Here is a 72,089-nt window from a genome sequence, read left to right as displayed (position 1 = left end):
AATTTCGTAAATTGTGAAAATGAGATTCGTAATTCAAATGGAATAAAAGTGAATCTGAAGCACTAAGTTTCGTTTAGCGATAAAATTACTCTTAGAACGTTGAACAAAAACGATAAAACCATAAATCGCAACGATAAACCGCATTAGCAAAATAAGAAATAGCAAGAATAAATTGAACACAAAGATTTTAAAATTCGAATGAGCATTAGCTATCGAGTGAAAACGAAAGTTATATATGTATTTAAAAAGAAAAGGTTCATTAAGTGGAAGCTTTTCAGCAAAACGGAAAAGAAAGAAATCCTTTAAATCAATCGTATTGGGAAAGTAGAAAAATTTGCCTCTTCTTTTCATACCTTAGCTTTTAAGTCAAGAAATAGCGTTGTCGTAAATAAAGAAAAGCAGGTCGAAGAAGATAAATTTTTAAATTCTTTTTTTCTTTTCAAAAAAATTTATTATATAAGGAGGAAAAACTCATCCCTGCTGAAATGACTGAGTTTTAGAAAATTAAATCAAAAGAATGTTTTATCAGATTATAGTCCTTCTCTTTGTTAATGAGTAAGAATGTGAGATGAATGCAATAAAATGATATTGAACTACGATCAGCAAACACTCAGAATTTCAAGATTTTAGCAAGTTTCGTATTTGAGGTTAATTTAGATTTTATTACATTTTTGCAGTTTTTGTACATTATATCTCAGAAAAAAAACTGCTTATTTATTTTTGTATAATTTTGAAAGAAATACGTTTTTAGGCACTTTGTCTTAACTCTTATCAACCCGGTCACTGTTTCAGCTACTAAATAATATGCAATATTGATTGAAAGATTGTCAAAAATATTTAAATTTTGAAGTTTTTTAAAAGCTATGATATACATATTTTTTGTAAGATTTCAAATTACTCCACAATTTCATACATAAAAAATTAAGAAAATATTTTGATAAATAATATTTTCTTTCAGTTTTTTTACCTGGGAAAATGCCGAACTAACAAAAGCTTGGAAGTGCAAACTTTTCACAAAAATATACAGTACGATAAAATAAAAATAGCACATCGCTTCGCACGGCAATAACATAACTTAAAACCGGCAATACTATAAATTAACTCTATATACCTAACAATTGCAATTAACCATCTAAAAATATGCTTTCGAAATACTTAAGGAACATTAATTTATTTAGTTGAGGGAGGGATAAAGTACGTGAGTTCGTTTATTCATAATGCTTAATATATATCCTTACTTTTTTTTCCTTGTTTGTATAATAAATATAGTATATTACTGTGAATGGCCGAAATTAATGGTTGTTTATTTCCACAATCACATAGTCGCTTTGGTAAATAACCGGAATAATGCTAGTTAAGTGCATTTAACCGGTACTCCGAACACTATTTTTCCGAATCTATCCTCAACAGATATTAAAATATCGTATAAACATCAATGAATAAATTTATATAAAATTAGATATACACGCACAGAATTTACGTAATTTAAATTAGAGCAATTTTGAGGTATATACTCTGCCTAAATATACAGAGATATATAATATTAACAAAAATATGCATGAACTTGTGTGAACTAAATAAGAGAAAAATTATTATTACATGAGCAACTTGTTAAAAGGGGGAAAGACTAGATTTTTTTTTTTCAAAACAAATTTCTTGTCGCTATCAAAGCGTTTATGTTTGTTTCTATTTATTGTTTAATTAGTATGAATTAACTATTATACATTTGTTGCAGTTAAAATTTCATAGCTTTTGATAGTTAAGGAAAAGAAAAAAGTAATTTTAAGCATATTGTTACGGAATCTCCTTAAAACTGTAATTTTTATTACTTAATCTTAAGACCTTACAATGAAATCGTAATAATTGCCGATAAATTGTAATAATTTCTCTTTATCGATCTATCTATCCATAACTAATCTATAGATATCTCTATCTAAAGTTTGAATTCTATTCCTTATTTTTTTAATTGACTTTGACCAATTCCTTATTTATAATTTGGTATTTATTTAACTATCATACTAATTTTGTTTAAATAGTTTTCAGCATCTAGTAGATGGGATACATGTATATCCAAAACTACAAGTATAGTTACTATACTTATAACTATAAGTGTTGAGCATAAATGTGTGTTACCCGGACCCGAGATACCCGGTAAAATTGACAGAGTACCCAGCACCGGGTAATAAAACTCTTGACAAGTCATGGTAAGGAAAATGGGACCGAAGTACATGGTAGTTGCTTCCCCGCAGTATAACCATCCGTTATAAAAGTTTAACAAAGCGATTGAGTGCAGAAAAGTATTAAGACTGAAATATGCTAGAAATAGTTTAAGTTTTAAACAGGTTTAACTTAAGAACTTACACTGACAATAAATTAAATACCACGCTAGTAAAACATAAAAAATCTTCGTCATCTTACAGTACATTACCGCTACAAGACATTAGCGGAATTTAAAATATTCACATTCGAAAAAATAATTATACAGGGTTCCCACTCAATTTTTCAAAAAGATTAAATGACTTTCAACGACCTAAAATCACATTTTTCAAGGACTTATCCGGTACTACAGTTATATACTAAAATACATATCAACCAGATTTTACAATTACGTAGAAGCAAAAATTGTATATTTTTAAAGCACAATGCTTATTTGACAACAAAAAAAGAATTATTTATTAAATTTATCAGCTAATAATTCAAATGGTTGATAGTTACATTGCAGTTTAAAGTCACTTTGAAAAATTCCAATTGACAAATAAAAAAAAAATTAAAAAAATAAATAAAAATTAATTGACATAGGATACTAGCCAACATTTAAAAACTACCATCAGTTAAACTTTTCGTGAAAAATTTAATTAAGTGAATTAAAATTAAAAAAAATCAAAGAATGAATAATGCATATTATGTTAAACAAACATAGTAAATAATTGACAAAGTTTGTCTAATTGCACGGTTATTAAAATATACTTTTTTTAAATATGTTAGATCAAATTTTAGGTTACCGGAAATGTATATAATTAGATAAAATATCAAAATATATTCATTTAACATACCTGTTTCAATTTTAATAACAAATTATCTATTTTGTAACTTAAGAATACCAGTAATGTATTTTGAACATAATAAAATCTAATGTAGAACAATATTTTACAGATAATTAAGACTTACCAAGCTTTATTTTCTTTAAAATAGATCCATAAAATGCGAAGCGTTATTTTTAAAATTTTGTGAATATGCGTAATTTTCATTAAATCACATTTATACGAATCTAGATACACCATATTCAAATCAAATTTATAAGAAAGTCGAAGTAAGTCTCGAAGTCACGTATCACAATGTCTGATTTGTAAATTGAGATAGAATTGCGGTGTATGTTTCTTAAATCGGAACAATATTAATAGCAAATCATACAAAACGCACGAACTAACAAGTCGTTAATCACACTGTATCATACATAAATCATTTTGATGTGAATTCTGTTGCGTGATTAGCTAATAGTTTTCATGTGAATGGTGATATGATGCAAATTGCAATTTGTGATTCGAAAAGTGCTTAATATAGAACAGCTATGTATGATTCTTAAATAATTTTGACGAAAATTGTGAATAGTAATTCTTAAATCTCTCTTTTGAGAATCGCATTGCGTGATTTGTAAACTACTAGAATGAGAATTGTAAGGCATGATTCTGAAATTACTTAAATATGTATCACGTTATATGATACAGATATAACTTTAATTGAAATCATGATGCGTGATTGATATATCACTTATATGTGAATCATGATGTGATATTTATAAAATACCTTAATACGAATCCTGATGAGTAATTTGCAAATCACTTTAAAGTAATATTAAATATGTGATTCATTAATCGCTTTAATTTAAATCGCAATTCATAGAACATTTTATATGAAATCTGATCTGAAAATCAAGAATAAATTTAATTTGAATCACAATGTTTATTCATAATCAATGAAACCTGTAGAACTAAATTTTATTTATTAGCTGTAAAAACTTTATGTGAAAATTTTATTATGATAAAAAATTAATTATCATTTGTACATAAGTTAAAAGAACAAATAGGATAACAATATTAATCTGTCATAATAATGAAGTTAGCACATTGAACATATTTCTAATTCGATTTAGCACTATAAATCATTCAAAAACTATGACTACAAAATCTAAAATTTGCTAGAAATTTCAGCTATGAAACATCAGAGAGATGAACAATAATATGGTGTGAAAAATCTAGGAGAGAAAAGTTTTGCATCTTCTTTAACCCCTTTTCACTTCAAGCATTAAAAATTGCATCTATAAGAATTTCTATAATTTTCCTCTGAATTTATTTATTATTTTTACTGCTTTTTTGTAAGGATGATTGGTATTAATTTAATTCCTAAAAAATCAAATATCACCCTATGGCAGAATTCAAGGACTTTTTAGGGCCCTGGTTTTTTTCAACAAAATTCAAGGACTTTCAAGATTTTTCAAGTACTGTGGGAACCATGTTATATGCATTTATGATATGTATTGATTTTTTGTTGTATATGTTGCTATGAAGACTTAACTATGGTAAATTTTAAGAAATTAAAACAGAAATGTTTTATTTTTTTAAATTTATTTTTATCTGAATTCATCGAATTCTTTCATTGGAAATAATGAATACGTAAGAATCGTTTTGGTTTTGCAAGAAATTTTTAACTGTATATGACATAGCGTCACTGTGAAACAAAACTAATTTAAATTTAAGAAACAATTATTCATTATAATATAAATCTATTTTTATAAAAAACAACTCATTCGAATCAGTAAGTGGTTCGAATAGTGTGGGGAAAAAATTAGATTAGTTGAAGGAACCCCTGCGATCTTTTCACTAAATCTAGAGTTCCGCGGAACACTTTTTGGGAATCACTGGCTTAGAAATTTCACTCGAAAGAATCAAACTAAGGTGAAACATGAGAAGTTTTTTTTTTCTTTCAGCTGTGATAAAATGTGATTTATTCTGCATGGACAAAATTAAAAATTTACTTTTAACTTTTTAAATTGAATTTTATTTTGCTTGATAAAAGATAAAATACAAAAATTAAACAAATTCAAATTTACTCGGAAATCTAAGTTATTACGTATTAAATTTATCCAACACTTTTAAACATAATCTAATTGTTTCTAATCATAGATTCATTTTTTTTTTTAAATATTTTGACGACCATAGTAGGGAAATTAATAAGGTAAGACGTATGAAATGGTTATTCAGCCTGAAAGTTAAAACTTAAACTTTAGTTATCCAGGCAGTTGTGAAAATTTCGATTTGGCGGCTTGTAGCTATCAGGAAGTGATCGAAACTATTATAATAAACAGTACAAAGCTCTAATATTCAAAAATAATAAATTCTATAATTTAAGTGTTATTAGCTAGTCGAAAAATTTAAATTTTGATTTAGGATAATAAATTTCTTTTGGTGATAAATTCTATGTTTTGTCTGTAAAGAACTGTTCGAAATTTCTGTCTACCATCACGTTTCTCTAGTTAAAATATGACCTAGTCGAAAAATTCTGATAATTTAGATTGACTTTAAATTGTCGGTAACATTGCAGATTCTGCTTGTAGTGATCAAGAAATGAATGAAACTCGCATGAGACAATCAGTTCTGATTTAGTGTGTTTTAACTATTAATCGGAAAACTTAGATTTGCTAGAAATGTTTACTTTTTTCTAAAAAGGTTGAAAGAATTTTGTTTTTGTTGGACCTGAAACAAAGTGCAAAATTTAAAATAAATCGGTTGAATATTATCATATATCATTTTTAAAATTTGTATCGTTGTTTCGAACTTGTCCGAGTAACTGTGGAGGAAGGAAAAAAAATTGAATAAACAACTATCAGTTTTTTTTTTCTTTTCCTGAGAACTATTCAATCGCGTTTGCCAAATAAAAAAGTTAATTAAAAGTTAATGTTTAAAAAAGTTACACCAGTTTCTAATAATTGGAATATTCCGGCTATAGCGTTTGATAAATTTTTATCAATACACTCTTAAAAAAATAATTATAGTTCAGAATATTTAAGTTTAAAATCACTATGATCATTTAATAAATGGACATTTTGTATAAAAATATTTTATTTTAATATTTACTTGCATTATCTGTCAGATAGTAGCATATCTTAGTTTTTTTACAAATCAGCATTTAACTTTGAATTGAGTTGGGCAAAATAAACCATCTAAGTGATTCGAATCTATAGAATCTGTTTACCTTGGTAATCATTAATAAAAAATCTAAAGAGCAACTGTTTAGTTCAACTTTTATCCGCGACATTTAAAACTTAGAACTGATAGTTAGCCCATGAAAAATGTTTTTTAAGAAAAGCTAAAATTAAAGATAAAAGATAAAATGTACTCACGTTAATAATTATTATCAATTAGAAGTCGAAATATTTAAATTTCTCCTGATATTTTTCAGTATAAAATTTTATATTAAATAGCTTTGTATACACTCGCTTTCGAAAATCGAATTGAGAGAATACTATTTTGCAAATTCTGAAAGCAATTAAAGGGTTACCAGATTACGTTCGAAAAACGCCAAATCTCAAAACACAACAGCGCCAAATCACAAGTTATGTGCGTACATTTATACCAGCGAAATCTGGAGGACAAAAAATACTTTTTACAAAACTTTTGAGATATTAAAATCGGGACGAACTTTTGAAATTTATTTTTAAAAAAATGCATTCCTTCAACTGATTTTGTATAGTGTTGTAGTGACAATTTTTTCAGAAGGGGAACCTTAAAAATTCCAAACTTTCATCCAGACTTTTTTCTTTCTCTTTTAAGTTATTAACTACACTTGGGTGAAACTGTTTACCAAATTACAACCGTTTTAAAGTTTTTTTTTCAACTTAATTTAAATTTAAATACTATTTTAATGCTAAGTGAAAAAAATAATCAATTATTAAAAAATGCGAGTCTCTCATACCTAGTAAAAATGTTAAGATATATTTAAAATAATTCTAATATTTTGCTTTTTTTTTAATTTTGTGCTTTATGGCTCAGCTAGTTATATTGAAGTGAAAAAAAAGTCATTATCAATCTTAATTTGAAAATATGTTTTCGTGTCAAATATGCGATTTTTGACTAATAGCATTACGTCCGCGAGCTTTTCATTTAGGACGCTGTTAAAAAAACGTGCTTTTAAGGAAAGGGACCAAAAAAAAAATATATATTTTTCAAGAACTAAACAAGTAATTCGGTACTTTTTTTAAGCATAATCATTGCGGATAAAATCCCAGTCAGGATGGATATTACAGTTGTAACTTTTTAAGCGATTCAGCACACTAAACAATTAAGTGATTTTTATAAAACTAAATTCGTATAAAGTCAAATCACTATCATTAATTTATAAGAGCCGGTAAAATAATGACTCTAAAAAACAACTGTTGGCTTTAAAAAAATTTTAAAAAAAGACTAGTCCCGTAGTGGACTGATCGTAAAGACACGGTTAACAGAAGAACACCGAAGTCGAGCATCACTGGCTGCGGTCAGTAAGCGGGTGGGTAACCACTTTGATCAGCCTGCGTTGGGACCGAGGGTGCACGTTATCGGTTCTCATTAAACTGTTCTACCGCAAAGTACTCGCACGCCAGTCGTCGGCCTACCAAAGTAGGGGAGCCATCCCCTCAGCATAGCATCAAAATTGGAGTGGCATGTCCTCGGATCCTCCTCTGGGATGTTTCCCAGACCGTTGCCAATAATCCAGTGTGCAGCTCCAGTACGTCCAGCAGTGGACTGATCGTTAAGACACGGTTCCCAGCAGATCACCGAAGTCAAGCATCACTGGCTGCGGTTAGTGTGCGGGTGGGTGACCACTTGGATCAGCCTGCGTAGGGACCGAGGGTGTGCGGTATTGGTCCTCGTTAAACTGTTCTACCGTAAAGTGCTCGACTTCGCGTGCAGGTCGTCGGGCTACCGAAGCGGGGGAGCCATCCCCTCCGCAGAGGATCAAAATTGTGATGGAATGTCTTCGGATCATCCTCAGGGATGTTTCCCAGACCGTCGCCAATAGCCCATTGTGCAGCTCTAGTGCGACGTAAGTGAACAACAACAGCAGCTCCAGTACGACGTAAATAAAGTACCTACCAAAAAAGACTATTGTATAAAAATGCACTTTAGTGATTTAGGCTAATGGAGATCACATTACATTATTAATATCGACGGTCTTTTTTAAATTGCTTAAAATTTTTAAAAAGTGTCCGTATGAAATCTGAATTTCGTGAATTAAAGCTGAGTAAAAATAACTAGAGTAGATAGGAGAACCTAGAAAAAGCAGAAATGAAAATCAAGTATAGAATGTATAGAAACATTATAAATAAACTTTAATTAAATGTCTTCTACATAAAATAATAAAATTTCCAAATAAAATTCAAATAAACTTTTGAGAAAACCATCTCATTCAACCTTCATAAGACAATTTAAATTGGATCAAAAAAGATCCTGAATATTTTACGTAGGCCCATTGCCAATATAAGCTTTAGTAACTGTATGAGCCTAAATCTAAAAATTTCATTGCTTTGAAAATATTACTCAACATTTTCTTTTACGTTTAACTAAAATTGTCACCCGCTCACAGTGTAAACTGTCACGCTGTCAGACTTTGATGAATAATGTTTAGCACTGCAGCTCTCTTACTGTTTAGAAGTAAAGAAATGAACAATATTAAGACACAAATAATGATTCACATTTATCTCAAAATAATTTAAATTTTGTTATGTTATAAGTGTTATAAACGGCAATTAATTATGAAGGTATGAAATATTTTCATTTTGTTCTTTATTATCTGAAGATTGTTCGAAATTAGAATTCAATAAAGACACAAAAATTACTTCACATTATTCTCAGTTGCATGAAGACATGTCAGGTCCTGTAGCTAAACAGGCGGGTAAAGAGATTTTTTTTACATATTTTAGTCTATTTTTAGTCTTTAGATTTCCCAGAATCTAGTAAGGGCACAAAACTATTATGTGCATTATTTGATATATCATTTTCTGTAGACTCATCCTTCTTTCGGATTCTGCATTTAGGCAAAGCGAGACGTGAATAGGATCACTTTCCAATAGTTTTATTGATTCATTCATATTTAAATGTATTTCCTTCAAAGCCGAATAAATATTAAAAAGTATTCGTGATACAAAGATATACATGATTCGAAAAATTTTCAGAATTTATGAGACCAATTACAGACACACACAAATACAAATTTTTACCTAAAAGCAAAGTGTTAAATCATTTTTAGAAAACTACCTACATTTATATATAGGTAGTTTTCAAAAATGATAATCTCTTTAAAAAGGGCCATATTAATATATTGGCAGTTTATTTACGCTTACCTGTAATTTAAAAAAAACTCTAGACCTGATATAACTTGAATATCACAAGCAACTAATAAAAAAATATGTGCAGTTGTTGCAGGCTACTATTTTAAACAAACAAATTAAATTTTTTTAATTATATTTTTTTCTTTAATTAATCACTGAGTGAAGATAAAGCCCTGAATGCTTTTAAACAATTAATTTCAGAAATGAAATTATCTGACATTTAGTTATTGCAATTTTCCATCAAAAAAGGATATTTTCTTTAAATTTGATAATTCAAATATAATATTTTGAGAGAAACAAAATTATTGAATGGAGAGACATATATTGTTAGTTAGTTATAATTTTTTGCGCAAAAGCCAAAGAAGGTTATACCCACGCTTAACGCCTGCTCAAAAGTAAAAGTCTGTTTAAAAATTTCGAAAGAATGCAGTGTCTTTAAGATATTCTACAAGTTTTTTACGAGGATCGTCTCCAATTAAAGTCGATAATTCTGGATACGAGGGTTGCTATTTATATTTCTGGCCTTGGCAACAGTAAGTGTTGCTAGGCGACCGCAGACGATTTTAATCGAAAGTTTGATATTTTTAAACATAAATTCAGCAGACGATTTACCATTATAGCTTCATTTGTGTTGTTGACAGTAAATTGAAAAGTTCTTCTCTTTCAAAAAATGGAATTGAATCGAACATTTTCGTGCCATTATTTTTCATAACTTTCGACGTGGATTGTCAAGACAAGAGTGCTTCGATGAACTTAATTCTTTATTCAGCGATAAAGCGCCATTCTACAGCACTGTAAAAAATTGGTATAACGAATTTAATCGTGGACGATGTTCGATCCAGGACGAATCCCGTGCAGGTCGTCCAAAATCCGTTGTTGTGCCAGAAAAGATCGATGCTGTGCGTGAACTGATAAAGCAAGATCGTCATGTGACATACCGTGAGATAGAGGCGTCTTTGGACATTAGTATGACTAGCATCAATAAAATATTGCATGAACATTTGAGCGTAAAAAAAATTTGTTCGCGTTGGATCCCGCATAATCTGACAAACGCTCAAAAAAAGGCTCGTGTCGATTGGTGCAAGGAAATGTTGGAAAAATACGTTCAAGGTACATCAAAGGCTGTGTATAACATCTACACAGGTGACGAATCATGGATCTATGCATATGAGCCGGAAACAAAACAGCAATCAACTGTATGGGTCTTCCAAGACGAGGCAAAACCAACAAAAGTTGTTCGAGGAAGAAGCACATCGAAACAAATGATTGCCTGTTTCTTCGGCATTAACGGTCATGTGGCAACAGTGGCGTTAGAGCAACGCAGGACGGTCAATTCTGAATGGTACACGACCATTTGTTTGCCAGAAGTCATCGGAGAAATTCGAAACAAGCAGAAGAACAGGCGAATCATTCTTCATCATGACGATGCGAGCTCTCACACATCGACTCAAACAAAGGCATTTCTGACGGAGCGAAAGATCGAACTGATGGGTCATCCGCCGTACAGCCCTGATTTGGCACCCAATGACTTCTTCTTATTCCCACACATCGAAAATAAATTACGTGGACAACGATTTTCGACCCCCGAAGAAGCGGTTGATGCATTCAAAACGCATGTTTTGGAGTTACCTCGATCGGACTGGAAACCTTTGAAAATTGGTTCAAACGCATGCAAAAGTGTATTGATCATCATGGAGAATATTTTGAAAAACAATAAAACTAATTTCGATCCTACATATTTGTTTTTTCATTATTAGGCCAGAAATATAAATAGCAACCCTCGTATTCACTGTTAAAATGCCGTTTTCTCTTCATTTTAAAATTGGAACACTGGTTCAAGGTACTCTACAACTGGTGCAAATAGGCACGTTAAGTAAAAGGTGTCTGTGTGTTTGTGGTCAAGACATACATTGCAAAAACTTCCACTGCTTATTCTTACTTAGCTTAATAATTACTATAATTAGTTACCATTCCATGATTCTCGACCGATACAGTGGGCATTTTTTAAGTTTCTATTTAATAAAAAGAAAAACATTTTCCTTGAATATAAGTGGTGCTGAAATCAAATTTATCCAGGTTCACCGGACTCATTGGAGATTAAAGTTTAGACACGGTTGCGTAGCTTCAATAGTACGATTGGGTCCTCGAGAAACGCATCTGGCAAAGCAAAAAATTTTGTAGTATAAGAAATGGAGAATTAAAGTAAGTTTTCAGATCTGTTTTAAGTGTTTTTTTTTTTTTTTTTTGCATAACTGAATTTCGTATTCAATTCATTTAATGAGATCTCGCAAGTGAAAACTTGACGTCTGTGATTTAAAATAATTTCTGCGGCTTCCATTAGAAAAACTGTACTAGAATACAACAATTTGAAATACTTTGAAATTTTGCCTGGAGATAATTAAGGAGAACAATGATGCGGGTAAATTGTAAGATTTGAAAAAAAGCGAGAACACATCATGTTTTTATTACTGCTTCTAATCAATTTGCGAAGTTACATAAGACCTTAAAACATCAGTGTAGGGTATACCGGGCAAATGTATACCGGACAGTGGCACTAGACCTAGTATATATTTCAGACATTTACCAAAGGTCTAGTCATACTAGGTCTACGTAAGTGCCATTGCCCGGTATATACTACACTGATGTTTTTTTAAGGTCAAGTGCCCAGTATACAGTTGCCCGATACTCCAAGCACTGATGTTTCTACTAATCTATCGTCAATAAGCATTAAAATATCGAATAAATGTAATTATATTCACGAATAAATTATTATCAAATCGGATGTAATAAATATTTCGGACATTCACCAACGCGACTATGTGATTGTCAACATTCACCGGTGAAGGTCAACAACCACCGATTTCGGTCATTCACAGTAACATGCACATCATTTACATAATAACCTCATAAGGACGTTTATTTCATACCTTGGCTAAACATCCGGCATTCTATACAATGCCGGCATTTCATACTTTGCCGGTAACATATACAATATATGAGTGACAGTTTATTGTTTTAACATTTTCTTTATGTATTACGCACTTAAAAAAGTAAAAAATAATAAGTTTAAGCAAAGAAATAGTTTATTTGTAAAATAAATAATAAAAAAATTCTTTTAAATATTATTTCTAAATATTGACTAAGTTTGGGGTTCGAACCGTGGAATCTCATGACTATAGCAATTTGTTGCTTTCTATCACTTTAACCATCTGAACACACTAAGTATCCGACCTATAAAAAACTTTTTTATGTAAAAGAATGTATAACGTATGGTAGAGTTTAAGATTAGCTGCAGAAATATACAATTGAAAAAAAAGAAAAAACACTTCTTTACGCGCACATCTTTTAGTTTAATCTGTCATGTCTTAAAGAACGATTAAGACTTTTTGAATTTCTAAGGACAGTTCATTTAAAAGTATGTGATGTGTAGCGAACAAAATAGAAAATCACCCTAAAAACACCCTAAAAAATTTTTTGACTTGATGATAATATTTTCAAGGAATAGAACTCAATCTTAATAGTACTTAGTAGCTTAACATTAAACGCACTATTTGATTAGTGTAAACGATATAGATTTACTTTTTGATAGGGTAAGGAAGTAACGAATGCGAATCTTAAAAATTCAATTGAGGTTTTCCATACGACCCTATTTGGAGAAATTTCTCATAAAAAATTAATTTAATATACTTTTATTTCATTATTATGGAATTTTAATGTCTCTATTTTGTATTTTGATTTTTTTTTTATATAAGATTCAGAAATTCACTTTTTAAGAAGAAACAACAATCCCATATTTTTTTTTTCATTTTTGATCTGCAAAATATATTCACAAGACTATCCTTTCTTAATCAGCTTTAAAAATAAATTTAGGGCCGGGATAGCCTGGTCGGTAGGGCGCTGGGCCCCTGAACGAGAGTTCGAACCCCGCCGGCAGAAGACTCCCCGTGTAGTAAAGTGACTGATGCACGTTAAATCTGTCGAGTTGCAAAAAGTCCTCCATGTTCCCATAACACAGTGTTTCTCAAAGTGTGGTACACGTACCCCCAGGGGTACGGGAACAGTTTAGCGGGGGTAGGCGTTCTTATGCAAAATATCTTGCAACAAACAAAAATTTAAATTTTTTTTTTAAAAACAAAACTAGCCATGAAAATTTAAGATTATGTATTTTTCTATTGGCTATTTTTTGCTGAATTAACAGCTAATCATTAGTGGTGTGAACAGCCATTTGCAATTTTTAACTTTTGTGCAATTTTTTTATGGTAAAAAATACATTTATTTTTTTATTAGTGGTACACAGCTTGACGAAAAATTTAGAAAGGGTACACAAAAGTCATAAGTTTGGGAAACACTTCCATAACAAATCAACACCTCTGGGGGTACTGGATTGGCGATCGATCGTTCTCTGATTCAGGTCAAAATTACTATCTGTAGATGAATGAATGGGTCCGCCCTATAAACGGGTGTGGCAGAAGTCGAATTCTTGGCCATAGGTGGCACCCCCTCTGCCTAAACAGGCATACGTCAACAACTCAACAAGAATAAATTTTCATACTTCAAAACCTTTTGATAGAATATAGTAATCAGACTTTTTTTCTCTTTATTATTTGTTTTTATTTATTTATTTTTATAACGTTTTTAGCTAAGGAAGTTCGAAAAAGTTCTTTTTAATTTACTTATTAGCCAAATAAAAATCTAAAACTTGTATAGATACTATGTAAAAGAAGACGAAAAAAAATTTATTATTCTTGCAAAAGATTAACGAATAAAATCTACAGTTGTTGCAAGTATACATTTACTTAATTTTTAGAGTGACTGCAAAATTCTGTCTTTGCATTCAAGTTGTCGTTAATTAGGTGATATTCCTTTTCTCCACTCATCTTTCCTGTAAATAAGTTTTCCAGATAAGAGTGTCAATATGCAGGGAAAATTCATTGCTTTCTAAAGATGATGCCGTTTAAAATTTGCGATAAAAATGTTTTACAATCTAATCTCATGGTATAATATGTATATCATATCTCCAACGAAAACATCGAGGGTGTGTGTTTTCAGCAGCCTCTTTCGATAATAATCAGTTACTATAATTAATCTACAACGCTTCAAGTTGAAGATCACGTCTAATTCACTCTGTAAGTCGCACATAAAGAACATCTTTTCTTCGATTTGCTGTTTAAGAATATTGGCGAGCAAATTATAATTAGCATACAGCTCATACACTTGATGGTGATTAGTTTGAGTTTTAGGGCGATTATATTCGTACGAAAACAACCATTGCAGGGGGAAAAGAAAAATATTGCTTCAACGATACTTGATTGTTAGTTCTACAAAATCTTAAACATATTATCTTAACTTTCCACGCTCCTGCAATGAATAAAATGTTGGATTTTATTTATTCATTATTATTTTTTTGGATTACTGTTTGTCTTATGTATGTGTGCGAAATATTGATGATATTACTAAAATCGGTATTTCCAAATTGACATTTTCTAGAAAAATTATTCCCGTGGAATGTGCGGTGGAATGATCGTAAAGACACGGTTCGTAGCAGAACACGGAAGATCACTGAAGTGGATGGGTGACCACTCTGATCAGTCTGCGTAGACACGAAGGGTGAGCGTTATCGGTCCTCCTTAAACAATTTTATCGTAAAGTGCTTGTCTTCGAGCTCAGGTTATCGGGCTACCAAAGCAGGGGGGGGGAGGAGACCCTCTGCAGAGAATCAAAATTGAGATGGCATGTCTTCGGATCATCCTCGGGGATGTTTTCTAGACCATGGCAAAAAGTTCATCGCACAGATCTAGTGCGACGTAAATGAAATACCTACCTATGAAGAATAAATTCCAAATACAATATCTAGGTTCAACCAACAAAGGCAATGGAGACTTTATCTTTGCAGAGAGGCTTTTTCTTAATTTATCTCAGCTCATCTAATAAATTGTTACGTAAAGTGTCACACGCAAATCTTGATTACCAGAATTGTAGTTTTGTTATCACCGAATCCTTTGAAGAATTTGGACAATCCACAGAATAAAATTTGAACCTTTTTAAAACAATATTTCGTACAAATATTCTTCTGTGTTTCTCAAAAATATGTGCATCATTGCAAGACGACACATTATTTTATTTCAACGAATGAATTTTCAGAAAAGGCGAAATATTTATTTTTAAAAAAATTAAACTTTTAGAGAATCGGAGTTCTTGATAAAAAAGGCTGAAATTTGAGAGACGAAAGCGAAAAAGGCGGAAATCCGTTTAAAAGCTGAAAAATCTCATCCCTGTGTCTTTAACTTTTTATGGCTTTCTCTTTCGTTTTTATTTCTTTATTTAATACTTTTGCTTTAGTATTTCGGAGAAAAAATAACCTTTTCTGACTTCCTTTGTTGTAAAAAAAAAAAAAAAATAGAGCTTTATGCATAAGTAAAAATATGGTTTAAAACAGGACTTGAAAAAACTCAGAAATTTTTCCCGTCCCCGAGGACGGCTTGTCCAACAATGAACCCGTCCTCCTTTGAAACTAACCCGTAGCTTCTAAATAAGTAAAAATATAATTTTCTCTTATTTATTACAAACATTTATATAAATTGCACAATGGATTAGTAGTTACAAGGATTACATTATACAGTAATAAAAGAAATACTAGGTTACTGATAGTAACCTAGTATTTCTTTTATGAAATCATTTATTTCTTTTCTGAAATAATTTAAAGGTCAAGTTATCTGGAATGTCAATTTATCCGTGGGTACTGCGTTTTTTAAATGAATCAAATATGACGTTTGCCAGTTCCACAATCAAGCCAATGATTTACAGAGGTTTCTGCACAGAAATCTGAGAGGGGTTTTCCATTTAGGTAGATGTTCATAATTGCCTTTAAAGTTTCTTGTTTAAGACAAGTACGTAATGTGCTTTTTTGTAAGTTCATTGCTGAAAAGCCCCTTTCAACCGCTGCAGTACTCCTAGATAGAGAAAACATCAATTCCAACATGCGCAGTATGTTGCTGTATTGTGGGTCAATTTTCTGCCCTGTAACCTGTAAGACTCTTGTAAGACAACAAAAATTGAAAATGTATCACGAACATTAACGGGAAAATGGCCGTCCACGCGGACGTCGGATTCTAGAAATTCGTTGTCCGCGGAGAATTTTTGACCGCCGAGGACTGGCGGACGGGCTGTTTTTCGAGCCCTGGTTTAAAATGCTATTGCTATTTTTTTTATTAGTGTGTGGTGATCCATAATTACTTTCACTTTTCTTTATCTGCCAATCACAATTTCACGAAGTGAAACTTTTAAATTGAAAACAAATTCTTGGAGAGTATTAAAAACAAAAAGAAATCTAAACGTCCCACACAAACAAAACCTAATGAAATCCTTCAGTGGAGTGAGGTAGCGGAAAATGCATTTTCAGAAGCAAAAGGAAGCTCTTGCTACAGCAACTTTAATACGACACCCAATTCGAGGTGCAAAAATTTGTGTTCACGTAGATGCCAGTGACCTTTCCGTAGGTGGTTCAGTCAGGCAGTTCAACAATGATGCATGGGAACCCATTGCCTTCATGACAGTGAAACTCAACAAGAGTCAAAAAAATTGGTCTACCTACGATCGTGAACTAAAGGCTATTTTCACATCTGTAAAAAAATTTCGGCACTTACCGGAAGGTCGTAAATTTTACAATATTTACAGATCAAAAGCCACTCATTTATGCCTTTAAACAGAAGCCCGAAAAACGCTCATCACGTCAACTGCGACATTTGAACTATATTTCCCAATTTTCTACAGACATTCGCCACAAAAAGGGCACCGAGAATCAAGTGGCGGAAGCACTGTCCCGCATCGAAATAGACTGCATCTCTAACAATTCCTTGAGCACAAGGAGATGATCCAGAATTAAAATCACTGCTTAAAAAGTCTACTTCACTGAAATTGGAACAAACTTTCATTCCCACATTAAATGTGCAACTATATTGTGATGTTTCAACTGGTAAACCTCGTCCTTTTGTACCAAAACAGTATCGTAATATCATTTTCAATCAACTTCACGGACTTTCTCATCCAGGAATCTCTGCGACAAAAAAGTTAATCAGTGATAAATATGTGTTTCCAAATATGCACAAGTACATCACAGAGCAAGTCAGAGCATGTAAGAAATTTTATATAGTGATGCATCGTCAGTTTTGCATCGCGATATAGTATTTTTGAAATTCATTTACTTATAAGGCGCAGAAAGTCGGATTTCTATCAAAACTTCATACTCAGATTGATTTAAATCAGTTTATGAATTTGATGTATATGTTTTGCTTAAGAAAGATATTAATGTTATATTTTCTAAAAATGATCGCGCAAATAACGAAAGATTTCTTAGTTTAAAAATAAATACAATATAGAAAGAAAATTTAAAAAATAAATTCGTTAAAAATTATTTGTATGCTTAAAACAAAGTGCTTAATAAATTAAACAAAAGAAAAAAACACACTTTTAAAACAACACTATTTTTTATCGTTATTATTTCACATGAATAATAAAGTTAAATTGAATAATTACCGAATTCTGAACGAAAAAACAAAGTAAGGTTTAATTTCTTAAAAATAAAAACAAAAGAATTATGATATTCGATAATATATTCAACAGACAATATTGAAAGAAAATTAAAAAACACGATTATACTCTTTAATAAAACGAAGCGCTAAATGATTTTAAAAAAGAAGTCGCAATCGCAAATATTACTAATTTTTTTGAATGAACAAAGTGGATTGACTTCTGTCCAAATCCAAAAGAGGAAAAATAAGTTTTGTTATAATTTTATTTATAAAAATGAAAACAACTAAAGATTTATAAATTTAAAATCAGTAATAAAAACCCATTAAATTATTATTTCATCCAAAAAGTTTTTAATAAATTAAAATAACATAAAAAATAGCCTAACAAAGTTAATTACTTTTTAATTTAATTCTTTATGGGCACCTTAAATTAGATTTCCGTTTGTAATAAATTCAATAATGTAAAATAATACTTAAACATATAATATCAAAATTAATTTTCACATTTAAAAATAAAAAATAAAGTTTTGTTTCAAAAAAAAAATTAACCTTATTAATTAAGAAACACTTCTTTATATATTCTTTTCAATAATAGGTTACGTTCAGAACAAGGTAACGACGATCACAAAGTCAGTCCCACTGAAAATAATCTACAAGAAACGATATCAAGTAGCGACAAAGGAGAAAAAAAAAACTAAGATGTGCGGAAACGAACATGCGAGATCACGATATATGTTCTCAAAACTGATTCTGATTCTACCGCTCATCAATCAAGGCCGTTTCAATATAACGATACGAACATAGTCTTTTCCAGCGCGAGTTGGCATCGGAACGTAAGAGATCCTTGCGTGTCTTGTATCGCTATATCGTATGTATATCGTTCGTCTTCTTTACTCGACGGCTTGAATCAGATTTCTGATGCATCGCCTGGAACGAAAGTCGCTGTATCGGCCTGCCGATACAGGCGTTAAATCGATATGTCGCGATATATCGATTTATAATCCAGTCCTACTCACAACCATCGATCGCTTCACTAGATGACCTGAAGTGATACCAATTCCAGAAGCTTCCACAGTGTGTAAAGCCCTTTTCAACGTGTGTATTTCCCGTTTCGGTTGTCCCTCTACAATTACAACTGATCAAGGCAGACAACTAGAATCTTCTCTTTTTCATGGTACAAACCGCATCCGTACAACAGCCTATCATCCAATGTCAAATGGTATTATTGAACGATTTCATCGCCACATGAAAAGCTCATTAAAGGCCCACGAAAATCCTAGATGGACTGACACATTGCCTATCATTTTATTAGGAATTCGGACCACCTTCAAAAGTGATTTGAAAGCCACCAGTGCTGAACTTGTGTATGGAAAATCTCTCGTGTTACCAGCAGATATGTTCAACGAATTTGATAACAAGCAGTGCATAGACACAAATCTCAAATGAATAAGCTCAACCCTGTCAGTGTTTCCCGACATGTTTCCCTATTTTTATGCACTTTGATATACAACACTGCACTCATGCTTTCTTACGCACTGATTATCAACAACTTCCTTTAAGCCAACCGTACACCAGACCTCACAAAGTACTTCAACGATCCCAAAAAGCAATAACCATCCAACTGAAAGACCGCTCGTCTACAGTTTCACTGGATCGTGTGAAACCGGCATATCTTTTAAAGGAATCAAAACAATCTCTGCTGGTGAATAAATCTCTTAAATCTCTTTTTTTTTTAAAGTGTGTGTTCATTTTTTTATTTGTCAGTCTCATTTCTATACTTATCTAGATACTCGAAAATGACTTGTTCAATTAATTATTTCCGTTTTTTCTTCTTCCTCTTTGTATTGTATTACATAGTCTTGAATAAAGGTTTTTTGAATCCTTAAAAAAAAAAAAAAAAACTTAAAAAAGATGTTTTATTATTCGTCACTCTATAATAAAAATGTCAAAATATTATGCCTTTCTTTTAACACATTTGTTCATTTTCTTTTCTTTTTTGGACTGATTTAAATTTTGAAAAAGTAGTTCCGGATTCACAGTTTGTTAATGTGCATCACAATATATAATTTAAGAATTGTGCTTAACTTATGTAAATATGGGACAATAGGTTTATATGAGAGAAATCTATTGTAGAATATACAAATAAAAAAAATTATTTAGATTGGTTCAGTAGATTACTTTAGGTAATTAAAACCTTCTCCCTCATTGTCTGTAGAAATTTTTTATACACTGTTTTGGTCAAATTTATTTCTTAATTTTTAATATGCTCTTTCTAAAATGGATAAAATTCTTTAATTGGTTAAAAAAATTCTTCTTACAAATGCCAAAGAGTGTCATTTGTAAAAAATTATTAAATATTTAAAATAGTCTAGGTAGGAATTTATTATCCTTAATAAATCTTGAATGACTAAAAAACAATGTGATTAACTGAGGTACAAAAACCAGGTAAGACCTGGTTTACAAACTTTTACTAAACTAAACTAAGTAACTAGATAAAACAATAGGTTTCTTTAATCATACACTGAATAGGGGTAGTTTAACATTTGTGCCCGGTTCCAGAACTAACCTAATCAACTATATTCACAGTCAAAAATAAATCAAATTTTCTTTGAAAAATTTGGACTTAACTTGATGGATTAGTGCCCTAAATTCCAAAATGTTTTGATTGAAAAACACAGCATAATACAAAGAGATATAGATATTTACCTTTTACTGACTGTAAATTAAAATCTTGGTTGATATATTCAACACATAATAAAAATGTGCACAGGTTAGATATGATGAATTATGACGTTTATATCTATATATATATATATATATATATATACACAAACACAGAGTGGAGCCGTAATTTTACGTTTTCCATCAGACTAGCACTAAAGCGCGATAAAGTAAAATTGACTTAAAAGTTAAAATTAAATATAACTTTTGATTGAGAAGAGAAAAATTGACATAAATTGAGGAATTAAAATAGACATAGATTGAGGAGCTTCTGCAGTTGGACAGCTGACATGGCTGAATTATCTTTTATAGTGCAGGCTATGATTATACACTTTATTTCTGTTGATAATTGGAAATTCTCTGCAATTTTCCAGTTTTTTAAGACATTTTTAATTCCCTGTATTCTTCCGATTTTCCAGATGCTGTGGCAACCCTGACAAAGGTATTCTCATAAAAATTTTAGACACTAATTAATACTACAATTCAAACTGTTGTTAAAACAAAATACAATAAATAATATTTTTAGAATTACTATTCAATAAAATTGTGGAAGATTACTTATAAATACCTATGTAATTTATATATTGCTATAAACAGTTTAAAATTATTTTTTTTTTAATTGAGCTAAATTAACACAAATATATTAAATTAATGATGTTTATCAATGCAGCAAGACTTTCTCTAAGACTATAATGAAGGGGAGGGGGAAATCAAAATAATGCCAATAAAGTTATTGATAAAAACCTGACTTAATTTGACACCAATACAATCTTCTATAGTGGGGTCAGCCTGCAAACTGAGAAAAATTAATCAAAAGCAACCTTGCCTCCAATACTTTAATCAAAAAGTGCAGACAAAAATATCAATATAACATTGCAAGATTGTTTCCTGCGACCATAAAACTTATGTGTGCCTTCATTGCATGGACTACGCATAAAACTTCTGTTACATCAAAATTTCAAGAATACGATACAAAACCGTGTTTCACTTTTTTAAATGACACAAAAGCCTATCCAGAGGTAATTATACATTTTTGTGCTAAAAATGAATACATTTTTAATGAAATTATACTCAATTGTATTTTAAAATAACGAAAGTAGTCTTTTGTGATAAAATTAAAGATAAAAGAAAAGAGTTAGTTCAGTATTAGAAAAATAAAATTTTCTAATACTGATTTTTGGAGAGGACCAATTTTTACCACATGAGTACACAAAAACAAAAGCAAATACTATGTGTAAAAATAAACACTAAATGTAAAGAAAATAAATTAAAACTATTTACTTGATTTTCATGTCATGGTCCAGGCAATATTCAGTAAGTGTTTTTAAAGTTTGGTTAACTAAAGCAACATTGTGTTCATTAATATATAGACCTAAAAATCCAAGGCCTCCTGTAGTACTTCCACATATACAATCAAGGAACATAAGAGTTTCAGATACAACATTGTAATTATTTTTATTGGTTTAGTTTCTCAAGAAATTCTAAAAATAAAAAAATTAAAGATCTTTAACAAAAGCAGATGGATATTAAATATTGTATTCAATTTTTCAAGTTTTGATTTAAAAAAAAGGAACAGATAAAAACTAAATAGTCATAAGTTATGTAATTAAACATTTAATTAAAAAAATTAAAATAACATTTCTAAAAAAATCAATTAAAATAATGCATAGTTGTCCAAAATAATGTTTTAAATAATAAATTTTTTGGGGGTAATTTTTATTTGCAAGATGCAAACAAAAATATTTAAAAAAATATTCATAACTATGCAATGTTTAGCCACTCTTTAAAATTATGATAATAATTAAGGATGTTGATTACAATTTGGAAAAAAAGAGAGATAACTAATCGGTTTGCACAACACATACATTTTCTTTCTTAGACTTAATTTAATTTATTATATGTTTCTAATTGTTAACAGTCTTAATGAAAATATCGAAATAAATAATAGTAAATAATATCAAAATTAAATTATTAGACCTAGTTATCATTGTGAATCCACACAACTTAACAGAATTAAAAAAAATATATGGTTAAATGTGATGAAAAAAAAGTTTGCTTTACATTCAGAAAAATGAAAGATACTTTAAAACTTACAAAATACAAGAGGTTTCATAATTAGAACACTAGCATGCCACAATAAAGACAATTTTCGATACAAGACTTTGGTTATAATCTCTACAAAATATATTGTACTATATTTTCAGTTATGTCAATATATTCAGTTATTCAGGTCATATATTCAGTTATACCAATTGTGGGTATTGTATATGAATAACCAACACAAGGGTTCAACACAACTAAATGATGACTATGAAAGATGCAAGAAAACCTTTTTAAAAAGTCACAATGCATATAATTATTTGAAGTCTATCACAATATAGTGAGTTGTTTCTGAAAAGATTGAATAAAAATGTAGTTCTTTACAATATATATTTGAAGATAAATAAACACACTGCAACCTGTAAATTTAAAATAAGTCAAATACTTAAGATAATTGATTTACTACTTCAACAACCTTTTGGATAAAACAAACTTTCTCAATTTCACTTTGAAATTTAACTATAATTACTAAATATACAAAACTAAACACCACTCAATCTATAGCTACGAAGCTACATCCAAATTTAATGAGCTAAACTTATGTCTCTCATAAAACATATTAATACTAAACAAGGAGCTAAGGAATATTTTTACTTTGAATTTTTATTAAATTTATCCTTTTTTTCATTAATAATCTGTGCTATGAAAATGTGCACTTACTTGCAAATCATAATTATGGTTTTCACACAAGAGTTAATAGGCTGCATCAGAACTACTTCTTGCGGAAGTTTGTTTTCTTCGGCATCTTTTGCTTTTTCAGCCTTTTCGGCTAAAATTTCTTCAAGAGCAATGTGGGTATGAGCCCCTAAAAAGAGTTTGATACAAAACTATTAGGAAAAGGAAAAATATCAAAATTTTGTGAAATAAATGTCTTATAACATATTGAATAAATATAACGGAAATATTAAATGAAACTATTTTAATCTTATATTCTATACTCAGACATTTTAACTTAATTATTATCGATTTGAAACAATAAATATTATTGACTGCATTCATTGATTAATGTGCTTTAATCTCCAGTATTGTTTTTTTAAAACTCTTAATGCTGCAATTCAAAACTAAACTAAACTCAGTGACACAACAGCCCATAAAGGGCCAAGGCCTACTGTGCCCATCTCAGTTTTCTTAACCTTGGGCTCAGGGGTGCAGAAGCAAGATGTTGCGGCTAGGCGGTCAGTCGAATGCGAACCCCCCAGTGTTTAGCCCCCAAGCATGCTTGGTATTCATTTATCGACCCACTGAAAGGATGAGTCAACCTTGCCCGGCCCGAGGATCGAACCCAGAACCTGTGGCATGGGAGCGCGAAGCTTAACAGAAATTAAGGGATTGTCGTGATGATGACTATTGTTAAAAAGACAAAATACAACACAATATGATGAAGTAAAAATAACTAATTAGAAAAATATTTACCAGGGTATCTGTTACATTTAATAAATTTCAAATTCATGACTTAACGAAGTTACTATTTTCTCTGACAAAAACACAACAATAAATTTAAAACAGCATTATAAAAACATTTATTGAAATGGTAATACCTACTATTTCAATGTCAAACCAAAGTTATTATACTCTGCCTCTTCATATTTATAGATTTTAAATTTAAAAAACAGTGTAAAGAAAGAGTTAAAGCCATAAAATAGCTGAAAAAATACAAAAGTGAATAATTTTTTTCTTCGGCAGAATTACATTCGAAAGATACTTTTCTTGTTCATCGGAAAATAAAAGAATACTCCTGAATTTTTTGTTTACATTTTGGAATAAAAAAATTTACCAATTACTGGCTTGCCTTCAGCTAAAATTTTAAATTGATAAAATAAAAATAATAACAAAAATTCTGAAATCACAGAAGTTTAAAAGATAATTTGCTCCGGAAATGATGTTTTTTTTAAATTTTTTTAAAGAACACCTTAATTTTTAAAGAACACGATAAGAACATTTTATATTTCAATCAAATGTGGGAGTAGTGAGTGGGAATTTCGTTACAAATTCAGAAATACGGAACACTATGAAATTGGGGGGGAGGGGGTAAATTCAATTTTGAAAATTGAATCGGCCACCTAAATCCATGACTTTTCATGATTTTTCATGACTTTCCAGGTGCGCAGATACCCTGTATTTAAAAAAAACCTGGCAGATTCCTTATCTATATCAAATAAAAATATTACAGATGTAATTATGCTTTTATAGAATGCTTTTGTGCTTAATATGCTTTTATAGAAACTAATAAAAAATAGCATCAGCAGAAATGCAGAAGGGAATTATCAAAGCAAAAAATAAATATACATTTAAGAATATTAAAATAATATAAAAAATAAATATACCAAAACAAAAGTTTTCTCTCAGAAATTTTCTAATAAATAAATAAATAACAATAATTATATAATTGATATATTTCATAGAATTATTATTAATTATTCTAAAATAAAGAATATAATAGGAAGCACCTGCGTGATGACCTGGTGAGAAAGAATAGTCTCAATGTAGCTCATGCATGTCGTAAAAGGCGACTAAAATGGGTACGGGGATGGGATATGAAAATTTACCCCGACCTACCTCAATTTAGGGCATACGGGTAAATGTTTATTTAAATCCAAAAAGATATACAAATCATAAAATGCACAAGAACATAAAATAAAGGGAATAAGCTCATGAACATGGCGGGCGAGTAAGATAAATATTAAGCTATAGAACAAAATAGAAATTTAAAACCTGGAAAACCCCCAAAACAAGTAAAGTTCTAAAAGTAATTTAACATCAAATGCTAAAATTAGCAATTTTAAAATCTATGGGAAATTAAAACTTGGGTGAAATAGTAAAACTTCAAATTGACGAATCATATAAATCCCAACAAATAAAAAACTAACATCGTAGTGTAGATAAATAAGATGATAAAAGCAGGTGTAAAGTTTTAAAAGTCGATAGTTAAAATCAATAAGTAAAAAGTTAAAATGTTGGCAGGATGGAGGGACAGTCAAAGTTCAGAAGTAATAGTTCAAGTATTATAGTTTACGTTAAGTCTAAAATGTTCTTTAGGGTCACTTTCATGATGTATTTGATAGTATCTCTGCAGGCCTGATAAGAAAAGAGTTGATGTTCAGTTTTATTATTTTGAAAGTCAGTGCCACGACGCGCCTGGAATTCCGGGCAATCAAGTAATAGATGTTTAATATCCTGGAATTCACCACAGAAGTTACAGTTTGGGGATTTCCTGCAAAGGCGGTATTGATGATTACCAAACACGCCATGGCCTGTAAGAAATTGATTTAGGTAAAAATCTGCCTGCAGTCTGGTGACCCTTGGATCTTTAAAAAAAGTAAAAGTTTGACGTCCCTTAGTGTTGTTTGTACATTCGCTTTTCTACCGTGTCATGACATATTCATTTATTATCGACTTGACCTGTACTTGGGTAAGTTAGGCAGTGAAATCCACTCGGTTGAGACTGATGGCTTCCTTTGCTGCCCGATCCGCCTCCTCATTACCCCGTGTCCCTACATGAGCTCTAGTTCAATTAAGAGTAATACCTTTATGCCATAGTTTTTTAATTTCAATTACCGTAGTGTTTTTGTGAGTTGGGCCATCTAGGGCATCAGCATCCGGGGGTATAGCCGGGCACCCTGCCCCTGGGGATTATATCAGGGAACTGGTCCTCTAGGTTAGGGGTTGGGCATGGGGCCAACTACCCCACCCTGTACAAGACCTCCAGTTCAGAAACCTCAACAATGTGCATATACCGGCTTTGTTTTACCCAGACGACTCTGCATGGGAAGGGATATCCTTGCAAATCAGAAAATCAGATGGTTGGGAAAAGGCATTTTTGATGAAAAAAGGGAATGCAGAGTATATTACAGCTGGCATGACAAATTACACCATTTTGGTGTCGGTTTCATTGTGAACAAAAGACTCAGTAGGGCAGTCATTGACTTTCAGGTTATAAGCATGAGACTCTGTAAAATAAGACTGAAAGGAAGACACTACAACATAACCAAGATTTGTGCTCATGCACCGACTGAAGAGAAAGACTATGCGGAAAAGGACTTATTTTACGACCTATTGATGAAGAGCTATAATTCCTGCCCTGCACAGGACATGAAGATGGTAATTAGGGACTTCAATGCTAAGATCGGCAGGGAAAGATTTGTTAGATTCCATGCTGGTGGTGAAAGCCATCACTTCGATACTAACAGAAACGGACAGAGAAGTTTTGACTTTGCCGTGTCGAAAAATCTGTTCATCACAAGCACGGCATTCCCACATAAAGATATACACAAGCATACTTGGCGGTCCCCTGATGGGTTAACTCTTAACCAGATGGATCATATACTTGTGGACACGAGACACCGTAGCAATGTGACGGACGTGAGAAGTTTTAGAGGAGCAAATGTCGACATGACAATGTCCTTGTGATATCCAGAGTCAGACTCCTATTATGCAAGAATTTCTATCACAGGAGAGAAATCAGAGATTTCAAACCTGACACTTCTAAATTAAATGATCAAAACATTTTTAAAGAATATAAAATTAAATTATCCAACTGAATGGGTGCAGAAAAAGGGAAACCAGGCTTCACTTTTGACTGGTACGCAATAAAGGATACCATTTTGAAATCTGCACGTGAAGCTATCCCAGATCTGGAACGACGGACCCGAAATGAGTGATTTGATAATGATTGCTGAAAGGCCACAGAAGCCAAGAACAAAGCTTATAGATTAATGCTACAAAAGCATCGTATTCACCAGAATTTCATGCACCAGATGAAAGAAAAATTTGGTTCACAATAAACACACTTAAATAACACATTAATGAAAAAAGTAACATTCAGCAAAAGTAAACATTTATTATTAATTCAATTTATCCTTCAGCTTACCTCTAGTAAAGGATGAATCGCATAGCATCCAATCTTTATATTATATCCAAATTCAACAAAGAAGACATCAATGTGGCCAGTGAGATTTTTTCATCATTAGCAGCCCTTGGATTAGAGACCTGAAAGTAAAAAAATATTTAATTAAAAGTAAGACATGAAACAAAACAAAGAGAACATGACTGACACAAATGCCAAAAAAAACAATTTCTTAAATCTTACAAAACACCAAATACACATGCATGATTCGAATTGATTAAAGAAGCAAAACCTATAGATCAAATTTTTAGAAATATCTAAAATATTATAAAAATGTGCATTTTTAAAATGAATCAGTAAAAATAATAAATTAAATATATAAGAAAATACATTTTATATCACTTATTTTTACGCAAATATTCAATAGAAATACGGTTATGAAAAACACTAGATTAATTCTTTCGCTTAAACAATGAATGTTTCAATACAGAATTCATTGAAAATCTCAATTTTCAAAATTTACTCAATTTCAAAATTTACCACCCTCAAATTCATTCCCATTCAATTTTCAAAATAAATAAAAAAAATAATAATCCTGTTAGGATTTTTCAATGACTTTGAAGGACCTACTACCTACTCGGTAACAGTCAGTATGCTAAAATACATGTCAACAAGAACATTGAAGCATATATTAATTGTATCAATTTTACATTGTTTAATAGTTCTCGCAATTTTTTAATATGTGTTGTTCAAATCTACCAATGCAAATGATTTGACAGTTGCATTGTGGTTTAATTAAGTTTGAAGATTAACAAAAAATCTCTAATTGACATTAGCATACATGCAAACTTTTAAAGACTGGTACCAGTAAGACTTTTCATTAAAAATATACGAAGCATATTAGAACTTAAAAACTAATATTTAGCATATGTGTTTTAATTCTAAAAATACAATACCTCAGAATATCAGTAAAGTATTTTGGACATAATAAAATTCTCTGTAGTACAATATTTAGACAGATAACAAACTTAAGATTTACAAACCTAAAGTTTCCTTAAAATAGATCATAAATTGCAAAACGTGATTGCTTAAATTTTTAGATCATAATAATTCACTATGCCTGGTCTTTTAAAGCATTCATATATAAATTGTGATATGTTGCCTATAAATAAAATGACATGAAACATAAAGCAAGCCTTACAAATCACGTAAATTATGTAAAACATATGACTTGCAAATTGAAATGCAACGTATGTTCCGTAAATTGAAGCATACATTAATTGCAATAATGTTAGCAATAATTGATAAAGTTTGAAAAATGCACAAAGTAATAAGTCATAAATAGCAAAGAAAGATTAATAAATCACCAAAACGAGAACTTTGTCACACGATTCTTTGATTACTTTAATGCCAAACACAATGCGTGATTTCCTAATGATTTTTACCAGATTAAGCAGAAATCGATGCATAATCTGGTAATCATTGCTATCCAAAAGGAGATTCATAAATCACTTTGATGAAAATTGCCAACAGTAATTTTTAAATCCCTTTAATGCTATTTGCAATAGGCAAATTTTAAATCCTTCTAACATGAATCTCAGTGTGTGATTTGTAAATCACTTGAACAAAAATTGTGATTCGGAAAACACTTAATAGAACGTAATACTTGGCATGATTCAGGAAGCATTTCAATGCAGACTCTGATGAGTTATTTACAAATCACCATAATGAGACACATTATTTGCAAATCACTTTCATGTGAAGCATTTTATATTCACAGAATATTTACCTATGAGGGATAAAAATATAACGTATAAAACTGAACATAAAACGATAAAAAAGTGAAATGAAGTTAACACAGTGATTATATTTACACTTCGAAACAAAAAAAAAACACTGCATACCGAGTGATAATTAAAGCTACGTACAGAAATGAAAATTGTTTGCTAAAAATTCTAGCTTACTAAATATCAAAGTGAAAAATAATCTGGCAAGAAAAAGCCAAAGGGAAAAATTATGTATTCCTCTTTGACCTTCAAGAATTTACTCATTGTAGCATTTTGAAAATTATGTTGGTGCAAATTTTTTTAACATTTCATACTTGATAGCTATATACATAAAATACTTCACAAACCAGATTTTCCAAATTGGAATAAAATTCAATTTTCACAGATTAGCAAATAAAATAAAAAGTTTCAAAAACCACACATTTATTGGTCATTGCAATTACATAAATTTTCAGGCTTGTGTTCTCAAAATAGGCTTATAAACCTTTGTCAAGTAGAAAAGGACAAAGACAGTAGTACCACCTCCAAAAACTCCCATGTTGGGATTCCCACCACACATTTTAAAATTAGTGCATGCTACGCTAAAGTGACCACACGTCCCCATTTTGACGGGACAGTCCCGCATCCCGCCGATTTTTAAAAATGTCCCGCTTTTTAGAAAATATCTGCATTTCTTATTTTAAATGTACTGTAAAAATATATACCTATTATTTATTAAGTATTATGGTGAATATAAAGAAATAAAAAATACATAAAAAACACATAAAATGCGTGCAGAGTAAACTAAATTAGGCAATGTACCGAGTTAGATTTACTCAGTGGTGTGCGATCATTGTCTTTATGTCTCGGCTTAATTCAGATAAGTGCGGACTGCCGTTAGACAGTGCGGTTTGTTGTTTTCAATTTGACATTCGGTTTGACTCATTATTTGATTAACAAAGGTTGAGCAATAGTCGCCACAAAGTAACGGTCAATAATGTAAAATTTAATACTCTTTTTTAGCCTTTGTAATAATTTGTTTATTTATTTCTAGTATTTACCCACAAAATAAAAGATGAGTAAAAAAAGAGGATGCAAATTTAATGAAGAGCTAAGAAGAGAATTTCCATTTATTAAAAGTACCAAAATAGACTATATGGTACGGTGTGATAAACGCAATGCTGAATTTTTGGTCTCACAAGGTGGAAAAAACAATATTACTAAACATCTAGCGACAAAGAGGCACAAAAGATTTTTTAATAATGCCGCTTCCTCAACTAAAATGGAACAGTTTTTTCGCAGTGCTAGCTTTAGCAACACGGAAAAACAGCTAGCATTAACAGAAGGGCTATTTGCTTTCCGCACCATAAACCACAATCAAAGTTTCAGATCAATGGATTGTACTTTCCAAGTGATCAAAACTTTATACGACAAAAAATATGCATGTGCAAGTACAAAAACCGAAGCAATTATTTGTAATGTTTTTTCACCATATTCTTTTTCACAATTGCAGAAAGAATTAGAAAAATGCGCATTTATATCCACATATTCTGATGCTTCCAACCACAAGATTTAAAATTATTTCCCACAGGTGTTCGATTTTTCGATCCAGGAACAGGAATTAAAATTAGAATATTAGATTTTGTTTTCATTGCCTGATGAAACTTCACAAATATTTTTTAATTTAATAAGTACTATTTTAAAAAAGAATAATTTAAACAATAAAATTATTGCCCATTGTGCTGATAACACTAACGTAAATTTTGGTGGAAAAGCTAGAAGAGGCATCAATAACGTTTTTACGAAACTTAGCGAACATTTGAACCAAAAAAATATTAGAGTAGGTTGTGCAGCGCACATTCTATACCTATACTATTCAAACAACATCTGACTTACTTCCAGTTGATGTTGAAAATATTTTTGCAAACATTTATTCGTATTTTTATATATATATATAGTGCGTGTTAAAAGTTTGACTAAATTGTAATTCTCATTTCATCAGATTTGTCCCGCTTTATCTCAATAAAAATGTGGTCACTTTATTCTATGCATGGAGAAACCGCATTAGGATCCATGTCCTCGCTTAGAATAAAGTTATTTATTCTTGTTTCTGCTCCTTTTTGAGATGTTATTGAATAGTTTTCTGTACGCTTTTATCTCACCCCATATAAACTTTGAACTCCAATAAAACTGAAAACGTCACAGAAAACAAGTAAGCTAAAAGCGTGAAAATATTTTCGTACAATCTTTCGAAACTGACTTTAAACCAATAATTTGTTTTTACCACTTTTGAGGCATCTTGAAAAAATTTATTCAGTAACAAAGTAAACAAGAAATTTACTCAGGTAGAAATTGTTATTACAAAAGATTATAAAACTGAATGAATAAGAAGGTGCTCAACATTCAAGAACCTTGTTCTTCTGTTTATTTATAATACTTAATTTTGTTAATCTGAAATGCTCTAATGTTTATAAACATTATTATTTCTCAAAATTCCGATTGCTATTTTTTAAATGAATTATTATCTTTAATTCTTTGTTAAGTAACTTGTATACAAGGATATTAAGTTTGCAATGTTCTATCTCGACCTTAAAACCTCTCTAGTTCGTTTTCCTTCTGGGGTCCATGTGAGAGCAACAGTTCTTTTGTCTCCAGGCATTATTTGTAAAATAATAAATACAAGTAGTATTCAATTTAATTTAAAGACAACTGCAAGCTTAAAGCAGTGCATCAAATTTAAAATATCAGTTTTTTTTAATTGATTATAAAATCTCTAAAATTTCCTTTTTCTAGAATGTTATCTAAATGGTTTGAGAGTTGGTGTGAATTAGATTGTTTTTTTTCTCTCATGTTGGTAACTTAGCTTATTTATGTATTTAATTTAAAATATTTTTTGCTTTCTTACTTAGAGGGTGAAAATGTTGAACATCCTTGAAGTATTTTTGGATACTGAAGATGAAGTATTTTGGATGCTATGAAAGAATTGATGTTGGTATCACTGGCAGTCAAAAACAAAAAGCTATCAGCTGACCTGATGGCTAGTTATTAATTAAACTACCCTTCTATTTTTCGAATTTTATGTTGTTGCATGTGGTTAAATGAAATCATTGCTTCTTTATAATCATGTTTTATGTATAAAAAAAAAATCCTTTTAACTGTCAATTTTTCTAAAGTATAAAAGTCAATAAAAAAAACTAAACTTATATATTTTTTTTTTCTTTTCCTTTTGAAAAGACAGCTAGTTTTTTAAAGTGGCCATTAAAAATTTCTCACATTTTCACCAGATATTATCGTAATTTTGTTAACTGAAATACATTAATAAATTAAAAATAAATGTTCATTAAGCGTTTTATTCTTTTCTAGTGAAAGTTCATAAAATTTTAATAAATACTTGTGAAAAATACGAACAAACATTTCTATGCATCTTAAAATTTTTTTAATTTCCATAAGCTTTCAGTGTATAAATAATAGCTAATGTACCTCTGAAAGTGTATAAATAATTATTTTTAGTAAAATCACATTTATTCGATAGGAACCTGAAACAAAAGTTGAATCTGTTGCTTTGGATACTCATCATTATGAGCAGCAAGAAGATATGGCCAGAGCTTTGGAACGAAGCACGAAAGATCATAAACAAATCAACCTGTGTACATACAAGATGATTCAACCAAGCAAGCTACCATGCCTGACTACAACTCTGTCTTCACTGTTTCATCTGGTAAGTAAAATTTTTGCTGATAATAAGTGTAATATTTTTAACTTATTGTATTAATCTAAAACATTTTAATTTTAGTAGAAAACATTTATAAATAAGAATTTTTCAAAGTACTTCTTTTTTCAAGAAATAAAAATATTTTTTCTTCATTAAGAAGGATATATATTGTCCTAATTTCTTATGGATCAAGAAATTGTGCAAAGTTATTTTAATTGACAATCACATTTTTTTTATTTATGTTTTTTAATATTCCAAAAAAATCAGTTATCAGTTTTATTACTAATTCAATGGTATATATATTTATTTTTAAAGTCTTACAAAATTATATGCATTTAAGGCACAATTTAGTTTTTCTTACATTGTCAATAGTTAATTCATTATTAACTTTGAAGAAAAATTCAATTATTACAATATACATATAAATTATTAAAATCACAATTTTTTATTTTTCTTTATTTGAGAGTGGTTATGGATTAATAGCCCTTAAATTCACATTTCTCATTATAATTCCCAATATTTGTGACTTAAAAAGTAACACCTAAAGGAGAAGAGATTTGCCTGAAATATATTTTTTAAATGCAAAAGTTTATTTATGTGTTAAGTAATTTTTTTAAAGAATTGATCATACAAATCTGTTTCCGAATATGAATACTACACAATTCTTTATTTAATCCGTATTCTGTTGTGAATTGATGATCTGAATAATAAATAACTGAATAATAAATGTCCAATGTGTTAAATTAGCTGTAATTTTTTTTTAATTTCTATGTCTCTAATACTAATAAATTAATAGAAATATAGCTTAATATTAGTATGATTTTCAAAGGGTTATAAATATTATATGCTAACATTAATGTTTTAATATTTCTGTATATGAAGTTTAAAGGAGATCATGAAGTTTGTACTCCAACAGAACAAAACTGCTCTGCAAAACTCTAAACAATGATTTATATATTTTATTATGTAAATAACATAATAATTTTTTTTTTAATATTTAGTATTGTCATTTAATTCCTAATCTTTTAGAGAGTTATTAATTTATAATTCTTACAAGAATGAAGAAAGCATATTATTATTTTTTATTTATTGATTTTCTTTTTTAAAAAAGATGTTTATCATAAATTAAATGCTGAACTTAAGTTTGATTAGGACATAAAAAGGTGAAATTGCTTACAACAAAAGCATTAAAAAAATGATAATTAATTGAAATTAATTTTATTTGCATTAATATCTTTTACTCCTAATTGGTATAGAATAAAATATAAGTATAGAATAATTCTTAATAAATTTAGCTTAATAAAGTTTATCTTCTTTAATTTTTTGTTTTATGAATAATTTTATAAATAAATTTAAACGTGGAATTTATAGTTTTAGTTTTATCTTTTATATTAAATTTACAAATTCAATGTAAATGAACAAAACCTGTTTATGAACTTAGTTTCAACAAATTTCATAAATTTTAATTTTATTCTCTGTGATAATTAAGGATTTCTTCCATTTCATCCAGTTTAGTGCCTGACACGTGCTTGCATTACAAGCTATTAATTTTAGTGCAATCATTACTAATAATAATTCAAAATATTATAATTTTATTGAAAACTATTTAAAACAGCACTAATTCAAGGAATTAATTTTTATGATGGGTCGCTCCTGGGAGAGCAACCCCCCTGTGTAAAGAAGGGACAGTGAGTAAACTTTGTTTTTGTTTTTACGAAAATAATTCGAAATATTTTCATTTAAGGTTTGTTATAGTAGTGTAAAGATTAAAGTGTTAAAATTCTGAGTCGGAAACTTAAATCCTTTAATTTTCTATTAAGATATGTTTACTGGACTGTTCTAAATTGATTATATGGGGAAATTTATTTGAGCTAAGTCAAATAAAGAATGAATAAGTCAATACGGCAAAAGAATTACTCATCGTAAATTACTCAAAGTTGAATTACAAGTTCTTCAAAATAAATATTCTACAAAAAATATGGATATCAAAATAAATTGTTTTTTTTTACAAAATAAAGAGTTAAATTTTAACTTAACTATGTTGTATTTGTTAAACTTCTTTATTCCTACTATAATTGCGAAATTTATTATATTTAACTATAAATAAACTAAGATTAAGTTACTAGATATCAGATATTATTTATATAAAATTTTATTGAAAGGTTGATTTGAACTGTTTTCTAAAAACAGAATTAATCCAAAAATGATTATTAAAATAAAAAATTAAAAAAAAGTATGTGTTATTAAGAGAAAAAAATATACTATACAATTACAATTTTATGCGTTAATAAAAAGATTAATAAAAGTTAAAGAATACTATTTGTTTAATAACATGAGAGAAATGTGATTGCACTATTCCGATCACTGCATACCCATTGGTTATTTTTTTTCTTGGATAGATTTTTCATAAGGTCGTCATAAATTACAAAAGGTCTCTAAATTAATTTTTGTCATTTTTTCAGCCAATGGGCTAAATTGATTTTTAATTCCTGCCAATATACGTTTCGTAGAACAATACAAAATTCTTTTCTTTCTTCAGTATTTATATAATAATTGCTGCCAAAAAGGAGAACAATAGTTGTGTATAAGTTAACTGTAAAAAGGGTATATAATTGCTTTAAAGTGATTTAATGTAACACTATTAAAAATATGCTGTGGTGAAAATAAAAAGAAAAAACTCAGTCTGTAAAACAATGAATTCCAAGAGTTTCAAAAATTATCTTCTTTATTTTTTATTATATCATTTCGAGATGCTTTTATTAATGCTTATATTATCATGATTTTTTTCATGACTCTTAGAATTCTTTACTTAAGATAATAGTGTTGAAGTTGATCTAATCGAAAAGTACGAACGTATGAGAACCTAGAAAAATAACATTGCCACTGACCAATTCTAAAAATTTCTTTTTATATGAAGTTGGAAAAATAAACTGCATTGTTAAATTAATGTGGAACGAGCAGATATTAATAAATTTCCTTCTCCGTCAGAAAACTGAAAAGGTCACTGATTTGGGGTTTTCAACTTAACGTTACATTTTGTCAAACACTGTTAGATTTAGAAACTTCAAATTACGAAGATATGTAGGAAATTGAATGAAGATTACAATGGAATTAAAAAATAATTCTAAAATTAAGTCAAGATTATTTTTACTCTTAAACTTGTTGGAAAAATAACATATGGGCCGCTCTATAGGCAGAAAGAATTCAGCTGCAGAAGTTAAATTTGGTCTGCTGAAAGAGTCAAATTTGTTTATAAATGTAACATAGAGTCTTTATTTGCTTTTAGAAACTCTTATTTGTTTAAAAATTATTACAATGTAAAAGGTTCTTTTTAATTTTTTCTTTAACTAATAAATATTTATCGATTGTTGTAGAAAAATTTATCATTTACGCGATTTTTATAATATCCCTCTTGACTTAATATCAAAAATAGCAAAAATAAAGAAAAAATATTATATAGAAAAAAATTAGGTGTTGCCAAATATAAAACTTTGACATTTCATACCGACATTTGAAAATTTATGTAGAATAAGGAGAAATATGAACTGTTTCCTATATGATCTGCTAACAAGAAAAAATTACTTCTAATTTATTAATTCTTATTGTGTCGCACATTCTGCCTTTCTAAATGTAATTTTTTTAAGCACAGTTATTTATTATTCAAATCCAGCTATCTTTTTTATTTTGTTACAATTAACAATTTAATATAATGTATTTAAATAAAAGTGTAATAATTTTATATTTTGTAGACAAAATGGTTTTTAATCGATTTTTCAGGAAGAAAAAAAAACTTTTAAGTACAATGCTGAAGAACGGTTTGTGTTCAATGCCACTAGTTCTGAGAAAAAAAATAACAAACAAACTTCAGAATGATAAACTGCTTTTTCCAGAGAACATCTTCAATCCGTAATAACTCTCGGCGAAACCGTTTTTCCTTGTTTTTCATTTGTCAAAACTTAGTAATCCTTAAAATGCAACTGCTGGCAATCCGATCGTAATTTTTATTGAAAAAAAGTGGAAGAAAACGATTGGTACTTGATCTTCAATTACTTCAAACTTGATGAATGAGATTCAACTACAGGGATTATCGAGCGTAGCGAACAAGTGACGGTGCCTCCATGTAGAAAACAAGGATACATAAAAATAAATTGTGCCGAACAACTATTATCAGTAAGCGGTTCAATTGATAAAAATTTATCTGCTGCAGTCAAGGTATAAATTATCGTCACTATCTGAAAAACATTTAATATATTTAAATATTATTTGCATGTTTACGAACTATGACCTGTTTTTGATTTTTTTTAAAATTATCGTCAAACTTTAACCGGATTTTAATAAATTAATTCGAAAAGAACTGCTCTCTTTAAAAAGGAGGTATGAAAATGATTCGTTTTGTACTATGAAAATTGCCAAGTCGATTCAGCAGCATGAAATACTATTTCATTTTTCACCAGTTTATGGTTAAAAGAGCTCCACTTAGTTCTAATTACATAATCATTCAATTTTGTCTAAATAGTTATGTCTTTTCGAAAATATTGGTTTGCAAATTGACCGTAAATTTCAAACTCAACAGTTTAATTGGGCAAACAGATAAAATTTCGGTACTCTTACCGTTGTTTTCATATTTCAGCCATATTTCTGCTATTATTTCCTAAGATTTAAAACAAAGCACAATTTTAAAATTTGTTAACCTAAAACCCCTTGTGAGAAAAAGCAATATTTTTAATTCATGTATAGGAAACATTTTGCAAATGACATTTGACAATGATTCAATGTGTGATTATTATTTTGTATTGTTATGTTTCTTTCATTTTCCTACAACTAGGGAATATTACTGGTGAATGAGTAATTTTTCACAGAATGTATATTTATTTAAATCTTATATCGACTTCGTAGAAGAAAAAATCGGAAACTTTTTTTAACTTTCATGCTGTAACTTTTGTATTTTTTCCAGCTTTAAATACGATGCTATTTTTATTAACACTTGAATTGAAGTATGTGATGAATGTAAGTGTAGAGAAAGATTGAAACAGAGAAATTTAATGTTTAATTTCGTCTAATTTTCTATTAAAAGAATTGAGTTTTAAAATAAAACTCAATGACGCAATTCTGGTTTTGAATAGCTATACCCTACAAGACCCTACTCTTTATATTTTCTGCCATCTATCTGCAGGACTCAAAAACACGTCTAAAATAAAAAATTTAAAAACAGCGCCATCTATGTATTGCATTCAAAACAGTTTTTTTTCCTTAATGTATATAAACTATTTTAAAAATAAATATAATGCTGCATGAAGAAATATTTTTGTTATGCAAATAAAAAATAAATATAATTAACATTTTGAAAGTATAATTTTTATTTTTATTTATATTCTTTATTATAAGTTTTAAAAAAAAAATTTTTTTGCTTAGTATTTTGAAGTTTAATTAATAAAAATATCCTAGTGTATTTTTATTATTTAAAAACGTATTTTAGGAATAAAATTTCCTAAACAATTACTACTTTCAAGTATTGCTTAAAAGTTTAGGGAAAAAAAAGTTTTTTACTTTATTAGACTAAACATTTGCTATAACAATCAGAAAATTCAAACACATTTTTTTGAAAATTCAAAATTCTTAAGACCATTTAAACTGTTTTGAATCCAGTTTTTGAGAAGTAAGTGATTAAACTAAGATATTAAGTTTAAAATGAACATTAAAATAAAAAACAGTTTATATAAATAAAAAGTTTACTAAAAGTTTTGTAATAATGAATGTATACCATTTAAAAAATGGTATACATTCATTATTACAAAATACTAAAATTGTAATAAAAGTTAGTAAATTAATGTAATAAAAAGGATATTTCATTAAAAATAATTGCTCTAAATTCAAGAAATTTATAATTTCAAGGAGGATTTAAGCAATTTACAATATATTTATTTATTTTTTTTCTATAAATAGATTTTTTTATTTACATGAATTTTAAACTTACCTATTCATTTTTGTTTTAAAGAAGGTTTCAAAAAGGAATCTCTGGAAAAAAATTTGTGTTAATTTCATTTGGGGCTTACAGTAATAATTTTTAAGCGACCAAAACATAACCAATGGGAAAAGTTTCCATACCGCTTCCTCCTAAAATGCCAAAATACAAACAATAACGGACCTTTAGCCTTTTTTTGCTATCATATAAAATTACTATTTAATTTTTTTTTTTACCATGAATTATAAAAATGATAGATTTTTTGTTGAATCCTTTAACGTTAAAAATAAATGTATCCCTTATTCAATAAAAATAATAATAATAATAAGTCTTCAATAAAAGAAAGTCTTCAATGAGTATTCAATTCAATAAGTCTTTCTTAAGTACATGTTTAATATAATAAATTTAACAGAATTTTATAATAAGCAATCGAAAAAATAAAAACTTTTTCTCAATGAACAAAGGAATTGTTCTAGTTATAAGTTTTAATATTTATTCTTATTTTTAAGGGAATATGTATTAAATTTTTCTAGAAAGTAAGAATATATTATATTTCGAGTTAAAAATTATACTTCAGAAAATGATTTCAAAAATAAAAAATAAATAATTATATATATATTTATTTAAAAATTGTAATAAAATTTAAAATAATTATTTTTTAATAAAATTATTTTTTTAAAAAAATATAATAGGTAATGCTGCAGAAAGTATATTTAGATTATAGTAAAATAATAAAATTCTAGTTTTTAATATTCTATGTAAAAAAATTAGCAGTTTTCAAAGAAAAATAAAATAATCAATTTTTTCCCCCTTCTATCCTAATTTTTTCATAATTTTGAGTTAAAAGCACATTTTTTATCAACTCTGCATCTATTCATTATTAATCTATTGTAACATTACAATTAATTAACGGTATACAATAAAGGTCCTGTAACTAGTTTAGTGTAAGAGGCCAAACAACCATTTTATTTTTCGGGCCTGTTTAAGTGAAGAGTTATTCCGCCTCTTCCTGAAATGTCTCAAAACAAACGATAAAGGACCCTATTGTACTTGCCTTTTGCCGTTATCCTACCTAGAATGCCAGCTTATGGCCTTACGTTTGCCGTGAAGTGTGTGCTTACTGGGTAGTCTGCACAGTAAGTCTTTTTTTCGAAATTATTGTCATCATAAATAATTAATTGGATTATTGTTTCTTATATTTATTTTGATTGAGCTTTTGTGTTTTTGAAATAGGAGAAAAGCTAGGTTTTAAGTATTTTGATTTTATTATTACAATCATTTGGTCTGTAATAAATTTATTTTATACACATTAATTTGCATTTCTGCAACACAATACTTACCCATACTTGTTAGATGTATTTCAGTTTCTTTTTTATACAGTAAAGCCTACTAAGTTTATGTTATGTCTAAGTTGACCTCTTATCAAGAACCAAATTCATCCTATTTTGAAACAGAGGACAAAACTTTTGTAACTCATCCATCTTCCTATTTTCTTCTTCTTTTTTTAATGAATTTTTAAGTCTGGAATATTCAGTTTTTAGAATTTATGGAAAAAAAATTAACCTAAAATAGTTTAAAGAATTAAATTATTTGACTTTTTAGTTGATAATAAATGAAATAAAATTTAATAGAAAAAGGGGGGAAATTAGAGAAAATTGGCATTAGGAATTATTGTTTTAATAAAAAAATTTTGTAACACCAAAAAAAGATTAAATTAAAATTGATGTAAGCTCTTATCTTAAAAGATCTTTACTGGAAATAGGAATTAATAGATAAACACAGAAATTTTTACTATCTGAATGAGCTACTATAGTTATGCATTGCAAGTGGTCAGCTTATATAGTACTGTAAACTGCAATAAATTGAAGTGAAATACAGTTGACAAATTTATAAAAAAATTAGCCGTTGATTTCTTTAAAAATTAAATTATGTTTACTTCTTGAAGTGTATCTGTAATACATTTTCTTTACATTTCTACGCATGTTTTCTGTTCGTGCATATTCTGAAATACATCATAGGTTTAAGTATGTAGATTCATGTATTCAAAACTATTTCTGTTTTAGGGGGATTTTAACACCACTCCAGATCGTCACTTGGGGCCTGCATGGATTGATAAATGCTGGCTAGACCTGTTGATTACAGATGCTACTACTATTAGAGTCTCAAAACGTTGTAGAGAAAGATATTTTTTGACCAGAGTATATGACTGAGTTGAAAAAGGTGGTAAAGTAAGTTTACAACTTCCTATTTTCTTAATTATCTTCAGTGTTGCGGATGTTCATCATTGAAATTTCTCTTATTCTCATATTAATTAGCATGAAATTACAATAACTCTTTGTTATATTGTGCCTTCCAAGGGTCTAAAATGAATCAAAGTGTAAAAGGGCATTAGACAATGCCTGTTAGGCTGAACTTATAAACTGTTTTCTTTTCAGTAAAAACATTTGCCCCAATCTTTATAACCAGGTCAATCAATCAGTTATAACCAGGAAAGAGGTTAAATTGGTTCTATTGAGTGAAAATTTTTGCTTGTTCATTTGTGACATAGAAAATTTCAATCCCTGTCCAGGCACGCAATAAGATTTAAGCAAATATTTATATTTTGGGTATAAACTTGAGTAAACTGTTAACTTTGTTGTATTCATCATCATCATTGGTACAGCAATCCATTTTGGCCTTCTCTAGAACATTTTCCCATATTGTGCTTCTTGTTACCAGGTTAGAGATTTCCAGATTTCAGAAGTCCGGATTTTCGAGGTGGTTACTGTATTTCAAATTATAATTTTTTTATGGTGCAAGAATATTTTATTTATAATTTTTTTTATTGAGTTTGATAAAATAATTAAAAATTGTATTTAAATTAGATAATCTGATTTTACTTTTAAATAATTCTAAAACAATTAGTGATAAAAAATGAAATATACAATGCGTTAAAAGTGAAAGCTGTCACAATTTCACAGGGGACTTTAATATTAGTTAAAAAAAAGTTTCTATTTTATGGCAGTAATGGTAAAAATTAAATTGAATTTTGTAACCATACTTTGTAGCCATGGAAATAATTTATCTTGTGATATTACAAAATTAAAAAAGTTTTTTTTTATGAATTTTGAATTCCATTTCACATATTTCATTCTATGGATATACAGTAAAAGCCTGGCTGCTCAAAATTTGACTAACCAGAAAGATAAAGAAAGTAGAGCTTTCAGAAATTCATAGTTTATTCTTTTAAAAAGGAAGGTTTGAAAATACACTGTAAAATATTGATGGATTCTTAATGAATACCTCCTCTCATTCAATATCTCTCAATTATAAACAAGTAGTTAGTTTAGAAAGAGCTGCCCTTCAGTTTTTTTTTTTTATTTATCCTTAGTAATTTTTGTGAATAACTTTTTAGAGTTTTTTCCTTTATCATTATTTTTTATAAGTGTCAATTACAATAATTTTTATTATTAAAGTGTATAATTTTTCCAGAAATTTATATATTATGTATGAATTCTCATTGTATTTTAAAATATAAGAGAGCCCCCACACAACTGTAACCCTCGTTCATTATTTTTTTATCTGTAGCAATAGAGATTGAGAACCAATTTTGATTAATTTTTCATTTGAAAGGAGCATATGTTGCTATTTTTGAAGAATAGTTTACAATAAGAGTAAGTGTAATTGTTTAGTATAATTATAATTAGCAAGCTGGAACTAACATACTTATATTTTTTATTGCTTTCATAAGTCTCATTATTACCTACATTTTCAATGCTACCTATTTCTCCAAATTTTCTGCTAGATTTTATATTTTTATAATTTTTATATTTAGAGTGATAGCAAATCTAGTTCGGCAGTAGTCCCCTACAATATTTCATTTGAATTCCTAAATTTAATTTAGAATAATTGTAACCATAACTAAATTTGTAAGTGATTTTTCAATTCTTATTTCTTACAATTTAAGAAAATCAATCTTGCAAAGAGCATAAATTGGCAAAAATTCATTTTAATACAATGAACCTTTTCATTGTACCTAATTGTGGCCAAGTGAAGGGCTACTTTATTTTAAGTGACTTTTTAGAAATTATGTATATGTTAAAAATATTTGTTTAAATCAAAATTGATCATATTTTTTTATAGATAATTATGCCAGGTTATTGTGTATCTGAAACGATTGGTCATAAAGTCATTAGCGGTACCAAGAAAATTTAATTTGAAAGCCAGATTGTAAGTTAGTTATTAACTTAGTTGTTACTTTTAATAAATTTGTGATCTGAAGTGCTGTTCATGATATGAGTATTTTAAATAGATAGAGGTTAAAATGTCTGTGCAGTATATGTTGTTCACTGCACATGCTGATGATAAAGGAATCATTAGAACTAATTCAGCATTGTGAGCCATCTAAAGTCTTGCTGGTGCACGGAAAAGCTTCGAAAAGGGAGTTTTTGGCAACGAAAATCACCCAAGAACTTGGTATAAAATTGCATCTAAGTTCTAAAATACAAGAAAATAATTAGAAATTTTTTTGAAGCATATATAGAGGCATTTTTGAATAGTTTTGCAAACTGTCCTCCATTCAGATGCTTTATTTAAAAGAATGTGTAAGAAGATTAAGAAAAGTAGTTTCTTCATTGCTTAGATTGATAGCAATACTATTTAACAGCATGTAGTTTTATTTCGAGAGATAAATTTGTAGTTATCAGCTTTGCCAGATTTTGTTTATTTATCCTGATTCATTAAAAATTCTCCTGATTTTTGTATATTCTATGAAGTTTCCTAAAATTCAGCAATGTATGCTAGGGGGGGGGAAAGGGTAAAGAATGTTTGTGCCAGCTTTCCTTTGATACACCAGTATCTGTGCAAGTTGATACTTCATTAAATCTATTGAAGAAGCAGCTCTTTGTAGAATTTGGTAAATTACTAGTTAAATATTTTTCGTAAATGAAATTTTATAAAGGTAAAGTTCTCTTTTATGTGCTTCATATTGGAAATATGAATTTAAATTACTATATTAATGAAGAGAGATTCATGTAAGACTATTTATACTTTTTTGTCCAAAACCTTAAATTTTTTACATTTAATCCTGCAAACATAAATAAATTAAAAGCATTTTATGTTAATGAAATTCTTATGCATTAAGAATTTTTAATGTAATCATTACAGTATTAAAAAATATATATTAATATTATTTTTTTTTTATCTTTTAATAATAAAACTTTTCCCTTTTTTAGTATATATTTTTCAAATACAAATACTTTGGTTTTGTCCAGAAATAGAGAATTCTTGTTTACTCATAAAGGCTTTCCCATTCAATTAGAAAAAGTTATATTTCTCAGATCTATACCACATAACTATTCATTTGGATTGCACACTTACAGACATTGCACTAGTTTAAACCTTTCATAATGGATACATTGAAATATTTATTAGAAAACTGTAAACTTTTTTTCTTACACATTAATGAATATTGAGTGTAGTTGGTTCCTCTGAGTTCTGTTAAAAATACATGACTATTTCTATTATTTTCTATATTTGATCATTTGTGTTCTGACTCAATTTTGACTTAGGGGTTTTGAATTTGCTGAAAGTGTAGTTCTAACATCTGAATGTGAAATGGTTTGACAAAAACCTTGTAAAGAATAATGTTAATTGGACTAATTTGTAGAAATTTTACATTTTTGTTTAACTCCCACAATGAACAATTTTGTTGTTATGTCTAAAAATATTCAAGCTGGTAATTTTTTAATTTGTGGGTTTAAGCAATATTAAAGCCATTTTACATTAAAATAATTAACAACATCTAGATTTTAAGAACAAAGCAGTTTTGGTTGAACATTTAATTTATTATAATTTGTGTGTTATATCATTTTTCCCACTTGATTTAACTAGATAGTCATTAATTTAATAAATTAATTAATATCTTACTAGTAGGAATAAATTTAGCAGATTTAAATTATTTTTCACTAAAAGTAATGTTAAAATTTAGTATTTAAAACAAATAGTTTTGTAATCATTCCTTATTGTAGCATGCAGTCTGAGCATTTCATATTTGGTTATGTTTGTGTAGAACATCTTCCTCACTTGAATGAACAAAAAATGATCACACAATGAACAAAACGTGTTCATTGAATAACAAAACCAAAAACTGATTTTTAGCTAGCAAAAACAACATGTGATAGGACAACTTTAGACATTGCATGCTTCGGTGGCTAATTGCATAGGTGTTGAAATGAAATATTTTCCTTCGTGAATTTTTTTTCCATGAGCAATGTTCAATTTCCAAATAGCTTATAATAACTATAAAACCCCTTCAGAAAAAGTATAATGATTGCATAAGAAATGTCAGCTGATCTCATCTCTAAATAAAATCAGGTATAAAATGACCAAGTTTGAAGTCATTTATTTGAAAAACTACTGAGTTGATTTTCTAAAATATTTTATTTGTTTAAATTATTTTTTAGAATATTTTGTAATAATTAATAATCCTACACATGATCCGTCTACTACTGAGGATGTCAGCTCTGTGCAAGCGGGATCCGGATTCGTATTGACCAGCCATCGGTGGGATTCGAACCCAGTTCACCACATTGGAAGGCGAACACTCTATCCCCTGAGCCATCATGGCTCTACAAGGTTCATTTGTAAAATGAAGAAACTATCGGGAAATTTGGTAATTTTCAGAATATTATAAAATATTCATATTAATTTCATACTTATGAAAAAAGGCTAACAAACAATAACAAAATGCACTGAGTATATTTTCTACAAAAAAAGTGATGATCATGTGGCTACTGCAAGCCATATTTTAATCACCATTCATCATATTTAGTTGCCTTGTGATCAGGGGTGACTATTAATTTTGTCCTATACTCGAAAGGCGCAAAGAATAAAAAAGTTTGAAAAAAAGAAAATTGGAATTTCAAAATTATTGCAATTTTTTAAATGAATGGTCAATAGTGAAATTATTCGCCAGTGTTTGTTTTTTTAAATTTCTGTAGCATTTAATTATTTTGTTCTTAATGTTATAACTCATTTAAATGAAAATTTTATATCGCAACATATGTAATTATACATTATATGTATATATGTATTCATTGAACTTAAGTTTTTATTTGAGTGTGGCTATGGTTTAATCATTCTGAAGTTTACATTTTGATTCATAATTCCTATTATTTTTGGTTTCTGATCTCAGATATATATTTTTAAAATGTAAAATATTTTTCGGATATTAAGTATTTATTTTAGAAAATTTATCATACAAAACTTTTGCTACTTATGAATAGTATTCATTCCTTCTCGGCTCCATATTTAGTTGTGCTGTGATGATATCTGAACAATAATGCTTAATGTGTTAATTTAAATTGGTAGTAAATTTTTTAGTTTTTATGTAATTATTAGTGTTTGATTAAAAAGTATAGAGCTTAATATTAAATAGATTTTCAATAGAGTGAAAATATATGCTAATGCTAGCATACGTGTCAAGTTAATTAGTTTGTTACACTTCTTCCCTTTTTAAAAAAAACCATTTCTTAAGAACTACTTTTTTTTCTGCGTTTGAAAGATGTTTAATTAACTGCTTAACTCTAAACCAAGATTTACATGTATTATTTATTACATGAAATATTATAAATAAATAAAATATATAGGTTTTACTATACCTAATGTTTTTGAGAACTGAAATTTATTTATACTTCCAGCAATGAAAATTTATTGTTATTTTCTTTTGTTATTTAAATGTATGTAATTAATTTGGAAATCGATATTTTAAATACATTAAATGATTAATTATTTAATAAGGCATGATTTTAAATCTGATTAGGATATAGCAAGTGAGATTGATAGCAAAAGCACACATATCCATATATAATTTATCTGAACCAAATTTTATTTGAAAATATATTTTATTCCTGAATGATATAACTTTTAAATAATATCTGATAGATTAAGAATTCGAAAAGTTTATCTTCTTTACATACAGGGATGAAGTGGGATACTGGAACCTATCCTAGTGTGCCCTCCATCTTGATTACTTTTTGTTGGAATAAATAAAAAAAATATATAAAAATTGGTATTAATTTCCCTTTGGTTTAAAGGGAAAAACTTATAAATGTATGTTGATTTGTAAAAAAAAATTAATTTATTGTTTACCCTTTTCACATTGTTTTTTCTCTGAAAATGTTTTTTTATTTTTGTTCCTTTTAAATTACTTTCTTATACTATTTTATGTGTATATTTCAAAAAGTAATTCTTACTCATCTAAATAAGAAAAAAAATGTAGTTTATGAAAAATAATTAAAATACAGTCTCTCCGCATACATATTTCTTTTTCTTTTTAAAAAAGTTAAATAAAAAGACTGTTTTTGAATAAACAACTTGCAAGCTTTTTTCTATAATTTGAACAGAAATGTTTTTTAGAAACTAAGCAAACAGTCCGTTTTTTTAAAGTAAAGTATTTATTTAAAAAATAACCTTAAAATTTCATTGATATACCCCTTTCAGAAAAAGAGACACTTATACAAATTTTACCATGTGAAAATAATCTTAACAAAGTAAATATTTATAATAGTTATCAATATTAAGTCAATAAACACAGATAATTTTACCATTGTATAATTCTCATTGAATTTTCTTAAAAATGGAATATGAATAAAAAGGCAGTGTTTTTAAGGGATGGTGGCTATTTTTACAGAAAGGGAAAAGAGGATGTATTTATAAGGATCAAAAGGTAGACAGGGCAGGTTGCCCTTCTAAAATCACTTAAGGAAAACACTGCATATATTCACATATTGATATATAAATATATACATATCACATGACACCCCCTAAAAAGTGCATCTTCCAGGGTATCCCTGCTTACATATTTCTATAAACAAACAGTAAAAACTTATATTTAAAAACTCATTAAATTTTTTATATTGTCCATTACAATGTGTATTTTTATTACAAATCACAAAAGAGTTTGATTTAAACTAATATTTAATTAAAAATTCAGAGCAGAATATTAATAATCAATCTTTCATATGAAACTGAAAGGAAAATACAAGTTCTTAATAAATTTAACTCAGTCAAATTTTATTATTTTTAAACAACAGCTATCTCTTGTTTAATCCCCTAAATTATTTTGTATTCTAAAGGTTAAGTTGTGTTTTGCTCATAATTAACAAAATAATTTGTTAATTTAAAAACTAATTATATTAAAACTAAGTATATTTTAATATTTTTCTGTGAAAATGATTTTTTTTAATTTGACTAAAATATCAAGGAATTTTTAAAAAAATCATTTTTATTTTTTCTTATAGGATGCAGAAAAAAACTTTTTAAACAAAATATCAAATAATTTTAAATTTAAAATAAAAAATATATATTTATATGTTTATTTTAAATAAATTAGTTATATAGTTATTTTTTATAAAAATTTACAAGGGAAATTTCCAGTTTTAGTTTAGTCAATTAATATAAATATTAAATTTATAGAATTAATAGAAATGAACATATTTAGGAAATTTTAAACTCATCCTTTATTTTTATAAATTTATTTTATCTAGTTAATACCATTGTCTTGGGAAAAAAGTGATTTTTCTTGAAAGGGGCTTAACCTTCGCGTAAATCACTTATCATAAAATTTACTTTGTGGTGCTACACAACTAAACCTTTTTACGATACTCTCTATAGTGACAATGTAGCTCCTCTACTGAGTGTCTGAAGTTTTTTTTAAAAATATTTTTCCTATTATCGATACAGTTTAAATATTAATGTTCATTTTTTAAAAATTTAATTTTTTTTATTTCCAAAACTATAAGCAAGACAATTGATGGTTTGATAAAAGTTAGTTAGATAATAATAAAAAGTTATGAAAACCCTGATTTAGGGTATTAACCCAAGGCGGGGGTAAATAGCTATTTATAAATACCATACTCATTGGGTATTTATCCGACTCACCTCTATACCCATACAGTGTTGGGCTAAATCAGAATAGAAGAACTCTTAATAAATATAAAATAGTAACTATAAATTTGCTAAACTTCCTTTAACTGCTGATATTTTTGTAGTCTTATAAAATTTGCTTATTTATCTTCATTATCAATGATGGTACATATTTTTTTTAAAACTATTTAAAGTTTGAAATTTTTTTTTTCGTTAATAAAAATAAATAATTATAATAAAGTTTGCATAAAACACTGAAAATTTACAAGTTTTATACCTTATTATTTTGCAATTTTTTTTTTTTTTAATTTTTCATCCAACAAATTTGTCTTAAAAAATCATACTAAGCAGAGGAATTTTTTTAGAGGAAAAACTCAAAAACAAAGGTTAAGCTCTTGGGCATCAAAAGGAATTAAGCAATTTGCAATCAATCACCTAAATATTCTTTAGTTTAATGAAAACAATCACAAATTTATCTTAAAAATTTAAAAATAGAAAATTAAAGCAAGGTTTATGTGTCAGATTTTTAAAGTAAAAACTTTTTATTAGCTTCACCCATGTTATTTTCTCTTTGCTTAATCAAATGAAGGTAAACTGCGAAATAGAAATTTGGAATACATGTTTTGGTAGAATATAGATTAAATCCATTAGATTTTAAAAATACTTTAATGATTCTAAAATTCTCAATGATTCTTTAAAAAGAATTATTATTAAACTAGCATGGTATAATAAGGATTCTTTTTAATGATATTGAAGCAGGTTTGGGTCTTGAAATATCTGTGCTTATTCTGATTCATTATTTTTAGTCTAGCAATATACACAAATACAAAATTGAAAAAATCATTATAATGATGTACAAAATGTTATATAGCTATTATAGAATTTTATAAAGTTTCTGAATAAAAACTTTTTGTCTTCTATATTTTTATATATTTCTTTTTATTCTTCTCAACTAAATCTTTCTTAATTGAAATCAATTTTTTATTTGATAACAAATAAAACTCATTTTAGTTAGTTTACTTTAATTTATTTAGTGACTTATTCCTATGAATTTTGTTTATTAATATGAATTTAAAACAAATGAGATCTTAAAAAAAGCTCTTCAAACTCATGTCTATAGAAATAAGAAATATATCGTATCCTTATTTTTTTTAAAAATAAAACTCTTCAAACTTATGTCTATATAAATAAGAAATATATTGTATTACAGAGTTTTTCTCATGAATAAAATAAGGGCAGGGTATTTCCTCTCTGAAAAAAGCTTTATCAGCTTTCAAAAGGCTCTCACATCAAAAATGTTAAAATGTGTATTATTATGTATAACTGAATTTTATCCTAGACAATTTATTAAATTACCATCTCATACTATCTTATGAGTATATTTCAAGAAGTAATTCTTTTTTGTTATCAAAATATGAGAAAAATTGTAGTTTATAAAAATAATTAAAGGCATGCTAAATGGCAATCTCTGTGCATGTTTTTTTTTCAATAAAAGAACTAACAAAAAACGATTAATTGATAAACAACTAGAAAGGTTTTCTCAATAATTTTAACTGAAAATTATAAGAAAATAAACTTTTAAAGGTGCATTTTTAAAAAAAAAGAATTTAAATCACTTATAAAAATTAATATCCCCCTTCCACCTGCCCCAAAAAAGATACTTATTAGAAATTTGACTAGTTGAGAATAATCCAAGCAAAGTAAATGTTTGTATAAGTAATCTGAATTTTACCTATAAGCACATAATTTTACCAATATAATTATTAGTTAAACAATGAATTAATTTTTTTCAAAATAGAATCTGAATAAAAAGACATAGTTTCTAATGAAGGGTGTCTTATTTTTATAAAAAGAGCAAAGAGTGTCCATTGATTGGGATCAGGGGGGGGGGCGGTTCACCCTTCAAAAAACAATTAAGCAGAACACTGTATTAAAATATACTGTTAATGAATTTCTTATAACTAAACGTTGCCATTTTAGAATGTTTTTCAATGGCCTTGAAAAACTATATTTAATGAAGATAAGATTTTGCCTTTTCCGTTCAATGATACAAAGAATGTTGCACTTTTAGTTTACTGTATCTGAAAGAAAATTCTGAAGCTCTTTCAACTCTTTTGTATCTTTGAATTATTAGTTATGTTATGTCATTAATATTTTTAAAAGTTTCCTGTTGTTGTATCAATTTAAAATAAAAAATTTTATAATTACCTATTTATTATAATGTAATATTATATATTATAGAGTTATATTGTCTTCATTTCCAAATTATGTAGTTTCTAATAGTGTTCTAAGTGCTAAACCTTGTTTATTTCCATTTTATTTATCCTTTTACATTGTTTGGTCAAATCAGTTAATGCTTTTCCTTACTATTATCACATTATGATTGCTTTAAACTAGAGGCCTTTCAAATATTATATAAGAATATTTTGGACAATTTTGAACACCTTATCAGCATAATTAAGTAAATTGCAAACCTTTTTCCATGTGTCAAGATGTTACATCAGCCCCTGGTTTTCACTTTGATTTTTGCTGTACTAATTTAATTTAAGGATAAAATTCTAATAAAAGATATTAATTTTATATGAATCAAATTTTATATCAAGTTCATATGAAATTTAAAAAAATACTCCTCTTTCCTTTGCCATTTTTTTTTACTATAAAAATAGTTCTAGGTCAGTTAAATGAGAGTCTGATTTAAATTTTGGAAAAGACCCTTATCCTTATTTACCCCGCTCCTGTGATTGGATATCAAAATACAAGTAGGGTGTGGGAAAAGTGTAAAGGAAGTAATTAGCGAAACCATGTCTAATAATAGACCTGTTTTAACCATGCATAGCATGCACTAATTTTAAAATGTGTGGTTTTTGAAATTTTTTATTTTATTTGCTAACGTGTGAAAATTGAAGTTTTATTCCAATTCAGAAAATCTGATAATTTGTGATGTATTTAATCTATATAGCTATCAAATATGAAATGGTAAAAAAAATTGTACCAACATAATTTTTAAAAAGCTACAATGAGTAAATTCTTGAAGGTCAAAAAGGAATACATAATTTTTCCCTTTGGCTTTTTCTTGCTAGATTATTTTTCACTTTGATATTTAGTAAGCTAGAATTTTTATCAAGCAATTTTCATTTCTGTACATAGCTTTATAGTTGCCGCTCGGTATGTGGTGTTTTTTCGAAGTTTAAATGTAGTCACTGCGTTAGCTTCATTTCACTTTTTTATCATTTTATATTCAGTTTTATACATTATTTTTTTATCCCTCATAGGTAAATATTCCGTGAATAAAGAATTAAGCATAGTGTTTAATATGAAAGTGATATACAAATGATGTGCCTCATTATGATGATTTGTAAATAACTCATCAGAGTCTGCATTGAAATGCTTCCTGAATCATACTGAGTATTACATGCTATTAAGTGTTTTCCGAATCAAGCATCACAATTCTTATTCAAGTGATTTACGAATCACACACTGAGATTCATGTTTGAAGAATTTAAAATTTGCCTATTGCAAATAGCATTAATGGGATTTAAAAATTACTGTTTGCAATTTTTATCAAAGTGATATATGAATCTCCTTTTGCATTTAATGATTATTAGATTATGCATCATTTTTTACATAAAAATCATTACCAAATAATGTGTTGTGTTTTGCATTGAAGTAATCAAAGAATCATGTGACAAAGTTTGCATTTTGGTGATTTATTAATCACTCATTGCTATTTATGACTTGTTACTTTGTGCATTTTTCAAACTTTATTGTTTACTATTCATATATGCTTCGATTTACTGAACATACGTTACATTTCAATTTGCAAGTTATATCTTGTACATAATTTACGTCATCTTTAAGACTAGCTTCATGTTTCATGTCATTATATCTATGGGCAACATATTGCACTTTATATAAACACCTTTTAAAAAAACTAGTCATAGTGAATTATAATAAAAAAATTTGCAATTTATGATTTATTTTAAGGAAACTATAGTTTTGTAAATCTTAAGTTTGTTATCTGTCAAAATATTGTACTACAAAGGATTTTATTGTGCCCAAAATACTTTACTGATATTCTGAGGTGTTGTGTTTTTAAAATTGAAACAGATATGCTAAATATTAGTTTTCAAATTCTTATATGCTTCATAAATTGTTAATGGATAGTCTTACCAGTTCTAGTCTTTAAAAGTTTGCATGTATGCTAATGTCAATTCGAGGTATTTTGTTAATTAAACCACAATGCAACTGTTAATTCATTTGCATTAGTAGATATGAGTAACACATATTTAAAAATTGCCAGAACTATTAAACAATGTAAAATTGATGCAATTAATATATACTCCAATGTTATAAAATCTAGTGGACATGTATTTTAGCATACTAACTGTTATTGAGTAGGTCCTTCAAAGTGATTGAAAAATCCTAAAATCATTGTTATTATTTTTTTTAAACTTATTTATTTATTAATTTTGAAAATTGCGTGGGATTGAATTTGAGAGGGGTAAATTTTGGTTCGTTTAGACTTTCCCTTTTTGCTGAAATGTTTGGGTTTGGATAGAATATTTATTATCTCTAACTTTTTTTTCTAGAAATGTTTGCAGCTATTTAATGTTTTATTCAATTTAGAAATTATTTTAAGAACAAAAAAATATCAGTAGCTATTGGTGATCGAAATGGGTTGCAGGTGGCGTTGAGCAGAACTCACTACCTATGGCAACACTTCGCATGCTTTCCCCATTAGCGTGTGGAGAGTCATACAGTAAGAAAGTATGTTAGTTTCTCTCTTGATTTGTAAATAGATTAAAGTCTTTTAAGTTGGAAAACTATGTGGAACTGAAAATTACATTAAACATAGTTCTAAAAAAAGGCATCATGGAAATTTTCAAAAATATTTTTATTAAATAAAAAGAAAAAATATTAAGTAATGGGAAAATATCGTAGTACATTCCTATACAACTGAAAAGAAGAGGAGAGGGAAGAGAGAAGGGCCAAAGGCATGAAAGCGGTCTCTCCCCAGATGACTTATTCGCGTGTTGTGATATCTTGAAACTTGTGATTTAAAATTTAAGTTTTAAAAAAAATTTCTTTCAAAATTCAGTAAAAAAATGCTTAAACTATTTTATAACCACAATATTTTAAAATTCACATTGAAATTTTATAATAAGTTGAAGAATAATCCATGTATTAATGAAGAATAACCCATGAAGAATAATCCACAATTAAAAAATAAATATGAAACATCTATTAATTTTTTATTTTAAAATTTAATTTTTTGAAAAGAATTAATTTTGATTAAAAAAATTATAATTTATAAATGAAATAAGACTTATTAAATAGTTATTAATCTTTATAGCTGAGGAAATTTGAATTTTTTCGACCAATAGCGTGTCCCAGCTATTCTGAAATTTAATCGCTTGTTTAATTTGATCCCTATCTTAGCTACATGTTCTTTAATTTAAGCTTAACTTTGTTTTAATTGGAGTTTTCAAGATGTGTTCTGTCCTTGCTAGAAACAAACTTTTTTGCTTGCATTGATTACTGAACAATAATATTTTGGTGTAAGCTTACTCTTTTAGGGTGATACCAAAAATCCCAATTGAAATTGCAAGCAATCCCTAAAATATTTAACCCTCTTTGAATAGAATTAGATTAATCAGTATTTCATATATTGATTATGTGTCTAAAAGATTACTTGCAAACTCAAACTATGATTTTTTGTTTTTCTTAAAAAGATATTCTAGGAACCATCACATAGTTTTTTGCAAATTCAAGATGTGTTTTTATTATTAGATGTTGTTATTATTATTATTTTTTTCTAATTATTTAAATATTTTTAGATTAGGCTGTTTTATTTTTTATGTATTTTTTTGTGTGTGTATATATATATTAATACATTGGATTAATAATTCAATACTGCTGTTTGCATTACTTTTTTTTATTTTCTTTTATTATTTAGAATTTTTTTTAAAAATTTCTTACAGTTTGAGTAGATAAAAGCTTTTAATTTTATTTTGAAAATTAATTTATTCTTTAGATGTTGCTGAAAGTTTTTATTTTATATTGTAAGTAAACTTATTTATTTAAATCTTGTTCACTTCCATTATTTTGGCAATAATTTGTTAATAATAAATATTTCAATCAAATGGAATATTTTTTCCAATTTGTTTCTAAAATAATTTAACAAGAGTCAACTTAGAAAATGGAATTGCTGATGTGTGTTTTGAAGAGTTTTATTTATCCTTTAGTTTTGAAATAGTTATTAATTTGATATTTCTTCATTTGCTATTTTGTAATTTAAAAGTTAATATATTCTTCTTAATATGATTTTTAAAAAATTACATAGTATTTGGATGATTATAGAACCGTAGTTTTGGGTGTAAATAATTTTTACCAGATTCTTTATATAAGAACTTTACTGGATTGATTTCTAATAATGTTTTAAGATTTGCTATTCCTTTTTTTATTCACTAAGAATGTTCTTTTTTTTATTGACAACACTCCAATATTTAAAAATTTATATGTATTTTTTCTATACAGCTTTAAAGTTACACATTTTTCAAAAGTTTCTCATTTTCTATATTTGCAATAAATTTTAGTTAAATTTTAATTAACGGGTAGATTTTTAAACTCTTAATGAAAGAAATGTAAATCTGTGATTAATTAAAGTAATTGTGTTAAATTTTAAATGTAACACATTTGAAATTGTATTTTTTTCTCTTAATACTTTTAAGAGAGGGGTGTTGACACTGCAAACAAAAAGCTCAATGATATTTTTTAATTGTGTTACATTTGTTTGAATATTTAATTATTTAATATCATGTTTTATTTCCCTGTAAAATTTTTCATTAACCTTGTAAACTTGCAGTGAATCATGCTATTAAATGATATAACTAAGTAAAATACCGAACATTAAACAATGATACCGAACAAATATACATATTACAAATTGTATAAGTTTCATTGGGAGTACACAATTGTATACATTTGCATTAAAACATCTTTAATGCAGAAAACATTACAAAAAAACATATGTTAGAAATAATGTGAAATATTCAAATCTGCTTAAATATGAATGCTTTATTGTAGCTTTGAAGCTTGTGCATTATTTTCATTATTTTAATTTATTTTGATTTCTTTAAATCTTTTATACTTATCAATATTTTTATCATAATATTAATTACTTGTAGGACTCATCTTCACTGTGTTGCTTCTTGCAATAATTCAACTGCTGGAAAACCTTGATCAACTTGAGTAATCATGAAACAACCTGGGAGAGAATGAAAAATGCATTGAATACCTCTGTAGTAAGTTCTAAATAGTATGAAATCTGTAAATTTCTGTATCACATATACACTTTAAAAATCAATTGTTCCACAGATAACCTAGGTGATGTGCAGATTAACTTAAGCAACCTCCTTATTAAGTACGCTTCAATAATTTTTTTTAAAATTCATTCAATTACTTTCGTAAAATTGTATTTTATGATTGCATACAAAAGCTTTATATAGTATATTCCATGTAGTGTGCCATTTGTTGCTGAACTTTATTCAGTCCAGTATATGCTCCATTTAATATCATGCACAAGATTCTCTGTAATCTGGTACAAAACAATTTTTACAAATGGCTATAAAGAATTCTTCATTAAAGCACATGCTCACAATTTTGTGCTGGGTTCTCTCTTTACATCTCATTACACCCAAATGTCTTATATGAAAAAGTTATTCTCAGACAATTAGGAATTCATCTCATAATGAACTTAATGTTGATAATAGATTGAAGTTTACAAATCAATGACTAGCTATTGTTGTCTTCTTTCACTTTTTATCGCTGTTTTCTCTTCGATGTGGCGATGAGTCAAGTTAAGAATAATTTCAACAATAAAACAATAAATTTAATTAAGAAATAAAAGAAAACAAACTACTTCAGCAGCCGAGTACATTGCTGCTTCCTAATCATTTCATATTAAAAATCTCTCTCTTACGTTTGTAAACAGACACAGTAGTTGTGGCGCTGTGCCACCTGCTGGACAACTCACTATTAAGGGGAAATGTTAACATTCGAGCATCCTGATGATACAATTGCCCTCAATTGACGCTTACTTAAAAAAAGATACATACATCAATTATTGCATAATAGATATAGACAATTAACATTTTTTTTTATACTTAATGCACATTTATTTATTTTTTTTTTTTTTGAAATATGAATGAATAAAAATTTTTAAAGTTCTATTACAGTTCTTTTTTTTTTGTCTTGCTTAATAGTTTTTTTTTTTTTTTTGTTCCAAAATGAAATGTCTTTTAAATGTTGAATACTAAAGTTGTTTTCTTAGAAGTAAATAAAAAAAACACAAGTTCATATTACCGATTTCCAATTTATAATAGAATGTTATGTTATTTTAGAAGAAATAATGTTATTTTAGCATGGAAAAGTTAAAGAAAAGAATTGAGTTAAAGGACCCTTTACCTATACCTTCGATTTCTGACATCTATGAATTTGATAATGCTAGGATTGACACATGGTTTTCTTGAACATTATAAAGCATCAATACAAACAAGATTTAAACCCTTCTACTAAGATTTTTCAAATTTATTTATTTTGTTTTTAATAGAATTTTTTTAAAGAAAAATTTCTATTATTTTGAATCCTGTTACTTAGTTTTCATTATTTTATAAGCATACTAACTATTTTTTCAATATGTCAATAAGACATTTTTATGAAATTGTAATGTAATACATTTAAATAAATGTGTTTAACAAAGCTAAATTACAGGGATACTTTAAATCTTATATTTAAGCAGCATAAATATCGAATTATTTTTTTATTCTACTGCCTTAATATCATTTTGAATATTTATTTATTAATTGTGATTGTAATTATTAATAAGCTTGCTAGTGCTTAAATCTTTATTTAAAAAATTGTGATTAAAGCTAAAGAATTAAAATATAATTTGTCTCCTAAAATCTTAAGAAATATTCTCTCAGTACCTGAAAAATGGACAATATCGAATCCTAATTTCAAACTCTGCATAATTTCTTTCAACATAGTACAATTTTGATATCTTAAATTTCTTGGTACAAAAACGCATTGAAATGCCTTAACCCCATAACTTGTGCGCTCGAGTTAATTCAAGCACACTAAACAGGCCTAACTGTGCACATTTGAGATAATTCAAGCGCCGTTATATTTTATGCTGCTAAATTTTTGGCACTCAAATATAATCGAGAGTTGAAAATAACAATGTGAAAGCTAAGAAAAAAAAGGTTTTATTGATATTTATTATTTACATAGGATTGTAAGCTATAACACTTATTTATTCAAGAATAAAATATAGCCTTTTTCCACGGAACAAAAGCGCAGTATATCGAAATTGTCCACCAAAAGAAAAGTTGACAATGTTCTAAAGAGTTTTTTTACATAAAAAAAAAAAGATTTTTTTTTTTTTCAAAAAATTTGTGTTCTAAGGAATTAATTTCAAATAAAATTAGTTAAATTTAGTATAGTTACTAATATTAGTAATTTAACCTAATAATGCCTCTAAAATCAAAATAACTTCCCTTTCTTATTATGCATCCTACAAAATGTATATCATACATACTTATAAAAAAAAAAATTTAATTCATGAAAACAATTTTTTCAATTATAATTTGCATCATCACATTCTTGTAAGTAATTGTTCAGTTTGTCTTATATAGTTTGCTGTAGAAAACACGAGATTGAAATATAAATTTATGAATACGCTGAATCTATTTTAGCCCCCCCCCCAATATTCTGCCTAGGTTTCAGCCACTATTAAAGTATTTATATTCTGCTTAGGTTTCAGCCACTATTAAAATATTTGCTTCTATTAACTACCATTAAAATAATTACTTCTATTTACTATAAGTTAGACCATGAATTAATTTTATAAGAAATTGAATATTCTAATGTTTTGATATTTAACAATAAATCATTTTATTAAAAAATGAGCAAATTTTAAGTTAGTGAATTTGTATGTTTTTAAATAAATTCCTCTCAAAAATATTGTTTGCATATATGCGTTATATAACACTTAAAAATTAAATGGTTTATTTTTATCTGATAAAAACTTGAATTATTCTTATACTTTCATTATAGAGTTGTACATATTTGATCTCAAACGTTTTAAGAATCGTCCTATGTTCCATAAATAAAGTGTGTTGAAATATATCAGCTACTGCTATGTACTTTCTGTTTTTAAGTAATTTGGAAAATAAAAAGAGTATATTTTATTATTCTTTTTTGAAAACCTTTAATACATTTAAATAGACCAAATTATATGTTTCTTAGTTTACCGTAGGTCTATTTTAAAATTAGCCTTTCATATGTTTGCTGTTCCAGAATGTGTCGTTTTTTTTTTTTTTTTTTTTTTTAATTTGTCGTTGGCCCACTACAAAACCTCTATTATGTCACATATTCTGTTTCCCTATGTTTAAATTTATTTTTTCTCTGGTGCAGTCTATTATTTTAAAGTCAAGATAATCGTTCATATTATTTTATATATAATATTAAGAAAATGCTCCAATATAAAATTACAATAACTGTTATTTTACTCGTAAAATAAGTTTATTTTGCGAAAAGATCAACCTTTAAAAGAAAAGAATGTAGTACAATTGTGGGAGTTTGTAAGCAGAGCCACCAAGTTTTTGTTTGAACATTGACTGACCCTAAATTTTTATTAGAAAAACTTTTTGTTAGACTTTAAATATCGGTATTCAAACACTAACTTAAGTGGATAGTTTTTATTCTGTAAGGATTTATGTCAGATATTATAAAACCATTTGAATGATAGGTTATTTTTATTTTTTTCATGTATGTTACATATGCTTATTATTTTAATTAAAGTACATCAAAATCAGGGGAGTTTCTATATAAACAGGGTGGCCACCCACCTGGAATTATCAGGGAATTTCTTTATACTGGATAAAACCTGGAAAAATCAGGGAATTTTAAAGAAAAACTGGAAATTTTTTCTTTGATTAATTTTTTCAATTTCACTAATTTAAATTATTTACTAATTTTCTTAATTTAAATTATTTCATCCATTATACCCACTTTTTTTATATTTAAATGTAAACAGTTTAAATATCATCAACTTAGCGATACTTTGCTTACATCAAAATTTGTTAAACTAGAATGCCAAATAAAATTCTCCAGCGGTTGCTAAACGAATGTGGAAACCTTTGACAGCTACGGGACTGTGCAATGTAGGAAAGATTCTGGTGGAGGTGGAAGAAGGGATTAGGATATTAGTTTCTGTTTTTAAATTCTGCCCTTGAGCTGAATCCATTTATGGCTCAAGTTTGTTCCGATGCTTTGGTGGTAATTTTTTCTATTTTGACAAAATGTCTTTGTATTCTCAACTTTATAAAATTCTCCAAAAATTAGCTGGTTATAATTGAATAATAATAGATTTTATATTGCACTCTTTTTCTGAAAGCTTTTCTACTCCCATTCAAAGAAATCTGCGAATTATTTTTTCTCAGCAAACCAACCAATCACACATTTTTTTTACAATCGCTAACAGCAATGTTTGTCGACCAATTGTTGCATTAATCCTAATTTTTTTCTATTTCATTTTAACTATTTTTTCTATTTCATTTTAATAGTATATTTAAATTTTAAATAAAAGATTTTTTTAAGAACTAACTATATATTAATATTTAATTTTACTCTTATGTTGGTCAATGTATGATTTTTGATTCAAAATTTCGTACCAAAACATTAAAAAAAAAAAAAATCTTGCCAAACTATCAAAATAAATTATGTTTTTCAAGATGATATATTTAAAAAATAACATTTTGAATAAAATGTTTTGTAATATAGACACTTTTCTTGTACACATCCTACACTTAATAAGAAAAAAGAAACAAAAACCTGGAAATTTTAAGATTTTTATCTGGAAAATCAGGGAAATTTGAAATCTGATTTGTATAGCCACTCTGATAAAGCAATAGCTTAATACAGTATATATGCATGGTGCTAAGTAAAGTTCAAGTCCCTGTGCACTCTTTTAACTTTTGTTTTCAAACAACTATGCAGCTATTTAAAGGTGTCTGTAGCTGTTCTTTGAGTACTTAAAATGATCATAGAGATTGCTAAAAAAAATGCAGTAAAAACCAAACAACAACGAAAAATGTTTTATTAGAAAGAAACGTTATCTTAGTCATAAAAAGTTGAATAACGTTAAGCTGGAAGGTGTGGAGGGAATTTAAACATTATCTAACACATTAAGTATGGCTTAATAATTTTTTATGCCTTATAGAATTAAATCAAAACCGAAATAAATGGGATAAAAAATTTAATAGTTTTAAGAGTTATCATATATAAAAGGTATAGATAATGAGTTAAACCTATTTGGACATTAAAACCCTTATAACTTCCAAACTATGAAGCATTCCGAATTCAACTAGATATTTGATAGCAATGCCTCATGTATATAAATTTTTTTTATTTAAAGGGTAATTTAAAAGTTTTTGCAGGTAAAACTTCTAGTTTTGTATTTTTGGCTTTCTTTTTAAAATCACATTCAGAATAAAATAATATATGCGGATAATAATATTTCACGTGTTTAAATAGCAATTTTAAACACACAAATAGGTAAAATTGTATTTTTTATTCTAAATTTTAAAATTTATATTTTGGATAGCGTCTTTTTTGATTTTCAAAATCACTTCTCTAGACTGCGATAAAAAGTGTAAATCAAAACATAAAGCCTCTAAAACTCTTGTCTTCTGCTAAACACATTTTGGACTGTCTGGGTTTCTTTTGCGAAAATGTTTCTTTCTTCTTTTTTATTTCATCATGAACTTTTTGAATATCTTCAAATTTTGGTCTTACTCTAACAACTTGGTTTGGATTTAGAGCAACTATTTTAATTATTTTCTTTTGATTGTGTTCAATTTAAACTAAATGTAACGTACGAGACAATACCTAACTTGCTCAGGCAGCAATGTCAGATGCTTAAATATTTATAAGTCTAAATTTGCATTGTTTTTTCATTAAACCACATTAACTTTTAGTTCTATTGATTGGGATTTGATTTCTATTTTTCGATTTAACATGAACAAATTCATCTGAAACAATACCTCCTTTGTCTAGACAGCAAAATTTAAGTTTTGCACCACTCTGACTTCTTCTGTAAATTTAAGATAGTAGCAAAGCTAACTTAAAATATCTGCATTTTGTTTTAAAATACGATTCACCTATTTTGAAAGAATGTTCCTAGATCCCTAGTTTTGTTCCCTAGTTTTACTAGTTCTCTAGTTTTGTGATTATACAAGTTAATATTATGTAAGTACTTATTTTTCTAAATATGAAAGCAATTTTAAATTTCATTAGCTATGGTCTGATCCTTATAATTAATATCACTAGACAAAGAAATTCTATATATATATATATAAATGAATGCCTACAATGAATGAGATTCATAAATCAGCCGTCCGAAAGCAATGACATTTGACATATCAATAATCTGGAGCACGAAGAAGATCACTGTCATTGTTCAAACAGTATATGACAAACTGTTCAAGCAGAATGAGCAAAAAAAAAAATGGAATTTTCTGCTTGATTAAGCATAACACATTGTTTTAAATTTAACTTTTGATAATTCATATTTTCAAATATTTTAGAAATGACATCAGCAGTGATATTTGTTAGCTTATAGGTCTAATTGGTAAAAAAAAAGAAAGTTAATTTCTAGTACATTAATATTTAATTATTTTTTAATTGCTTTGTCAGATAAATTTAATAAACTTTAATGGTAGCATTTTATTTATTTTTTATTTTACAACTTGATAACTATTCCAATTTTATTCCTCTTCCTTGATATTAGTTGAGTTTCTTGTCTTAAGGTAGAAAAAACACTACTACATTTAAATACAAATTTCATGTTAAATTTTATCTCCAAGGCCTATGAACAGTTCTTTCTTGGTTTGAGTGCTGTGCGAAGCATTGGATAAAGCTTTGGTGGCTGATAAAAGGCTGGCAAAAGGTTAAAATTTTGTAATAAAATTTTTATATAAAAATTAGTCTTACCAGACACTTCAAAAATTGCTGTTAAAAATGTTTCACTGCCTGGTAATAAAACTAAAAGAACATAATATAGTGGGATTCTCAAGAAATATGTTTTATCCAAAAGTTTTTTACTTTTGAAAGTTATATTTATTTTTTGTTTAAATTTCTATTTTTATGTATCTGTCATTCATTATCTTATGTTTCTCTGCAGGTGATCGGCACTGATTCGCTCCCAGGATTTGAATCTCAACCCTTCATCTTCTCTTCTGTCTTCTACCAGTTCATCCTGTAAATCAACGTCTTCCTCTGTATCCACACCTCCAGCCAGAGTCAGAAGTAAGTTATTTATTTGTCTGTTTTTTTTTATTCTAAAGGCCTTCTCTCGTCCTAATTTTTAAAAAAATTGTTTGTACTTGATTAATTCATACATTCTGAAAGATATTAATCATTAATTTTAATAGCAAAGAAAAGCAACCACTTTTTTTTTGAAGTAACAAACTTTTTATATTCTTTATTGTTTTATGACACATTTTCAGTTAATTTTTACATTAAAGATTTTAACTAAGTTGCCCTATGTATAGTGGACCTTATCCTCATCTGACCCTTTGCATAAAAAATATTGACAAAACAATGAATGCTAATTTAACTAAAAACAACAAGTTATAATTGCTTCGAAATCACTGAAAGCTAAATTTATAATCATTTTTTGCGCAGAATCTTTTAGTGGAAATTAAAATTTTTCAATTAACTATTTGAAAGATTTTCAATGCTTACCTTAACTTATAAAATTTTGTTGTTTTATTGTTGACAATTCTGTTTAAAAAGTTTCCTGACCTACAAGTTATTTTTCTCATTCTGATTTCTAAACAATTTTATTCAAATTTTCTGTGTTACCATTGTGTAATGCTTTTTAAATTTTTGCTGAAAGTTAGGTGAAATTTTTTTGTTGTAGATCTCAAGTTAATATTTACATAAAAAACATACAATTTTAAAGCGTTTTTATAGTAAATGCTCTTTAAATAGAATATTGCTCAATACCGTATGAAAACTATTTTTTTTCTTGCTCTTTAAATGTTGGAAAGTCCTGTGCCAGTCCTCCGTGAGTTTTTGTAAGTTTTCTTATTACTTACTGCATCTGTTATTCTTAATTGGTTTATCGCTTTTATGTTTGTAACAATCGTAACTTGCGATTGAAATTAATATTACTATCCGACTAGTTCGAGTACTAAAATCTGTACTGTAGCTCTGTGCTTGTCAACTTAGCTTACCAAGTAACTAAAATACTCCAAATTCAGCTCTTACTCTATTGACAAAACAAGTTATGATTACTTCCAAACAAATCACTGAAAGCTAAGTTTATAGTCATTTTGTCCCTAAAAACTTTTTTTCGTTACACTAAACATCAAATCCTTATGTTGAGTTTTATATAAAAGTGATAGACTGATATAATGACTAGTTTGTTACACACAATGTTTTTTTATTGCATTGAACTCTAATTTAATAGTAAATTTACAAGTAGTCTGAAACTGAGCTTAACGAAAAAATCTGGCAGCTTTATTTCTTGATAATTTTCTTATTTTGTTTACATAATCTGTTGGTTGGAGCAAAATGGTTGCTGTCAATCTTACTGCAGCACAGTGAGGGTTCAAATGCAAATTTTTAATGATTGTAATAGGTGGCATACCATATATAAAAGATAAATATTTAATTATAATCAATTGGAAGAGTTTTCTTCAAAATCAATTATAAATTTAAAAAACAACTGTTATCAACTAATTCCACTGATACAGACTAATTTTTAAATTCATTAGTCGATGATTAACTATTTAACTTATAGTTTTTATCGTCTTCAGAATCTTTGATGTGCATAAGCAATTTAATATTATTTTGAGAAATTTTATTTATTATTTTAATTATGATTTTTAAGAAGGATTAGGGGCACTTTAATATATTCAGAGAATTCATTAATAGAATACCGTAAATGCTCACTTCTGCACCAGTCTTTGGGACCAAGAGAAAAAGTGCATAAGATTTCAGAAACAGTAAGTTTATACAAATAAGAAAAGTTTCAATAGCTGAATTAAACTATAAATAGTTATGAGTAGTGGCTAATCCTTCTAACTCTTTTTTATGACTTTGAGAAACTTTTTCGCCATCTCTGTTTTCTCTGAAACTGAATAATAGTAATCGCTATAACAGTCATTTACCAAAAACTAATGTTTTAATCAGTGGTGGGAAAGAAACTGTACATGATAAATTTTCAAAGCATATGGGTGGTATATATATGGTGGTTTCAATATGGTTGTTGTACAGATGAGACACCTTATTCAAGTTCATAGAAAAAATGTCTTCCTAGAAACAATAAGCATGAAAAGTCACAAGGGGAAGAAAAATGAACTATTTCACTAGATCCAGTACCATATTTCATTTTATCTGTTAGGAAAATTGTTCATTTGCTTTAATTTAAATGTAAACACTTTTTTCTAAAAAAAATGTGATTATTTTTTTCCTATTTAAAGAGAACAAATTAAAATTTTTGTCTATTTTTTTAAAAAATTGTCAGCATAATTGAAATATTTATTTTCTGAACCACACATAAACAAATGATAATTAACATTATTTTCCTATATAATGATCCTTTGAAAATTTTTGTATATGTGCAAAAGGCACATAAAAGTGCAGAAGTGAGAGTTTGTTGTTTTATATTTTAATAATGGTTTTTCATTTTCATAGTTCTCTTCCCTATTCAATGAAAAAAAAGTTATATTTCCAAATTTTATATTCATGTTTGTAAAATATTTTTTTCATATTAAGCACAATAAAATTTTAATTGAGTTTAGGTTAGAGAAGAAAAAGTTATGATAAAGTACCGATTTGAAGCATCTTGAAACTAACATGTACAGTATTGAATGCCTTCAAAGACATTATTTGGCAGAACAATTTTTTTCCGATAAGAAAACCTATTTTTAGTCTAAGCACGTGAAATGTCTCATAAAAGTTAAAAATTCTTAAAAAAATTAATTAAATGTGTAGGTAAATTTAATTTATCATAACTAAAAAGCAGTGTTAATAACACCTACATTTCACTTATTTATCTATTCGTAAATAGAAGGAAATCTTTTTATTTAAGGCAAAATTCACCTTTTCAAAAAAAAAAGTTTTCTTGAAACAGAAGTTTAAAAATTAAACACATTTGGAGTCTGAAAACTAACATTTAAGTAAGCAAACAAATTATAGATATCTTACGATTCTCTTATGAGTTAGGGGAGATGAAAAACACCAGAACCAATTTAATTCCATATTGAAATGTTGATTGTTTTTTAACTTTTCTGTCCTCTGGCAATCAAACAGGTTAAATACTTTCAGTCCAGCTATCCTCCAAATTATTCATTAGATTTCAATAAGTTTTGTTTCTTTTGGTTTGTGCCCCTTAATGCATGTATATTTTTACAAAAATTTTTAGTGAAATTTGAAAAGTATATATTGTAAGTGGCTCATATGGAGCACCTGCTACACCTATATACAGAAAATGGCAACTAATTTTTTTGTATCAAATGAAAATGCATGTAGTATGCAGTGTACTTCCTGGGGAAGGGCCACCCGCCCTCACTGCCCTTTGATGACAATGTCTTTTTGTTCATATTCCATTAAAAAAATTTAATGTTTAAATGATAATTACACACTTTTAAAATTATCTGTGTTGATAGGTTTGATTCTGATACCAGTATAAATATTTACTTTGTTAGGATTAATTATTTTATTAAGGGATTTTTAAATTATTTTTTTAATAAATATTTTTGTATATTTGTTTATTTATTTATTTGAAAAAATGTGTGCACAGTGATTCTCTTTTAGCATGTCTTTTTTTTTATAAACTACAAATTTTTCTCTCATTTTGATAATGAGTAAAAATTCTTTTTTGAAATATGAGGGTAATTTAACAATCGTTGAAGATTAAATTCAGCTATTACACATTTTGTTAAATATTTACGGTGTTAAGTAAGAGCCCTTTCAAAACTCAATGTACTCTTTTGTGTGAGGAAGCACCCTGCCCTTTTTTATTCTAAAGGAGAACTCTGTAGTTGGCATGGTAATGGAGTATGTAACAAAAGTTTTTAGTTAAAAAAGTAACTAAATAAATAAAATAAAAATTGAAGAAAATAAATTTCTTCAGAGATGTAAATAATGTTATGTATAATATTTATGTAAACTTGTCCATTTTTGTCTTACATCTATACCAGTTACATAGAGACATTATTGAAATTGTGATTTAGTCAAATCTGTCATTGATAGTTTGTTTTTTTTTAATTACAACTGTTCTTATCTAATTCTCTTTCTTTTTATGTACGGAAAACATATAAATTTCAGAAAGCATCACCGTTGAAGTAATTTAAAAATTTCTTAAAATATAAAGCTATTAGAGTATTGGAAAATTATCTGTTTTTTCAACTAGCAAATTTTGAGCAAAATTTTTTCATTTATTGCTGAACTGGTTTCAATTTGATTACATATTATCGTTTTGATGCATATTTTAATTCGAAAAATATTGTAAATTTTGAAATTTTTTTTGTCAAAGGAATACAATTAAAAATTTAATCATGAAAGTAAAGCGAAAAGGAAATATGATTGATAAATTCGTATCAGTATGTAAGTTGTATATATTTAAAAGTAATTTTTCTTCTATACCTTTCTTTGAAACAATTTACATTAGAATAATCATTTTATCAATCTTCATAATCATTTTAAGTATTAAAAGCAATAAAATTGAGCACCATAAAATAAAGAAGGAAAAAAAACAGTAAGTTTTTGAAAATTAATTAAATATTTTCTGATAAAAGGTGTGCACAAAATAAAAAAAGTGAGCACCCTGAATAACTTTTAATTTAACAGCCAGATTTTCATGTACTAGGTGTCAATCTTAATGGGTTTGTGTTTCACTATTCAATAATTTCATTCAAAAAGGATTTTTATGTTCAAAATCTTTCTAAATTATAAGGCTGGTGTATATCTGCATGGTGTTACAATAGGTATTTTAATGAATCAAAATGTATTGATGAAATGACGTAAGCAAGAACTTTTCAAGATAAAATTTTGGTTTTAAAAGCCCATTTTCACAAAAATACTTATGTTGCTTAAAATCTATGATTTGCATAATTTTTATTTTATCCTCTCTTTCAGGATTTTGAATAATGTCAAGCATTGTTTGTTGTAGTTGATTTATTGAAGTTCTTCAGAACTCTTCTATTGTTAAGCCCAAGTGATTCTATGTGGACAAAAATATTTCAATTCTCTGTTGTCCTTATTATTTTCATATTGAATATGAAATATAAATAGAAATTTGTGTAATTTTTGTGTTGTTTATAGATATGTCTTTGTATTTAAATAAAATGTATACAATAAACTGTGTTAATTATGTATTTAGCTAATTCCAGGGTACATTCAATTTATTACATTATATTAGCAGGTGGCTACATTTGTACATTTTTGTACAATACTCTTATTTTTTTGCAAAATTTGCTGCAAGACTTAATATAATCAGCAAAACACGACTTCAGGATCAATACCGCACTAAATCATCATCTGTAGGCAGCTTCTTCATATTATCAGCTGTAGGTTGTATTTATTTCTGTATAGGATTATATTAGCAGCTGGCTACATTTGTACATTTTTGAACAATACACTTATTTTTTGCAAAATTTGCTGCAAGACTTAATATAATCAACAGAACACAACTTCATGATCAATACCACACTAAATCATCATCTGTAGGCAGCTTCTTAATATTATCAGCTGTAGGTTGTATTTATTTCTGTATAGGATACAATAGTATAACTTAAAAACACACAGCTTTCATTTTAAGGCTCTATATTTTTAGCTTCATTATATATTTATTATGTTTTATAATTTATATACATATATATAGACTGCAAGTTAAAATTTGCACAATTACTTGTGAGATACATTATTTTTATAAATTTGGACAGCAATTTTATTATTCTGCTTTTAAGTAGTACAGCACAGTAAAGGAAAAATTATTAGTGATTATTATTAGAAAAATTACCTAGTTTGAAAATGTATTAATAAGTGGAAACATAGCTTATGCTTGGCACATATTCTAGACTAAGGGATTGCACTGTGTAAAAAATACTTTTTTTTACAAAAAATAATTTAAATGTTAAAAATACATTAAAAAATTTTCTTAGTTCATTTATTAATAATCTATTCAAATATGTATTAATTACCTAGATAGCTAAATATTCATTTAGCTAATTGTTAATTAATTGAATTAATATTCTTCATAAGATTAAATAAAAATAATTAGATTTGCGGCTGTCAATTAGGGGTAACTAGGTCTATGACCTCTAGTAACCAGGGTTTGTGATTTTTTTAAAAAAAATCAAAAGAATCAGATTTTTTTTGATTTAAATCGGATTTTTTTGATTTAAATCAGATTTTTTTGATTTTTATTCAAATACACTGTAAGAACTTTAATTTATGATTAAAAAAATTATAAATGTTTAAACAAATTAACTTAATATTAAAACTATATTGTAACAATATTTTAGAAGCTCTAACTAAAACATGGCTTTGAATGCATAGCAACCATTTTGAAAGAAATGCATGATTAAAATTTAAAGACTAGATGAAATAGAGAATTTAAAGAATAATTCAGGGGTCTGTTTGGGTCTTTCTGAGAGGTACCTATTTTGTGAAAATTAAAAATTATATTAAAAAATCAACACAAATATAGTAAAAATATGGATTTATTGTTTCTTACGAGACACAAAAATAAAATTTTAAGAATAAGTATTTTGTGTGATTATTCTATCATTTTTCCTAATGTTGAATTTGTAAAGGTACCGGCTTGGACAGACCCCTATGCTTTAACTATTAAAACAAAGTTTCAGTTAGCAAACCATAACTTTAATTCAAAATTGTGATTTCTTTTTTTTTTCCTCATGATTTTTAAAATGACAAAATAAATGTAGCAGACTGTGTTTATAAATATTAAAAAACATCTGAAGTATTCATCAAAAAATAAATAAATATTTAATCTATATATTTTTATATTAAAATATTCACTTTTAATTCTATATCAAAATAGATAAGTTAAGCTAAAAAAAAATTAGAAAATCTATGTGTTCATTGTAATTTTTTTTCACAAAATTTCTTTATAGAAAATCAGATAATGTCAAAGATACTGTAAACATATTATGAGAAAAAAGTACCAGTTAATAACCCTACTGCATCAAATAGAGTTTGAAAGGGAAGAATGACACTACAATAGGGAAAAAAAACATCTGAATTCATCAGCCCGTTTTTTTTCTTTCTGTTTTTGGCATATTACGGTAATTTCTTTTTAATATAAACTCAAGCTTCAGAAATATACACTTTCCACCAATAAAATATGATGTAGATTTTAATTAACGCTTTTTCATTCAAAAGGTAGAATTTTAATTAACATTACTTGTATTATTTTTCGAAAAAAATTCATGTTTATTAATTACTTTCTACAGCTATGCAAGTCTATATTAAGACAGCATTAAATGTTTACTTTAATCTGTACTTTCAATCTCAAAAATCAAAAGATTTTTAAAAATGTAATTTCAAATGTGTTGGAATTTAACACACACCAAGAAAGTAATTTCGTTAACTAAAATTAATTAATGCAGCAATTTATTTAAATTAAATTTTAATATTGAGAAAAGAAAATAATAAAAGTATCAAAAATTTAAAACACTGTCTTTTAACTTTTAAAATCAATGTATATAGATAAAAAAATTGGTTGATTTAAATCAATGATTTTTTTAAAAAAATCATTTGATTTAAATCGTGATTTAAATCAAGCTGATTTAAATCAACGAACCCTGCTAGTAACCCTCAATAAACTGAATATAGTAAACTGAATATAATATGTGATTCAATTAAAATATTATGGGTCAATATTAAGGTCTGATATGGGGTCTTGCGTTAATATTTAAAATGACTTCGTATCGGCTCGTTTTAAAGATTTTTAGAAGACGAGTTTCCACATTTTAAAGCGATTGAACACACTATTTTAGATATGCGAACATAGTAAACTACAGGGCCACATTGTTATTATTAGAAATGAGGTCTATAAATATTTGCTCAGCAAATAATTATAGACCCTGAACAAATAATTATAGACCCTATGAGGTCTATAATTATGTCCTCAGGTAGGGTACACTATTACCCAGTAATATAATACGTGGTCCAATTAAAATATTATGGGTCAATATTAAGGTCTGATATCGGGTCTTGCATTAGTTAATATTGAAAAATGACTTCGAATGTTTAAAGCTCCTTAGAAGACGAATTTCTTCATTTAAACGCTATTCAACACACTATTATATTTATACATACATAGGAAATTAAAGAGCCACATTGTGTATCCCCATGAGGTCTATAATTATTTCCTCTGGTAGGGTACGCTATTACCCAGTAATATAATACGTGGTCCAATTTATATATTATGCGTCAATATTAAGGTCTGATATCGGGCCTTGCGTTATTATTGAAAAATGATTTCAAATTTCCTCGTTTTAAAGCTCTTAAGAACACGAATTTCCTCGTTTTAAAGTTCTTTAGAACATGAATTTCCTCATTTTAAAGCGATTGAACACACTATTTTAGATATGCATACGTATTAAACTACAGGGCCACATTGTGTACCCCCTATGAGGTCTCAAATTATTTCCTCTGATAGGGTACACTATTACCCGGTAATACAATACGTGGTCCAATTAAAATATTATAGGTCACTATTAAGGTGTGATATCGGGCCAGTTTTTTCCCAATAAAAAAAATTATTTCCTACATGCAGGACCCTCCAGAATATCGAAAAACACATTAAAAAAATAATATAATTTAACAGAAAAAAAATTTTCTTGAAAATTTGTCCGTCCCAGGGATTCGAACCCAGGACCCCTCCCTCCAGCAGCGAACTTGCTTGTCTGGAGGCCTACCATCCAGTCCACGGTGAAACGTGAAGCCTACCACAGTTTCGCTTCAAAAGCTCTTTCCTCTCTTCTTCGCAATTTACCTTTAGGGGCCCACTGTGACCCCCCTTAATGGCCCATAAAAAAAATTTCGGCAGCCATGTTTGGACTATAGACCCCTACTTAGGGTCCG

At 27.8% G+C, this 72,089-nt stretch overlaps 2 protein-coding genes across 30 annotated transcripts; both read left to right on the top strand.

The window, feature by feature from the left end:
- The first annotated feature begins 26,382 nt into the window (after window positions 1-26,382).
- On the top strand, window positions 26,383-27,120 carry LOC147806922 (protein CFDP2-like). Its single transcript, XM_087168693.1, has one exon. It carries the CDS (start codon window positions 26,383-26,385, stop codon window positions 27,118-27,120), a length of 738 nt encoding a protein of 245 aa, XP_087024819.1.
- A 4,443-nt stretch (window positions 27,121-31,563) lies between these two features.
- Window positions 31,564-68,337, top strand: LOC147806921 (integrator complex subunit 11-like). 29 transcript variants are annotated; one of them, XM_087168573.1, is made up of 9 exons: window positions 31,564-32,359; window positions 32,855-33,040; window positions 41,060-41,224; window positions 42,564-42,649; window positions 43,119-43,205; window positions 45,440-45,648; window positions 56,090-56,206; window positions 63,148-63,272; window positions 68,115-68,337. In XM_087168573.1, the coding sequence occupies exons 1-3, from the start codon at window positions 32,297-32,299 to the stop codon at window positions 41,204-41,206; spliced, it is 396 nt and encodes a 131-aa protein (XP_087024699.1). In that variant the 5' UTR covers window positions 31,564-32,296; the 3' UTR covers window positions 41,207-41,224; window positions 42,564-42,649; window positions 43,119-43,205; window positions 45,440-45,648; window positions 56,090-56,206; window positions 63,148-63,272; window positions 68,115-68,337. The 29 variants fall into 29 exon arrangements, with proteins under 29 accessions (XP_087024699.1, XP_087024722.1, XP_087024702.1 ...); XM_087168571.1 differs by lacking the exon at window positions 42,564-42,649 and adding an exon at window positions 60,056-60,242 and having other exon boundaries at window positions 31,567-32,359; XM_087168570.1 differs by lacking the exon at window positions 42,564-42,649 and adding an exon at window positions 59,019-59,121 and having other exon boundaries at window positions 31,567-32,359.
- Window positions 68,338-72,089: the final 3,752 nt, after the last annotated feature.

Source organism: Parasteatoda tepidariorum, chromosome 7, assembly GCF_982258835.1.
Source record: "Parasteatoda tepidariorum strain Cologne lab strain chromosome 7, Ptep-v5.0, whole genome shotgun sequence".
NCBI lineage: Eukaryota > Metazoa > Arthropoda > Arachnida > Araneae > Theridiidae > Parasteatoda > Parasteatoda tepidariorum.
This window is presented reverse-complemented; position numbering and strand designations above follow the sequence as displayed.

Bases quoted from the DNA above. Each gene is read 5' to 3' on its own strand.
- LOC147806922 (XM_087168693.1), top strand. From the start codon at position 26,383: ATGGGGCCAACTACCCCACCCTGTACAAGACCTCCAGTTCAGAAACCT.
- LOC147806921 (XM_087168577.1), top strand. From the start codon at position 32,297: ATGAAAGAATTGATGTTGGTATCACTGGCAGTCAAAAACAAAAAGCTA. The intron at 32,360-32,854 runs GCTAGTTATTAA...TTTATTCGATAG, and splicing joins AGCTATCAGCTGACCTGATG to GAACCTGAAACAAAAGTTGA. The intron at 33,041-41,059 runs GTAAGTAAAATT...TTTCTGTTTTAG, and splicing joins TGTCTTCACTGTTTCATCTG to GGGGATTTTAACACCACTCC.